This window comes from Dioscorea cayenensis, chromosome 20 (genome assembly GCF_009730915.1).
Source record: "Dioscorea cayenensis subsp. rotundata cultivar TDr96_F1 chromosome 20, TDr96_F1_v2_PseudoChromosome.rev07_lg8_w22 25.fasta, whole genome shotgun sequence".
Taxonomy (NCBI): Eukaryota; Viridiplantae; Streptophyta; class Magnoliopsida; order Dioscoreales; family Dioscoreaceae; genus Dioscorea; species Dioscorea cayenensis.
In genome coordinates this window covers 31,878,516-31,945,120 of record NC_052490.1, presented here as the reverse complement: position 1 = coordinate 31,945,120, position 66,605 = coordinate 31,878,516, and the positions used below count along the sequence as shown (strand labels likewise).

Genomic DNA, 66,605 nt, shown 5'->3' with positions numbered 1-66,605 from the left:
ATAATTTACAAAACCTTGCAATTATTTATATATCAAGGTAGCACCCCAAAAATCAATAAAATATTAAAAATAATTTCAATGTATTTAAAACTCTTTAAATTTATAGTATAAATTATTTAATTAGATGTTGGTAGCTGACTAGAGTATCATTTTCAGTTATTTTAACCAACAGCTAACCATAATCTAGAAACTTCATATAGAATATAAAAAATTATAAAGAAAACATATATATATATATATATATATATATATATAGGAAAAGCATCACATCTAGGGCGTGCAAGATTTGAATCTGAGGGATATTTTTTAAACTCTAATGATTGGGTCGTACATTAGATGGATTTGATTGATTATATAAATTTAAACGTCTTTTTCACATTAGCTGATAGCTGTCTGTTTTCTTCAAACCGGTTTTTCTTTATTACGTAATGATAGGCCCGTGATTTTCGTGGGTAAATCTATGGAACGTCTACAGATTTGAAATCACAGGACGTCACCAGATAATCAAGTTCTCGTATATATATATATATATACTATATATAGAGATAAATATAACAAAAATCAAATTAGATGAGTGGACTTGTTTGGCTAGATTGAGTCATTTACTGGGTGAATTTGGCACTAGTGACTTGATAATGGTTGTATGACGGGATAGGCACCACCATGAATTAATGGGAAGGATTGCCAACTCAAACTACTCCATTATCTTGTGATCATTCTTGTTATTTTGTAGTATAATTAATTAATATTAGTGCCTCGTTATTATTATACTAATACACCTATATTTACATCCCGCCAAACATCTCAAAATTAATACACGTAGGCCTATAGATAGATTTCCAAGGTATGTCTATTCAATGTGATAGTTCCAAAATCATTTTGGATGTCAATAGCTTTATCACAACATACATCTCAACATTTAATTAGAAGTAGAAATTTCTAGATAAAAATATATATAACTGTGCAAGATTTTAAAATATCGATAACTTTTAAAGTCAAAACATGCAATTTTCATGCTTGATCCTTATACTTTTCGTATTAATTTGATGTAGGTTTGTATCAAAACTTCAGTTCCTGCAAAGTGTACTGCTGCTTTTTATATAATATGTATTTTGAGGATACCAATATGTGCTGATCTAATTAATCATTAATATATTTAAGTAATTAATTAAGTCTTGTATGGCTTTTATGTAGTGGACGATGCATGATTTTAGTATCTTTGTTTATTTCGAATTTTGATTTTATCTTTTGACATCTTTCGAGAGTGTTATCTTTTGGAATGCTTTGCATGTTCACTGATTTCTTAATGAATTATTATGGTTATTGACCTAATCTTTTGGTGCATGCTATCCAACCTAATGACCTTTTATTTTAATCTAGAATATTAAATTGTGGAATGTGATTAAAGTCTTGTGAGGTAATTGGGGTTATCTGGGTGAAAAGTTACTCATATATGTCCCATTATATCAAAGGTTTTTAATGAATTATATACATGTAGAATAAGTCTCTTGTGAATTATAAATAAAAAATAGATGATTTGGAAACTCCCTTATAGAATAAAATTTTCTAATATCATAGATGATTGTATTTTATATATAAGTTACATGTAAATAGATAAAGCTCGATTCGTTATAAACCAATCTGACCCTAGGTCAGGAAGTGAAATCGTGTGATAGAAAAAGAAAAATAAAAGCAAGTCGGGGAAAGAATTGTATTTAAAATCAGGTATATGAACTTTCTAAATGTCCAGCTTGTGATCTTGCCCTCATTTTGATATGTGCAGTAGATTCAAACTTTTTGTTTTTCACTCGCCTCAAAGGAACAACAGATGTCAATAGGTTACGAATATTTGTTGTGCAAATAGTTATTGTTAATTATAAAGTTTACAAGGGTTAATATGAAAGGAAAAGATGCAGGAGAAAATAAGGGAGAAAGCATATCTTAGAGACAATGACTTTAGAAAAACTAATAATAGTGAGTAGATGACAAAAGAAGAGTTGGAATTGTATTAATAGTAGACTTTGAAAAGGAGCAAATGACTAATCATGCACGTTGGTCAGATTGGACCAAAGATTAATTTAAAATAACATAAAATAATAATAATAATAATAATAATAACAACACTGCCAGTGTATTTCATTAGTGAACTTGGTCAAGTTGATCCATGTGAATTCTGGCCTTTGGGTCTTGTCAACCACATTTGCACATTGACCAGAAAAACTCTTTAAAATTTTCAAATTAACTGATACCACTACTAATATTATTGTTATTTTATAGAAAAAGTGCAATAAAGGTCTTTGGACATTTTTGCAATGATCAAAAATGCCACCAATTTTTACTTATAATTCAATCAAGAGCAGACTTCAAATTAATTTTTTTTATTGTTCTTATTTTATCTTTTTGTTTGTCTTTTTCTTTTATCCTTTACTTTCTTTTTTCCCCTTTTAATTTTAAATGTTTCTTATATATATATACATGTGCTTCTTTTATTAATCATCTTTTTCTCTTCTTGTATTGTAGTATTTTATTTTCTCTTTTGTTCATTGTTTTCCTCTTTTTCTTAATTTTCATTATAACACTCCATTAAACGTTGTTATTTTTTTCATAAGTTAAAATGGCTAGAAGGATGAAAGAAAAGAAATGAGAATGAGTCTGATAAGCTAATGGATATGACAATGATGGATTGAAATAGCTAATTGCTCTAATTAAAGAAAAAGAAATATGATTAGCAAAATAATAAATATGTGTTAGTGGCATAACAAAAATGGATTATACTGAACAACTCATGACTCTAACTGAATAGATAATGAAGATGGACATGCAAGGAAGAAATATGAGCAAAATTTTTAAAAATTATCTTTAATAAAGGTACAAGTTCAAATATTAAAAACTTAATTTTGTACGAATTATATGAAATGGTGCAATATATAGTTAAGATCTTGGGGTTTTTTAACTGTGGTTTGATTTCCCGCATTTAAAGTATAAGTAATGAAAGAATATGAAATTATGAAAGATGTGGGTTCGAATATGTAAAAAAAATAATTTTAAACAAGTTATATAGAACAACTTGGTGATTAAAATGTTGGACTCCTATATTGGCATGGTTAAGACATAAATAGGACATATGTTTGGTAGCTTGCCTACATTGTCATAATAATAATAATAATAATAATAATAATAATAATAATAATAATATTGAGGTTTCACAGATCTAACCATAATTTCAATCCCCATATTTTAAAACAGATACTATTGGATCATTTTCTTCTGTAGTATTAATTGTCAATTGTCCTCTTCTAGAATTGAGCTCTATAGAGGACTACGATGTAATAGATGTCAAATAATAAATTAATGAGTTGGGTGGTTAAAGTTTGATTTGCATTTAAAACATAGTAATATTAAATAAAATACTTACTATTTTAACTTAAATTAATAAAAAATTTCTTGATTTATCATTTATTGTTCATTTTTCTTTGTGTATTTCAGCAAAAATTAATAATTGATTTTTTTATACAATTATTGTAGGTGGCAATGACTTATTGCTCTATTATCACATATGATATTCGTTTTAAGGACATGAAATCAAACATTGTGCATGTCCCTCATTTTTTTAAAATGAGACACTTAATACTTATTTGTCGATATATATGTATATATAATTGTAATTATAGCACATACATAGGTACAATTGCTATTTTAAACATTTGCATGGTAATATATGACATTATAATTTTTTTTTTTTTGTTTAAACAAGTTGAGCTCAACATGACTTAGCTTAAATTTCATAAGTATAAAAAAAGAAGATCATGACATTTGATCATTTATTAAAAACTAATCATGTTTTAAACCTTTAATTAGTGGTGGCTAACTAACACTAATTTAATATATTTAATTATTTCTCCTATAATAATGTTTGCTTTATCTAAGTGTTAGGTTCTATCTTGCTTAATAATTGTTTTTATGAGTGAAGAACAAATCATTAATTAGTTGGGGTTACTCACATGTCTTTTTGTGGTTAATTAGCTTCTAATTAATTAAACCTTAAAGAGAAACCACCACTACCACCATTATAATAAATTCAAAGATCATCAAGTCTATATATGTACTATATATATATGGTATAGAAAATCGAAGAGATTTTGTAAAAATTATGAAAAGTTAATGTTACAAGGACATAAAAAAAATCAATTAAAAGTTATTGAAATAAAAGTTTTATACTTATCATCTTATAACCATATCAAAAAAAATTGGAAGGAAAAAAAAACTTATTATTATTATTTATTATAATTATTTTTATTTTTGACTCATTGGTCTTCTATGACCCATGAACTCTAAAATAAATTTAAAAATATATTGAAAGTTTTAAGAGGATAAAACCCTCCCTATGAGTTATTTTTTTATTTTTTTATAAACAACTATTTGAATTTGAAACCACTCGCTCAAACGACCTAATTAAGTCTTTACAACCGAGATCAATCTAGTCAGTACTTATTAGGGCTAGAGTTATAATAAAATCAATTAATTAAAGATAGATAGATAAAACTAAAAAAAAAAACCTTAACTTTATTTTATCTTATCAGCAAATACCTCACTTCTTTGTATACCATAACATTTTTCATTATTTAATGAATCAAAGCAGGAAATCACAAATGGAAATTTTCAAAGTTGCAAAATAAAAAAGGGAATTTTTTTGCTTATATACCTTTAAAAAAAAATGGGGAAACAATATGGTTATACATGGTAACTTAATCATTATTGGAATAAATACCAAAATTGACTTTATTGGTTCTAAAATTTTGAAAAACATACTATAGACACATAAGGTGTACATATCAGGGAATGTAAGTAAATAAATTATTCTTGGGTATGCAAGTGCAATTTTAAACCTTTTAAGGGTTTTCATGCAAATGGCACTAAACGAAATTAGAATCTATGAGTGGGATTCATTGTTGTCAATCAACTGATTTTTTCCTTAGTCCTGATTTTCTTGCCTGTTTGTTTTCCTCATTTCAAGAATTTTATAAAAGTTAAATCCCATAAAGTTTTTACCACCTTTATATTTTTGGCTTCATATATATATATATATATATATTATATTTTCCTAAGATAAACAATGAATAATCAAGAGGAATAATTTTCCAACCTTTCATTCATTCCTTATCCAACTTTGAATCATTCATTGCCACTGGTTTTCCTTGATATGGAATTCATGAATTTGACATCCAAGAAGTCTTTTCTTCATGCTTCTCTAATATAACTTTTATATAAATTTTAAAAAAGAAAAAAAAAACATATTAAAGTCATGATCATGGAATTTTAGTGGTGAAATTTTAGAAAAAAATTAAAAATTATTTATCTTTATTACTTTTATGTGGCTAAAATATAATTATCATATTAAAAAAACAAAAGAATATATCAACTCAAATAATACAACAGTCCACTAGGCTACGCGTGTGTACGAGCGCGCACACACAAACGTATATATATATGCACCGATCTTCTATGAATGTTCATATCAATCGTTAGATTTCGATTCAACGGTTGTGCGCTATATAAAATTTTACTGTATTTATAAATAATAGCATAGTAAAAAGTAGAATATATAGTATTATGATCTGAACCGTCCAATCAATTTCAGCACAGTATCTTAAAAATCTGAACTGTCTAATCCTATTTAAACTAGACCTACAACAATCATTTTAAAAATAAAAACAAAACTAATCAATCCAAATAAACTTTAATTAGCTCTCACTGTATCACCCCCTAATTATTACTGTAGTCAATAAAAAAATATGAATATATCACTTAAAATAAAGTTATTAGATAAAATTTATTGGGATTCTCCCAACGATCCTCTAAAATTCTAAATTACGTGGGTGAAGTTTTTCATTTTATAAATTAGTGTGTTTGACGACCACTAATCATATGATTCACATGATCGAAGTAGATGGGAAAAATTGCAAGGTAAAAACTATTTGCCATAAATTACATGACTGTAGTAATACTATTCACATATTGTTATGGATCCAAATATTATGTACGATATTGTTTTAAATAAATTTAGTGGTCCTTTGTTTGAGATATTATATCATTTATTTTTAAAATTAAATGGAATGATAAATTTATGAGTTTTGTTTGGTTTTTAAAAATCTCTTGCATGTGCATGTGGTGAGTATTTCATCACCTTATTTAACATCTGATTTTATTAATAAGTTTTTAGATAATTAATAAGTTATTATAATTAGTGTATTATTCCACTTATCCGTCTCTCGATAATTTTTTTTGAGAAGGGATTTGTTGTTTTGTAAAAAAAATTATGTTTGAGAGAAATAATTATGCTTTATGGGGGAGTGAGAGAAAAAATAATATATTAAACAAACTCAAATATCACAGTGTTCCACCGCAAACTATCATCACTAAATACAAAGTATTGTTTTAATAATAACATTTTCTTTTGGTGGTATTATAAAATATCAAGTACATTTTAATACTGACACAGATATATTAACATATCAAATATATTTCGTCGGTGACATGACTTAATTAATGGATATTATTATAATGTGGAGTCTATTTAATCAAAGATATATATATATATATATCCAAAAATTAGATTAAATATTTAAAAAGTGGAATACTAGAATTGGTTGGAAGTGGGATTACTTTTGAACTTAAATCATTTATAGAGTGAATGTGTATGTGTGCTGTTTATAGTGGTTGTCTAACTCCTTTTCATCCTTCCAAGTGGTCACTTTTTTATAGAATGTACTAAGAATTTTCCATATTTGATAATTAATATCAAGGCTTGCAAGAAGATATCATGATCATAAAAGGAGATCATGGATTCTTTTTTTTTACTAATAATTTGTTTATCTTAAATGATTCGTGGAGAATGTGAGTGGCATGAGATTTTTTTAAATATTCAATATTTTTCTTAAGTTTTGATTTAAAATATTAATTTGAATTCTATTTTTAATCAATTTAAGAATAAGATTGATTTCGGTTTAGGTGTGAAGCAATTGTTGTAGATGTAAATCAACTATTGTTGTTGATAATTTTTTTTTATGTGTTATTTATGGTTGATGTTTCAGATATTGATCGGCTTTAGTGGAGTTAACTATAGCAACAATTTTTTTTTTTTTGATTGTATGTAAAATTATTTAATTTATAAAAAATAATAATTTACATATAATAAATAAAATAATAACCAAGTTTATATCTAACACAAACCTACAATTAAGATACCAAAAAATTATTAAAAAATCAAAATAGACTAATCTTGACATTTGAAGGGTAGAAGTATTGTTCTAGTCTTAAAATGTTGAGATTAAACTATTTTAATCTTCAAAGGTGAGATTAGACATCTAACATTTTACTTATTCGAATTGTTGTGGTTGAAAAAATATATCCTTTCATATATTATCCATTCAATAAAAACGTAGATGTCATGCTAGATCTATTAAAATTTTTAACATAAAAAAAACTGATAAATAAAAAGAACATGAAAAGGATATACTAATTGATTAATTAGACAAACTAGAACGTTTTTTGTGAAAACATGATTGTGCTTGATTAATAGTTCATCTCGGTATTAGGAGCTTGGTAAGGATATAAACATTAATGAAAAATTCATAAAAAAATATATGCAATTTGTTAAGGTAGTCATTAAGCTGGTTTGTTTCGAGGGTCAAATGTTGAAAATTGCAACAAAATTCAAATTTTAACAGTAATTGTCTTTTTATTTTTTCATCCATTAATTATGTTTATGTTCATGTGAGTTTTGAATTAGATTAAGTCCAACTTCCAAGCCCAACCCACTTTGTTTACACATTAAGTATATATATATATATATATATTTATTTATATATTCATATATAGTTTCAATCTTGTGGCCATTAGTTATTGGAAGACATATCTAAAATTTGTGACAAAGATAGAAAGAAAAAGATAGAATAACAACATGATAAATAAACACAAAGTCTTTGTGGTAGAAAAAGGAAAAAATGAACTTAAATACTTGTATAAAACAATTAAAACATAGAATACTAAAATTTTTATAATAATATATATATATTTTGACAAAGATGACAAGCATTGTTAAGCGGACAAGTACCGAAGTGGATAAATTACGGTGGTTCAATGATCTTTTAAGAATTTAATTTGTGAGAAATGTTAACATATGGATCAATAGTCAATACAAGTCTGCTATATGTGTCAAAAATATAAATTTTTTTGTCTTGTAATTTTGAAGGAATGGAGAATATGATTACTTTCACAAGGGATCTATATTAGAATATGATAGATAGTAAATAAATAGTGTTTTAGAGCATTGAGAACCCAATAAACAATTCACGGAAAATAAACAAGCATGGTGATTTTTAACTAATGTATGTTTTTAAACTTTGAAATTAATATTGAAAAAAATGGAGCCAAAGATATTGGTTCTTATAATAATATTAAATATGCTGGCCCACTTCATCAACTCAATGGTCAATATAAATCACATAATTTTTTTTTAAATAAAAACTTTTCCGAAATTAGGATTTTCTATGGTTGAGATTTTTCATGCAAATATGAGATGATTAATTTTATATATTTTTCTTTTTAGCACTAACTACCAAGTCATGGCCCAACATTATAATTTTCATTTTCCTATTTTTTTCATTTTATCCATTAATCCAAATATTAGAACATTTTTATTTCTTAATTTATTTAATTTGGGCTTCTTGTCTAGGCATATATGCTATTTCCCAATCAGAAAGCAACTTCACATTTTTAGAGATTCTTTTATTTTTCTTGAAAACCAAGCAATAATATAATTTTTAAATATTAATTATTTATTACTAAATTAAATAATTTGAAATACCAACACAAATGAAACTTTTCTTCTTAACATTTAAAATATGAATTACTTCATCAAGTTAATAAATAATTTAAGTAAATATAAATATTACAACCTCCAAGGACTAAATAAAAATTTTACTTAAAAAATATAAATATTGTCAACATCCAAGGACTAAAACATAATATTACTAGTCCGGCGATTAGCCCAACCAAAAGGCCGTGCGTTAGCGGTTAACGCGGGACGGATCTAGGTTTCCGTTAAGAAAAATAAATTTTTGTTAGTTCGACCCAAAAACTCGACCTTTAATTCAACCCACTCAAAACAAGGTCGTGAAACAGCGTCAATTATCCTACGTGGAATTCCACGTAAGGATGTCAATTCGATGTACGTTTTATTGGATGTCATTGAGCTTTAGGCCACTACCTCTCTATATAAATAGCCAACGCCGCCACTAAACCCCAGTTCCCCGACTTCTCTTTCTCGCTTCCCCTTTGGATTTCCCTCTCGACTTCCCACCTCCGTCTCCGCCGACGCCGCCGCCGACGAGGAACTCGACGAGGAGAGGAAATGGCCGCCTTGGCCTGATCGCCCCTCGGAGCTGCTGGGATTGATTGGGTTCTGTCATCTAGGGTTGCGAATTCGGTGTTTTTTTTGTTTCTAGGGTTTCTATGGCGTCCGAGGACGTTGTGGGGAAGAGCACGGGGGAGTCGGCGGTGAACACGATCGTGAACCTTGCTGAGGAGGCGAAGCTTGCTAGAGAGAATGTTAAGGCTCCTCAGTATGCGATCGCGAGCGTTCTCAGGTCGCTCATCGCTGGTGGTGTCGCTGGCGGAGTGTGAGCCCTATATCCTTACATTTGTTTGATTAATGATTCTTTTTTATCTGTTTTTTTTGTTCGAATGGTTTAATACTGTGAAATTATCGAGATTTATTATTGTAGTTGGTGTCGTGTTGCTAGACTGTTTGTTGGTGAGTGGTTATTGGCGTTACTTTATTGTAAGATTGTTATTGTAATCATGGTTTGCTTCTGAAGATGGTAACTAGTGACTTTATTCATTGTTTGAACATCAAGATTGGGATTTTTTTTTTTCTTGGTATAAGTCCGGGTTTATAATTTGGTGTTGGGAATCTTTTTTTCACGTTTCTTAAAGAGTTGTTTGGGGCCTGTTTGGGTGCTGTGAGGAAAACTGATGAATAAGTCATAAAGATTGTTTTTTTCTTTATCTTTTTACATCTATAGATTATTGCGATCACTTTCTCTGATTTTTATTGTTGTGATTAGTTTTTCTGGTTTATTTATTTCGCTTTTTTCTCTTGATCTAATGAGAATGCTTTTAGTTTACCCTAAAATGGAGAAGTCTTAATTCTTGGTACCAAACGTGGAAAACGAGACCAAAATTCCAACATTTCAAATGTAGTAGGATAGAAATTAATCTCTATTTAGTTTCATCTGGAATTTAATGATCATTTTGTACAGGACTATCTGTATCATAATTTATGAAAACAATAAAAAAAATTTTGTATCCAAAGAACTGTATGGGAGTAGTGTTCAAAAGTTAAGGAGGGTTAATCAAGGAAGTTTTGGATTTTGAATCTTTGATAACCAGTGTGTAAATGCAACATGCAAAATTGGTTTTTATCTGCTTCTTCCTATGTGATCTAAAAAATTTCTGATCCACCCGTCTTTCAGGTCGCGGACTGCTGTTGCCCCACTTGAGAGGTTAAAAATCTTGCTTCAGGTAGATGCCTGTTACTTGATTTTGAGTGAATTCAGCTTATTTACTGCTACATTTCAGCCATAGTTTTCCACTTGTTCTCATATAAATATATAATGCTGTAAAAGATATGTTTCTTTCTCAGCTCATTCTGGAAGTCTACTGTCAATTAATAGTTTGCATCAAAATATAGCAAATCCTTTGTTTTGTTGCTACATGTTGTATCTTTTCAGTGGGTACACATTGAATCACATGATCCTACTTTAGTATATTTGAACTAGAGGGTTGTGGTTTCATTTTATCTCCTTTCCATTCTCGACTCCATCTTAGTTTTTTCAATTTGATCCCTCTGTATTTTTTTTTTTAAAAATTTACATCATCACTTTTTCACCGTGATAACCTTCATAATTTATTTTTAATATTTTTTTTATTTCTATAAATTAATTCTTAAGTAATATATCTTTATGGTCACTTATTTGGTTTTTTATTAAATTCAATTATCTAATACTCTCCCATACTTTGTAGTTGGTACCCATGTCCTTATCCTAGCATCATTGATGCGGTGGCATCTTTTGCTGTCAAGGATTGGATTCATGGACACACCTTCATTACACTTCTGTTGATAAGTGGCAATGGTGATTGAGAATGGCATATTTATCAGATTTTAGATCCAAATTGCCTTTAATTGTTTGCTGATGTATTCATGTACTTTAATTGTTGATGTGGTTTCACACAGCGTGATACTTTCCATAATGTCTGTGTCCCCAATCCTACCTATTCCTTATAATGAAACAGTTGCATAACTTTGATCCTTTATGGGGTTTTATTTGAGAAAAAAGAAACCGAGATTTTGTTGTGGTTCATTTCCTTTGCCTTTGCTGGAAGTACAGAAGTCTTGCTTCATGGAAGCTGTTACCTGAACTGCACTATGTTTCTTGCCTATGCCAAATACAGGTCCAAAATCCTCATAGCATCAAGTATAGTGGAACCATGCAAGGCCTCAAGTATATTTGGAGAACTGAAGGTTTTACTGGATTATTCAAAGGCAATGGTACCAACTGTGCACGAATAGTTCCAAATTCAGCTGTGAAATTCTTTAGTTATGAGCGTGCCTCCAGGTTTCCTTTTCTTCTGTTCATTAAATTTCATATAACTAGACAAAAGCAACATATGAGATATAAGTTTGTTTCTATTTGTGTACATTATAAGATCTTGTTAATTGTTACATGGACACCATCTTCAATTTTCTGTTATTTTACATGAGTAGCTATGTAGCATACTGGTATATAAAGGGTTGTGGACAATTTTTGTTTTGCTTTGAATATTAAAGTAATCCTCGATTTAAATGGAACAATTCTCTTGATTTTTTTTGTTTTTTAATTAATAGCGACATTGGCAGCCTGTTTTTCAAGGAATTTAGTTTTAATTTGTAATATTTTTTAGCTTATTCCTTAGAAATTTACCTTGAAGTTAAGGATCATCAGGTGTTATGGGTTACATGTGTCCTTGTTTGCTAGCTTGAATGTTTGGGTGTGGAATAGAGCTCATGCATTATAATAATATATATTCACATATATGATGTGTTTCACATATATGCTGTTCTATTTATTTATTTAGATTTCTTTGAACATTCCTTTCATTTGGATAATCTATTGCACAACGACTGTGTGATAATGACTGGAATTTGTTTGAATCAATTAAGTAATTAAAATGATTCTATAATAAATTACACCTGCTTAATAATTATAATTGTGGCTTAACTTGAGTTTGTTTGTGAATGTAAGAAAATAATTACAGGTATATACTTAATATGATTTATTTCCTCATTTCAAAATTTCCTTTTGTTTTCAACAGCGGGATTTTATGGCTTTACCGTCAGCAGACTGGCAATGGTAAGGCTTAATCTCCCCTGATAAGTTTGTACTACGTCAATTTATATTCTATTTTGCTGAAGCGTGTTTAATCCAGAGCAAATATTGTAAAACCTGTCTGCACATTTGCAAAAGCAAGGATGAACCTGTCTACATTAGAATTTGGGCCCTTTCTAGTACTCATACTCTCCAGTGCCTTATTCATTGGCTGCCCTTTACATAAAACATCAAGCTAATGAGCAACAATCTCCTTCACTGATTGCTTTTCAGTGTTTGAAAAGATAGCAAGTAATACCACTTTCCATGCTTATGCCTGTGTTCATCCATCTGCTGTGTTTAAAAAGCTTTGATTTTTTTTTCTTGCTCATAACAAAAGATTTGAAAGGAAATTGAATGGTGTTGTTAATATGCCATGTTAACTATAGTGCAGAGCTCCATGTGGTTATAGTAAGGGATCTGGCTGGACTTAGACTGGACATAAGTGAACATCCAAATTTGTATGCACTGTTGTATATTACGGTTCTAATATAAGAACAACTTAGAATTATTTCTTCTAACTTATGTGTTGATTTATTCAGAGGATGCTCAGCTTACACCTGTATTGCGTCTTGGGGCTGGAGCGTGTGCTGGAATTATTGCAATGTCTGCCACTTATCCTATGGATATGGTACGGGGCAGGATAACTGTTCAGGTATGTTCTGATCTGTGTTTACCCAGATATATAGTTTTAAGACTATTTGCCTAAATCATCTTTTTGATTTCTGTTTTGCTTTTGTCATATTTTTAATAATACAGACCGAGAAGTCTCCTTATCAGTATAGTGGTATGTTTCACGCCTTACGGACAGTCTTTCGGGAAGAAGGCTTTCGTGCTTTGTACAAAGGCTGGCTTCCTTCAGTTATAGGAGTTGTAAGTTCCTTTATCTTTCTAGGTCAACAATTTTGATAATATTTTTTATTGATTTTTCCTATTTGATATTGTATTGTCAAACCTAGGTTCATTTAGGGCATGTTTGGTATGTGGAGTAACTGAGTAAGTAGGTGTATTGGAAGTGAACTATGCATACATGTGGCTTCTTTTGAGTTTTTGATAACATGCAAGCCACTACTTGCTGTGTAAGTTCAGTTGCATCTAGACCCTATAATATAACAAAACAACTTGCAGCCAAGTTAGCTGCTGGTTCATTACCTCACCGTACATTAGTGTAAGTGGTCTTCTCACTTGTCATGTAAATAAACCCCCTGAAATGTGGCCTTTGTATGTATACCCCTGGGCTTTACACCATTTATTATGATAATAATTCTATATGTGAAATGTAAAAAAGCTTAGGTGCTAAAATAACGAGCGGACATCTTAACAAACCATTGTTGAAATTTTGCACATAAATCCTGAAGAATATTATAAATTAGATAAAATAGTGAAAGCCTTTTCAATTTTTCATTTGAGTCCCGGGTGTATGTGAAACTCAAGTTTTTGAAGGTGTATTTATGTAAAGGATTCTTTTTTTTTTAAATTTAATGAGTTGATAATTAGAGTCTATAATATAAAAAAAATGATTATTAAAATTTTTTTGGTGATAACAAATGTCTAGAAGTTGGTAGTTAAAAATAGCGAGGGCTAACCTTAACTCTGCTTAGATTAGTGATCATAACACAAACATATAATACAGCAAAATGTTGGATTTTAACGGACACCATACCAAAAAGAAAAAAGACGTATCAAAATGATTTGCATTGCACAAAATAAACTTTGGTCTAAAGCACAAATGCTTCAAAATGACTTGCATGCATTTTCACTGTATTTTTATTTCATACCAAACTAGTCCTTATTCTGTTTTTTTGTCCAGCCCTGTTTTGCGTGCAGAGTCATTATTTTTTTAATATGTATGTGTATATCTATATATATATATATATATATGGGTAAAACTACTACATCTGCCTTTTGAGTTACATGAACATGTCCGTCCTTCATTTTTGCATAGCATCATGTATATTAATTCTTCTCGACTATGAAATAATGTCTTGCTGGACAGTCGACAATAGAGCAGAACTTAATTTGAAAGCATATTAAATTATGCTCGCAGATTCCATATGTTGGTCTCAACTTTGCCGTGTATGAATCTCTGAAAGATTGGTTGGTCAAAAATAATCCATACGGAATAGTTGATAATGGAGAGTTGAGTATGGTGACAAAGCTTGCTTGTGGAGCTGCTGCCGGAACTGTTGGCCAGACCGTTGCCTATCCACTTGATGTCATTCGGAGACGTATGCAGATGGTGGGTTGGAACCATGCTGCTTCTGTTATAACAGGTCAAGGTATGAGCAAAGCACCAATGGAATACTCGGGAATGATTGATGCTTTTAGGAAGACAGTGCGCCATGAGGGTTTCCGAGCTCTGTACAAGGGTCTAGTTCCAAACTCTGTCAAGGTTGGTTTTCCATTGTCATACTGATCATTATACCCATTGGTTAACAAATAACTGCAAGTGCACTATCCTCTGAAATATGATACTACCTCATTTTATATTTTCAGGTGGTGCCATCCATCGCCATTGCCTTCGTGTCGTATGAAGGTATTAAGGATATCCTTGGAGCAGAAATGAGAATCTCCGATTAATCAATGCGCAGCTGAGCTGACTGTTATTTTTGTAGGTGGATGAGTAAAAGTAAAAAAAAAAAAAGAAAGAAAGAAAGTGAATAGGATAGATGTTCAGTGTGGTGCCAGTATTATTACATAATATATTTATGGCTGAACATCTAGTTTCTACTCATTAGTTTCAAAGCAATAAATTGGCTGCAACTCAGGGTGTTAAATTCCCTAGATTGAAATTATTTTAACAAATTGTGGTTGTTATTGAGATTGTATTATAAATCTCTTTAATGCTCAACTCTGTTTTTAGGGTTTTTGTGTGCCATTTATATGATCCAGGTGTTTGTGGCGTTATTTTTCCGGTTATTCTTGAGAAATGTTTGGTTATCTTGGTTGGTTATTGGTATTTAATCTTTTTCGTGATGCAAAGAGATAACTTGTTACCATTTTATCTGGGCCAAAGTCATATTAATTATACCCTGCAGTAATTGTTTTTATGTTTATTTCTTAGTTTTTGATTTTTTTTAAATTGTCATTATTTTAAGACAGCGGAAGAAAAGAATAAGAAGCTTAATGATAAGTTATTTTTAGAGGTTTTTAAATTGAGCATTGTCTAAATAATAAAAAAGAAAAATGATAGCCATGAAACATTTCCTCTAGGACTATTTTTGCAAATATATATATATATATATAATATGTTATTGTGTCAGTTTTATTTTAAATCAGTCTTTAAAATTGCTTGTGGTATATAGGCTTATAATTTGTTTATTTATTTTGTGAAGGTATATAAATATTAAATAGATAACTTTTTACGAAGTCATCATCCATGACCTACTTTTGCAAGGGTAAAAAAGTAAATTTTGTCTATTCATTTCACCGTACAACTAACAAACATGATTTTTAGAACTAAATAGCGAAATATCAAAATGACATGGTAAAACATGAACATCAAGCGTTTCATAGCTCCATTCTCTATTACAAACCAATTAATGCAGAGAAAAAAAATTTGACAAAAAGAATTACAAAATGAAATATTAAGTTTCTATACCCAGAACTAAGGTTCCATAACCCCTCTGAATGGCTATAACTATGGTGGAGATTTTCAGCTATGCATTTCAAAATATAACGGCCAAAGGCACTAACTTCCTGATGTGCACTCTTCCGGCCTTTTTAAATGGCTCAACTGACAAATACAGAACAAAAGAAAAATTTTTGGAGAATATTTATCGCTTGTTCTTACGATTTGCTGATATGTATTTCAGCAACTGATTACAGTTTTCTCTATGGTATTCAATCAAGATGCAGAGCTGCCTGATTGCCTCCCTCTTCTCCTCATTCACAACCAAGACTGACTCTTCCTTCTCCTTCAACTTCTTTTCCAGTTCGACATTCTTCTTCTCGGTCTTGACTGCATTTCTCATCAGTTCCTCTTTATCTTTTTCTAATTCAGCCATTTTAGCTCCTGCAATCCCTGCCTCATCTTTTAACAATGCAATGATTCCTTCTTTGTATTTCACTCTCACTTGTAGCTCTTGTTTTTCAAAAACCACTGCTGCTACGGATGCCTTCGCTGTGTGAAGCTCTTCTGTGCACTCGTCTAGTTGCATTTTGAGTTGCCGGTGGTTTTCTTTGAATGTTGATTCCAACTTGTTGAGGAGATCACCTAAAACTGCTATGCCGACTCTCGCCGCTTCGTACATCTTCTTAAGTTCATTTTCATAAATAGCACTCCTTTTAGTCAATGCAAAAACTCGTTCTTCAAGTTCCCTGCGTTCGACCCGGATTTCTTCCACTATTTTCTTTCTTTCTTCTTCTTTATCCTTGCTTTCAGTTTCTGTGACTTTAAGTTTCTGGTTCACTAGTCGAAGCTGGACCTCAAGTGTCTGAATTTGCCCCTGAAGCTTAGTGATTTCTCTATCAAAATCCGCCTTTTCAGATTCAGATTGTTTAAGTTGTTCTGTCAGTTCTTTGCAGCTCTGATGCAACTTGGATATCTTCTCCTGCTTCTCTTTATCAACAGTTTCCAACAACTGAATAGTCTCTTCTTTAAGACTGATTTCTTCAATCTTCTCCTTTGCACTCTGAAGTTCTGAGCATGATTCCTGGTATCGTATTTCAAGCTGCTTGTAATCTTCTAACAATTTGTTGAACCTATCATCCTGATCATTCAGCAGACTTTGCTGATTGGATATTTTCGCGCTGAGTTCATCTTCCACCGTACTTTTCTGAAGCAGAAAATCTTGCTCCATTTGCAGGAATCGATCAGATGCATCCTTCTTGACCTCTTCTAGCTTCACTTCTAGTTCATGGTTCTGATCCTGCAAGTCTTTCTGAACATTCAGCAGTTTGCCATTTTCCTCTTTCACTAATTCCAGTTCTTGATCGATTTCATTCACTTTATATTCAACCTGCTCTAACTTGCCCTTGAGAACCACAATTTCTGAGGCCAATGATTGTTTTTCCTCCTCAACAGCTCCAAGTAATTCCTTCAGATTAGTAGATTCACGATCAGCCACTTCCAGTTGAAGCATCAGGTCCTTGACCTTGACATGCAACTCGGAGTTGTCTGCTCTTAGTTGTTCAATTTCAGTCTTGAGTTTCTCTATGACATTCTCTGCTATCTGGTTTTGCTGCAACATGTTGCTTTCTTCTTCTTTCAATTTTTCAAACTTATCCTGGAGTTGCTTACCATCAACTTCAGACTGCTCCAACTTGCACATAACCATTGTAATCTCTGATTTTAATGCAGTTCTTTCTTCTTCTGCAGCTACAAGATTTTTAGTCATATCATCCACTTGGATCCTTGCCACTTCCAGTTCAAGACCAAGGTCATTGATTTTGATTTGCAATTGTGATTTATCAGCCCTGAGTTTTTCATTCTCATCATTGATGTCTTCCAAATTCTTTTCAAGCTGCTGAATCTGGGTTAATAAAGTCATCTTTTCTGAAGATAGTAAAGCCTTCTCATCTTCTGCAATATCTATAACATTTTTTGCTTCAGAAGCTTCCAGCTTTGTAGCTGTCAGTTCCAATCTCAAATTTTCCAAATCACCAAATAACTGAGATTTGTCACTTTTCAACTTCTCTACTTCTGTCATTAGCAATCCCACCTTCTCCTGTGCCTCCAACGTAAGAATACTGTTTTCCTCATTTTTGGCTTGTATTTGCTGATCCAGACTTTTATTAATGACTTGCAGTTTTGAGTTCTCTTCTTTTAACAGTTCACAATCATTTGTTAGTTCTTTAATGTTTCTCTCAACCTCTTCCAACTTGCTTGATAATCTCAATAACTCAGATGTCACAGCAGCATTCTCTTCTACAGAAATGGCTAATTTCTGGCTAAGATCAGCTACTTGTTGGTCAGTAAGTTCCATCTTATTTTTCAGTTCTACATTCTCAGACAAGAAGTTCACATTCTGAGATGATAAATTTTCAACGGTGGACTTCAATTCAGCTTGGGCATCACTGAAACCATTCTCCAACTCCTGTATCTTGCTCAAATTCATTGAGTTCTCCCCTCTCAGACTGTCCATTTCTTCATTCACAGTATTTAGTTGCTTGTTCAAATTAGCCACATCTTGTGCTGCTTTCTCCAAGTCCTGCTTCAGACAATCATTTTCAGATTCCAATCGCGACATTTCTTGTTTCATCTGTTCTATCAACTTCTCTTCGTCATGTAGCCTGCTTAGAGTAACAGTTTTTTCTGATATAAGAGCCTCATTTTCATTTTGTATGCTTTTAAGCTTTTGATCTACCTCCACATCATACTTAGAAACAGTCTCCAACTCTTGCTTAAGGCCTTCATTCTCATCTTGTAAGACCTTCACATTTTCTCTGATGGTTTGGATTTCATTTTCCTGCTCTAACAACATTTTATCCTTTTCAGCCAATTGAACTGCTAAACTCTCCCCTTCTTCAAGCTTTACACGCACCAAGGCAGCTTCATTCTCAAGCTCATCATTTCTGATTTTCAAGGTATCATGCTGCCTTAGCAGTGCCTCATAATCTCCTACAGAAACCTCTGGTTCTCCATGCTTTCTGTTGGACTTCTCTTTCCTACTTAAGCTTTCCTCAGATTCCGAACTTGACGATTCAGACTCGGACGAGCCAAATTTGAGTGAAATGCTTCCATTGGACCCTTTCTTATGCCGAATGTGCTTCTTTAGCTTACCAATCATATGGTCATAATGCCCATGGAGGGATTGATATCGCTTATGGAAATCATTAATAAGGGATACTAGTTCAGACTTGCCAGCATCATTATCTGATGAATCATTGTTATACTGTCCACTGTTGATCAACTTCAATATTTTTTCAAAATTCTTTTCAACATCTGCAGCAACAAGAAATACTTGTGTTAGCTATGTAATCATACTGAGATGCAGTCAATCCTTAAGCATTGCTACCGAAAAATCGAAGGTTATGTACTGATGTCAATGTTGCAGAACACAAACATTACCGAAATTGAAAGTTCAGATAAATCATATATCAGAACATACAGAGTTTCTACTTTACATGTCATTGATTTTGTATCCAGTATTAGGGATGAACCAAAACACAAGCCAATTTAATGAGTCAAAATAAGATTTTTTTTTTTTTTAAAGAAAATTACTACATTTATTTGATTCAAGAGTATACAATGTTATCGCAATTGAGAAGATGAAGAATTTTTATGGAATTCACCTGACAACCTTAAACAAGACAAGCCTATGAAGGCAATATCCTTTAGATAAACAAAAATTCATAGGAATGAGATTTAGCATTTGCTATACTTCAGTAGGAATAAACATTACCCTCCTTGTCTTCCATTGCTTCATGGTTCTCATGATCAGAGTGGGCTCCAAAAATGGATGAAAGTGTTTCTTGTAATTTATCTAATCTCTTCATTTGTGAAAATCTAGTCTTAATTTTGCAACTTTCAAGTTCTACTCAGTTTTCTCCATGAACTTTGTTATCTTCTTGCGCTGAAAAACAATTAAATAATGAATAAGATATGAAGCAACGGAGATTGGATAACCGAAACTTTAGAATTCATTAGAATGGATAGCACTAAAAAAAATCCAGCTCATTGGAAAAAATCAATAAATCAAACAATGCATCTAATGTCATCCAGAATACTCACCTAAAAACAGCTCCAAGCTTTTGCAAGTATTATCAGTTAAAAATCAACAAAGAGCACATCAACTTCTGTTCAAAAGAAAAAAAAAAGTAAAATAAAATAAATCAGCTCATTCAGATTAGCAACACAGCATAAACAGGTAAATAAGAACAAGCCCATACGGATTAACAAGAGCAAGGTTTCAGCATATGAGGATATCCAAACGTGGACTTCTATCGCCTTTAAAACCAGGACTTCGGCATCAAAAGATTTCAATTAACGCCTCTTGCTATTATTATATGGTTTAAACTAACAATGCAAAAAATCAGGTGTATATGGATCAATACACAGAACACCGCCAAATAGGAAGACATCAAATTATTCTTACAATTCGAGGATACAAATTCAATCCATAACAATCATCACATCAAGCAGTTAAAACACAAAAATTGGTAACATACATCTACTCTTACAACTATCAGATCCCATTTGTAAACACTGGGCACAAGGAAGTCAAAGCCACTAGATTTTCGTTCACTAACTATCACGTATGAGCTAAGAAAGGAAAAATAAAATAAAATAATTCAAAGCCAATCCCCACTTTCTGCTGATGGGATAAGGCCACAAAATAGCAAAGTAGGTAAAGAAGCAACCAAAAGGCACAGAACTCCTACAGAAAACAAAGAAACTACATAACCTCACAATCAAAAGCTAACTCCTCCAATTTGACCTATCACTGACCAATCATTTAACAAAGCACACAAATCTAACACTGGAAAAATTCCAACATGCAACAAGAATTAGGAATACCAAATCCCAACATTCATCAGAATCCAATAAAAATAATAAGATTAACACAAAGCAAAAAATTCCAACCCTTCTCATGAGATTCAAAACATGCATACTCTTTCCCATCATAACTATTCTGAACAAAAAAAAAAACACAAATTTCACCAAAAACAAGCATCTCAAAAACTCACCTTCAAACTCAAGACCACCAAATAAATCTCTCAGACCACACAAAACCAATATAAAACACCACAAAGACGAGATTTTAGAATAAAAAAACAAACAAACAAACCAACAACAACAACAACAACAACTTGCGAAGAAATTTAAAATAAAAACACATCATTTACATCGATTCACGATTGCAATTCATCAAACCAAACAACATAAACACAAAAACTGAAGATAATTCGAATTAAAAACAAGAGGGAAGAATGAAAATCAATGAATCACCTCTGTTATCTCTCAATCGAGCATTCTCATTCTCCTCCAGTGGCAGTGGAGAGGAGGAGAAGAGAGGAGAGGGAAAGGCTGGTGTCCTTTTTGGAGTTTTATGGAGACGAATTTACCCTCAAACTTGAGATTATTAACGAAAATGCCACCCAAGTGCTGTCAGAGAGCCGGCATTTTGTCCGCGGCCCATGAACCCGAGCTTTGTAACTTCGCTATTTATCTCACAACAGCAAACAGCGTGAAACACTCATCGTTCCCGTTCAAAATATCCGTTGTGAATCACGAGGACTTTTTTTACGGTTGTGATTTACTTAACGTTGTTAGCGGTGTTTGGTGTAGAACAGCGGTTGGTGGCGTCACCGGTTCGGTGCGTTTACCGGCAGGCCTCTATCACATGGATTCCAGGTCAGCCATGAGATTGAGATTTTGAAATTTTAATTATTTAATTAATTAAATAAACAAGAGATTTAGAGATGCTTGATTATAATCTAATTAAGTATTTATTTATTGAATTTTTTGGATTCTTAATTTTAAGTTTGTTTGAATTTAGGAGAGACCAAGCAATGTTCATGCATCTTTGCATGTGGGATTTAAGAAGAATGTCACTTTATAGGGATCATTGATATATTAGATTAATTTCCAAATATTATGTTTTTCTTTTTTTGGGTAAAATAATTGAAAATTAATGAATTAGATTGGGTTTGATTAAATCTAACAAAGGTTATTCTAATTCCCCCTTTTTTTTAATTTTTTCTTGGTGGTGTTTGGATTTGGATAAGAGTAAATACTTTTGTGGACGAGAATGAGAAATAAGATGTGATTCTTTTATGTGATATATATATAAAGTTCTATAATTCTTATCATTTTTTGTGTTTTTTTATATGTGTATATATATATATATAAGTGTTTTTTTGTGAAAAAAATAGATGGTAATAGATATATTCTCAAAAACATAAATTTATTTTTATAAGTACCTATATACCAACAATAATAAAAAAATATTTAGAAATGTTTGAAGAATTCATTAAGAGATAAAGTATTCTGTCAATATAATATAAAAGCAATAATTAAAATATTTTAAAATGTTTGAATAATATTGTAAAAAAAGAAATTACTTTTTCAATACAAACACTAGTGAAACATTAATTTTGTTTTTATTACCCACTAAGTTAGTTTAATTGAGAGAGGCCTGAATCAGTTAAGCAAATGATTTTAAATTTAAATCAACAACTATTCCACCATTTTAGGAAATTGCTAAGTCAAAGATTACAAAGTAAAAACTATTTTTTTAATTAAATTAAACAAAATTTTGAAACCTAAATTACCTAATTCTTTTTGACTAAAGATAAAGATTGACATGTAATATATTGTGTATCATTATTGAAAGGGAAACATGAAGCTGAAGACCTTAATAACAACCTTGATATGAAAATATATCTAATAAGGAAAAGAAAAAAGAAAAAGAAAAAGACAAAAATAACAGGTTGAAAATCAGCATCAAAGCAGCATGGAAGGAACTCCATGAATTGATATATTCTAAGGAGTTGATGGTGATACATGAGGAGGGTGTTAAAGCAAGGCATATGTTATCAAGATATTCTTTTTATTTATTTATATATTTATTATAATTTATAGGTTTCAGGTTAAGACTTTGTTGTGACTTGCATGTTTGCGTGTATATAACTCCATGATTAACACCTGGAAGAAATGCCAACGAGTGAAGTTACATTGAATTGAGTTGAAGCAGAAGAGGCCATGCATGGGAGTGACATTATATATATACACACATATTTACGGAAATTCAAGGACACTGAATAGTTTTAATGAGAATAAACTAAGAAGCTACACACATATATAATCCATTACGATAACGTTCTTAGATTATGTATTTAGAAATGTTTATCATGAACCATCGGATTCAAATTCAATGAACCCAACAATTCTTATTTGAATTTTATTATGTAGATGAACAGTGCTGCTTTGTTTGTAAATAATAACACAGTAAAAAATGAGATAAATAGTATTTCATATGAACAATTGATCGTAATCATAACAGTAACTGAATCAATCATATCCATCAAAATCCATTTCCACTAGAGCAACTGTATAAGTGCATTGTTCACAATACTGTTTATGAGCATATCCCTTCTAATATCACTCATCTACATCATCTCTATATGAGAAATATGAATGAATTATATTTGGTGGGCTGCACTCTTTTTGAACAAGTAACACTGAACTAAATGTCGTTAGTCTAGTGGTATGAACTCTATTGTAAAAGGTGTTTTATAAGAACTTTCATTGCTCAAGGTTTGAAATATGCTAGACACAGTGGTACTAAAAAAGATATTTGATTATGAGAGTGAGTTTGTAGCTCAATACCCGTGTCCATTGGGTGAGTAATATGCTGGATGATCACCGGTGGTGCGCACACACCTTACACGTCGATTGTTCACTTCCTTAAAAAAACAAAGTACTAATGTCCAAACCTTAGACTAACTTTATTAAAACATTTATTATTTGCTTCAAACCCTTGTGAAATAAAAAAGTACATAAAATTGATATTTTACTATAGTGGTTAGAAGTAGCATCATTTTCCGTAATTCTAATAATCATTTTACAAGAAAGCGAAAAATTATTGAGAAGTAATATCACATATAGAGATAGTCATGGGACAATGACTCTCCACTCATCTCTGATTCTCTCTTCCACAATATTGCGAAGGGGAATAAATTTCATGTCACAGTAGCTAGGGCAAGGATGGGAAGCGTTTTCCTCACCACGAAATGCTTGCTATATGATATATAGGTTTTAAAAAATATTAAAATAAAACTCATAACCCAAAAAATATATATAATATAATACAGATTTGGATTCATCATTTATGGCTCAAATTATTGGATTTTTTTTTAAAAAAAATTAGGGTAGCAGATTGGGGATATGGACAAAGAAATCTTGCTATAAATAGAAGAGTAAGGAGAAACTTTCTATTCTCAGTCCACTTTGTGGTTATTCCTAATTACATCTAATAATTTTAATGCTCATTTTATAAGAATTGAAAAAAAAAACACTAAAATAGGTTTAAAATAGAAAGAAATATCTCTTTGCTTTTGATGATAAATGGAATATCTAAAGTGGGATGATGTTAGTCTACTTGTGTGATTTCTCAGCTATTTCATAGTAAATAAATACCCTGTTAATTAATATAAATTTCAAACAATGGAATCAATACATTTAAAACAAATTATAAATTTCACATAAAAGATTATTATACAGTTGCTCAAAAAATTTTTTTTTCCCAAAACATCCATTATAAGATATTTTCATATATTTCAATATTAAAAAAAGCTTACATATAAAATTTTTAATTTTTTTATTTTTTAAAAATTATTTAATAAGGATTCATTTACGTTAACAAAGATTTACACATTTATAGGGGTGTGCATGAAAAAAGGCTATTAAGTTACAGTGCATGACGAATGAGACACGTGGGAGGCATGGCCCAACTGGAAACATCATCCATAACATGCAACGTCATCATTCGCAAAGCCATCTCCAGTTTGGGGCCCACTCATTGGCCCAGCAAGCCCACGTGACCTGGCTCAGAGGCCTTTGCTGACGTGGCCACTCGGCCCACCACCCCCATCCGTGGGCCCCCATCCATCGACATGACCGCCTCCCCACCGTTTCACATGCACGTGCTCCCCCTCTTTCCTCTCCCCACCCAATCATGTCCCTCCACGTCATCCACCCTCGGTGACAGCCCCTGTTTTGATGTGTCGCCGGAACTGCTCTTGTGGGCCGTACACCGTACTCACGCCCATCCCCCTGATTGGCTCATGGGGTTCCACGTCACCTTTGTGACCCATTCGTTAATCTACTCCCTAGAAGAGTGTATGCCCACCGCACAATCACTTTTGTCGTTTAGCGCTCTCTTATGCTAGCAAGTAGCATCTCCACCAGAAAATAACCCTTTTATTTTATTTATTTATTTATTGATTATCTCGAAAAGAAATCCATTTCTTTTGCTATTTATTTATTTAAATTAATAATAATTGAATAAAAAATATCCCAAGAGGACGAGAACTGACCAAAAGAGAGCAGGGATAAGGAGTGATATTATATATATTTAATTCTGTGCATCGGATTGAAAGACTTTGAAGAGAGAGAATTTTTTTTTTTATTTTTATTATTTTTTTAATTTCGATATATATATTGAGAGAGAGAGAGAGAGAGAGAGAGAGAGAGGGGGGAAAGAGAAAGAGAAAGTTCCGATTTTGGCAACTTCGCAGAGCTCTTTCATCGGGGAGTTTCCATTTTGGACAATTTTAGGGTTTCTGGATTCGCTTGGACTTGGCGCGATAGTGAGGTAATTCTTGCTCTGGGTTTGAGTTTTAGGGTTCGTGTTTGTTTTTTTTTTTATTGTGTGTGTGTTTTTTGGTTGATTTGAGGTTGAGGGCGGTTTAATTTTGTGGTTTTTGGGGGTTTATTTTTGGTTGGGGATTGGGTGATTCGTGGAAGGGAATGGTTTTGTGAGCTTGAGTTGTGATTTGTAATGCTTATTTTGTGAGTTTTCTTGTTTTATGTTGTTGTTGATGTTGATTCTTTGGTAATGGGTTTGATTGTGGTGCATTTGTGATTGTCGCGGTATTTTTGTGATTTTGTAGGTTAAAAGGTGGGTTCTTTATTTTTTGTAAAGAGATTGGAAGATTTTTTTGATGGAATTTTTTTTACTATGCAGCTAAGACATGTGCAGATGCTATGGAAGTTGTTAGATAATTTCTCTAGTTTTGTTCTTTTATGCTGCTGAGCCAAAGGGAGAAGCTGATCTCTTTGGAATTCTGAACTTGTTTTGCAATTCCAATGGGCTGAATGGGTTATAGATGAAATGAAACTCTGGGGGATTTTTTTGGGAATGATTTAGCATCATTGAACGTCTTGTGGAGTTATAGTAGTGATCAAATGGAAGGGGCTACTGATTTGAATGAGAGTTTAGAGAACGCGGCTTGTCCTCCTCACATGAAAAGAAAAGAGAATGATCAGCCCCCACAGCAACCAGAGAACTGCAATGTGGCATTGGAAAATCCCACTCCAATTATCTCTACAGAAGCTGGTTGGGCTGAGCAATTATCTATGGAGACTTTAGCAGGAGAGGAAGTAAATACAAGTCAATCAGGGTCGGAAGCTTTATGCACAAATCCTCGGTTGCCAGACAATCCTGGAATGATGGTGGAAGAGTTGACACTTAATAATTACAAGAGTTCTCATCTAGCTATGGGGGGTTGCTCGAGCAGTGGAGATTCTTCTAGGAAAGGTTTTTGGCAAAATTTTAGGAACATTGCAGGTGGATCGAGAGATGCCGCATGCAGGGAATCATTGGTGATGGGTGATGTAGTAGACACCAATTGTTTGTTTACACCCCAGTTTTGGGCACCTAGGCCCCAGCCATTTCTACAGTCAGATAATTATCATTCCAAGGTCTCTGATCACAAATCTGAGAGTGAACATAATGTTGCTTCAGCTAATGCAAGATTTCCCAGTGGAGTTCGGACAAAGATCCTATCTTCCTCTGGGTTTCCGCAGTTTCAAGTGAAAAGTAATTTGAAGGGGAAAGGAGTTGCATATAAACATCAAGGAATACCTGACAGTCCTGGGAGTGTGATTCAGGATAACAATGAAAAGCAGGCTGGCAATTTGGAGAAAGCTTCTGATACTTTGCAAAAGCCTATTACAAAACCAGATGATGCATCCCTACTTCGTGGTGGACGTCTTGGGACTCCTTGTTTGCAGAATGATGGGATTAACTTGAGGGAATGGCTTAAAGTCAGACGACAGAAGTTAAATAAGGCTGAGATGTTGCATATATTTAAGCAGATTTTGGAGCTTGTAGATATCTCGCATTCCCAAGGCCAATACTTGCAACATCTGCGACCATCTTACTTTACAATATTGCCTTCAAATCAAGTTAAATATGTCGGCTCTTTTCGTTCCAATTGTCAGACGGAGCTCCCATCAGATCCAGTTGATCAAGATGTGCACTACTTGGAAAATAATTTGAAGAGGAAAAGATTCTCAGAACAGGCTATGGATAAGCGTGAAGTATCACCAAAATATCTCAGACAAAGCAAGCACAGCTATATTGCTATGCAACAGTACTCTGTTGGGGCCTTTGGGGGTGCTTCAAAAGGTGATCATGTTCGAGGAAGTGATGCTGGTTCCTTTAGACCAGGCAATTCTGGGTGTGATTTTAGAGAACAAATCAAGTTTGGTGAATTATACAAATCTCAAACTATGCCTTCCAATCCAACTGTGTCCAGTGGAGGTCTTTGTAAGTCAATTTCAGAAATTGTGAAACTGGAGGATAGGTGGTACGCAAGTCCTGAGGAACTGAACAAGAACACATCTGCGTTTGCTTCAAATATCTACAGTCTTGGGGTTCTCCTTTTCGAGGTGCGAAGATTGATTTTGCATTCATTTGTACACATGTATATTCTCACATATGCCTACATGCATGTTGTATGTCTTATTGAATCTTCATGCTGAAATTTTTAAATATAACTATAAATCTTCACATTTTATTGGAATTAGTTTTTTCAAATTTTGCATGTTTTCCAGATTCAAATGACTACTGTTAACCTAGACATTGTTTTAAGCGGGGTTATGGTTTGATTTATATGGGTTATTAAATAGATATATAATGCAGACAGATACATTTACTATGCCCACTTGCTTGCATATACATATATTATCAAAAAGCTGAGAGTGTGGTTAGTTGTGGTCTGCTAAAATCTTGTTGGGGCGAGAACCATTTTAACCATGTTTGGTTTTTTGTTAAGGTTTTACTCTTGAATTTGTGATCAAATCTAATTTATTATTTATTCAACCAAAATAGGTCCCTTTATCCAAATAAGTTAAATCCATCTTTTTGTGGATTTTGGCTGTTCCTTTAACATACCTGCCATGAGTTTAATCTTAAATTATTTTCTAATATTGTATGTTGGTTCAATATTTGTGAATATTTTATGGAAATCAGTTAGCCAATTTTTTTGCAATTGAAAGAAACATGAAGATTTTAATAGGAAACTTCCGTCAGTGAAAATCAACAATACAAAACAAATTTCTTATAGAATCAACTTGAGATAGTGGTATTCCAGGGCTTTCCCTGGGCATAAGGTGGCCTAATTATTGAATAAAGGGAAGTAGTTTGGATTGGAAAAAAGTGTGCAAATGCGAGTATCCTGTCTTCAGGTTTGATATGCTGTTTCTGTTGTTGATATTTATCTATGGTGCTGGGAACATGACAGTGCATGAGCGAAATTATTCACCAAGGATCCTGTCTTCTAACAGCGTGGTTCTAATTCTAAATGATCTTTTCCCCTTTCCTTTTCAGCTCTTTTGTTTTTTTGAATCATGGGAAGCACATTCTTCTGCAATGTCAGATCTTCTTCATCGGATTCTCCCTCCAAATTTTCTGTCAGAAAGTCCCAAGGAGGCTGGTTTTTGTCTCTGGTTGCTCCATCCTGAGCCCTCTTTACGGCCCAAGTCAAGGTGATTACTGGCTTAATTTTTTCTTCACAATTTGTTAGTGCAGTCACATATACCACCATTAACGGAATAAATTCCCAATTTTGATCCTCATTCCAAAGTATCTATTCTTTCATATTTGAGCCACTTATACACACACACACACTAACACACTAATGAGGGCAATTTTTATGGTGAACTCCTACCCAAAGGTACATCCCTCTTCCCTGAGCATTTGTTTGACATTGGAGTCAAAACTTGGACTGTGAGTTGCTTTAGGGAAAAAAAAATTGTAGAACAATCTAGCTTTAACGTACTGACCACATTTAATTGAGTTTTAAGCAAATGAAAATGACTAATCCCTTGAAATGAAGTTTCTTTGTTGAGTAAGGAATGCAGTTTCTTATAAACATGTAAAAGACGAAGACTGTACAGTTATCAGTTAACAAGTACTTGATCTACTTTCTCTTTTGGAAATAATTCATATATTTAACTTTGGTTTTCAATCTCTTTACAACTAAAACTGCAATGTGTGCATTCTCAGGGATATCCTCCTTTCTGATCTTATTTCTGAAGGAAGAGATTTGTCATCTCTTGATCATTCATCAGCATCAATTGATGAAGAGGATGCAGAAGCTGAACTTTTGTTACATTTTCTTCTAGTTTTGAAAGAGCAAAAAGAAAAAAAAGCTGAAAAATTAGTTTCAGATGTTGGGTGCTTGACTTCAGACATTGAAGAAGTTGAAAGAAGGCAACTAGCAAGACTCACACCACTTGCTGTTGCTGGAAATCCTCAGGCTAATGTTGGTGATAATCTGGATGTACATCCTTGGGAAGGACCAAATTTGGAGACATCGTCTAGTTTGCGTATGCCAAGCATGGGTGCAGAAAGATTAATGAGGAATATGGATCAACTTGAAAATGCATACTTCTCAATAAGGGCCAATGTGGAGCTTCCTGTGACGAATGTTACAACACGTGCTGATACAGATGTTCTGAAAATCCGTGACAAGTGGGGCCGATTCCAAAATGATGATGACATGCTGAACCCTGGTCGAGAATCTTCTGACCGTCTTGGGGCCTTCTTTGATGGTTTGTGCAAGTATGCTAGATATAGTAAATTTGAAGTCCGTGGATGCTTGAGAAATATAGATATCCTCAATTCTGCAAATGTCATTTGCTCTTTGAGTTTCGACCGGGATGAGGATTTCTTTGCTGCTGCTGGTGTATCAAAGAAAATTAAGATCTTCGAGTTGGATGCCCTTCTTAATGACAATGTTGATATTCATTACCCGGTAATAGAGATGTCTAGTCGATCTAAGCTGAGCTGTGTGTGTTGGAATAGCTATATCAAAAACTATTTAGCTTCAACAGATTATGAAGGTGTCATTCAGGTTTGCATAGTTTATTATGTTGTATATATTTTTTTTCAAAATATTTGTGCATTGCTGTCTTTGACACTACCATGTAAATTTGATTGTCATGGTGGCATGCAGTTATGGGATGCGAGCACCGGTCAAGGATTCACTCAGTACGTAGAACATCAGAAAAGGGCCTGGTCAGTTGATTTTTCACCGGTGGATCCAACTAAGCTGGCTAGTGGGAGTGATGATTGTTCTGTGAAACTGTGGAGCATTAATGAGGCATGTTTTTAACTACATTCACACATTCAATAGCTCTAGATATAATCTTAGGGGTTTTATTGCCCACTACATTTGTTACACAATAATTATATATTTTGTAGTCTTAGCAACTTGTTAGCATGTGTAAATAATCATCCAAGTCATGTGGACTTGGAACAGGCATCAGTCATATTTTCTACCCTATAAAAGTTAGAGCTACAGTTTTCAATAGCAAGCAAATCAATGCCAATTTAAGTTTGATTGTGAGGCTGATATTAGGCTGTTCTTGATTTTGAAATTAGTTTTTAAAATATAAATGAAATTAACAAGGCACAATATCTCTGATATCAGATTCCTTGCTTGTTCGTCCACCAGAATATCTTTGAACTTCTGTTTTATAGCCTTTGCTGAAATATGAAGCCAACTGATTTACTTCTTTGATGGATAGAAAAACTGCATCAACACAATTAGGAATGTAGCGAATGTTTGCTGTGTCCAGTTTTCCTCACATTCATCCCATCTGCTGGCCTTTGGCTCGGCTGATTACAAAATATACTGCTATGATCTGAGGAATACAAGAATACCGTGGTGCACTTTGGATGGTCACGGTAAAGCTGTTAGCTATGTGAAGTTTGTTGACCCTGAAACTCTTGTTTCTGCATCAACTGACAATTCTCTGAAGCTTTGGGATCTTAACAAAACCAATGCCACCGGGCTCTCTGCCAGTGCTTGCACCATGAGCTTAACTGGTCATGTGAACGAGAAGGTATATCTTTTGCTTGGAGTCCGGACATACTGAGCATAAAGTTCTATTTTTTCTTACTTATTGGATGTTATATTTAATAGTTATTCAACCTTGATATTGCAGAATTTTGTTGGTTTATCTGTTTGCGATGGCTACATAGCTTGTGGTTCAGAATCAAATGAAGTAAGTCTGCTCTTGCATGCCAATTAAATTGGTGTTTCTATTATAATTTGTGTGAGAGCCTCCCAATATAATTTATGACCCATTAGTTTGTAGTTGATTTTTATGTGGACTACTATTTTAGTCAGTTTTGGTTTTAGATCTATAAGATGTTTCATAGCTATCAACTTGTGTTTCCAAATTTCCATGATTATGGCTAATACTCGTTCAAGGCATTCTATTTGCATACCTTATTGCATTACCTGTCCATGTTTATGTGGAAGTTGCATTGCCTTCCCCATTTGTGTATGATTTTCAAATTTATATCTTTGTTCCTTATTAATAAGGTGTCCATAGGTTACACCAATTCCTCTAGATGATTTAGAAGTATTTTTTTTCTTCTTCAGTAATTTCAAGAGTGGCATAATACCTTGAGTGCTACCTGCTCCTGATATTTGCCCTCTGCTTCCTCGCAGGTGTACTCTTATTATAAAACTCTTCCGATGCCAGTAACATCTCACAAATTTGGTTCTATTGACCCAATTACGGGGCAAGAGACTGGTGATGATAATGGGCAATTTGTTTCTAGTGTTTGTTGGAGAGGCAAGTCCAGCATGGTTGTTGCTGCTAACTCAAGTGGCAGCATCAAACTGTTGCAGATGGTTTGAGCAGAAAATCAAACACAGTAATTTACTCGGTTTGCCTTCTTAAAATGCAGATCCCAGAAATTGCTGACCCTAATCTCATATAATATAGTGGCGGAGATAGCTCCTGGTCCACGACATTTGCCACAAACCTCTGAGTTCATCTGCTTGACACTTAATATGTTTGATACTTCCGGAGCAGGAAGTGCAAAAACATGCAGAGGGCCTTATTAAGGATCGGAAGCATTGGTGCTTTTTTACCGGTTCAGGGTGTCATGTCGACCACCTCTATATTGCTCAATTCTTCTTCATAGCTGGCGGAGGCAGCACCACTCTCCAAATAAAAGGAGTGCAGATCAATTCAGAAATTTGCTATCTTATCCCCCAAATGGTTTAGATGAGAGTACTTTGAAAGGAAGGAGGGGGTGTATGTACAGTAAACTACAGATTTTGTTAGAAATTAACATTACATTCTGTAATTAGTTAATAATTTTCTTCTTATGACTAGTGTGTACCTCCAACATTTTCAAGGATGGAGGCTTATTTGTTGTGTTTATGCTAACCTAAATGATTTATACCTATGATGACTGAGAATGTACAAGATTCATTATCCCCCTTCTTGAGATTGCCATTAATTTAAAGAAAGTTCATTACTGATCATTTCAGCTCTTGCATTCAATCTTGTCTGATGATTCAGGGTAGTATTTCTCTCAAGAATGTATGACTTGATTGGAAAGACATATCACTTCGACAAATCCGGTGATTATTCTGCGTAAAATCATGAGTATGAATGACATTTTAGGCTTTTAATTTTGTAAAGCTTGCTAAATTGGGTTTCAAAGTATTAGTGATGTGCAGATTACAACCACATTTGCAGAAAACTGGAAAAAACAGAGAGGACTATTCATTTGACAAATGTAAACTGGAGTTCTTGCTAACTACAAGAGATGCTATAATAGCCACAGATCCAGCCTCTGTATTTCTTTTATCTGGCCTACTCCAAGCTACTCTGTGTCGGTCTTTGTTCTATGGTGCAAGAAGCACCGGTTTGATCAAACTAAGTGCTTTGGGATCTATGGCAACTCTGTATCGGCAGAGTTTCCGGATGTCCTCCTGGGGCTTGGCACGACTGAAGGCTGTAGATTACGTCGTGAATTCATCCTCGTGGTTTGCAGAGGTCTCACTGGTTTTACTTTCTGTCTTTGCCCTGTGTTGGAAACAATACGAGAAGTATCGATAGCATTTTTCACCAAATGGAGCAGAAATGACCATAAAATTCACAGACAAATGGTTGCAGATTCATTTACCTGTCTCCTTACGGTCCTTTCGATTCACTTTTTTTGTCGATGAATTCTTGTTTCTATCAGTACTGACTTGTGATGATTTCGGGGTATCTGAACTTCCAAGAGATGATTTCGAAGAAGTTACTGAACCAGACAAAGAATCATCCAAGGTGCACAAATTGCGTGCAGTTTCATCTCCACATAGAGAAGCATCTTCACTTCCGGATTCCGAACTCTTATCCTTAATGATGTTCATACTATTCTTCTCCCTTTCTAAGATCCTATAAGCAAACATTTGAAATGGTATCTCTGATACTTGCAAAGGCTCTTTCCTTGCCCAGCTAGCATACTTTTTGGACAGGCTCATCTCGAGCTCAAAATAATCAACATTCGGCATCAGAGATTCCAGCTGACTATGATCAGGATTCATAAGCAAGAATCTCTTGATATATCTGAGCACTCGACAAATAGATGTGAAATTCGGTCTCTGTGATGGCTCGGCCTGCCAACATTTCTTCACTAAATTAGTAAGGTACTTTGGAGATGGAGATGGAAACAACGGCCTTTCTCCGGCTTTGATGTTTCTGCTCATCTTACCTCCTTGAAGATGACTATCCTCGAAAGGCACCTTACCGGTCAAAAGCTCGAAACATATCATTCCGAAACTATACACATCTGCTTTCTCACTATACTTAAAAGCAGTTGAATCTGCAGATCGTTCTTGTTCTTCTAATACCTCGGGCGCGTACCAGATACATGTGTCACTGGGTGTCTGATTCATTGCTGATACACCGAAACCAGTGATCTTGGCTTGCAAGTAACCGATATCATGTGAAGAATTCCTTGTTCTTACGAAGACATTGGAAGGATTCAGCTCACCATGATAAATCTTTCTCAAATGCAGATGCTCCATTCCTCGTGCAATCTGCAGCATTATGTCCACCGCTATGAGAAGAGGGAACGGAATTCTTCGCTTCGAGGAACTTACTTCTCTGATATAACCCGAGAGATCTCGATGCATGAGTTCCATTAGCAAGAAACTCTCTTTCTTCTCTTCATCGGCAAATGCATACATAATATGCATCACATTCGGATGAGTGACTGAAGATTGCAGAGATACTTCTTGTGCAATTGGATCAATCTCTCCGATCAAGTGTTTGACAACAAAGCTTTCACCCATCCATTGAATCTCTTTGTACTTGCCTCCGGTGCCTAATCGTCTTCGAAATTGATAATCCTTTGAATTCAACAACAGTGACGTAGGAAAGAACTTCCCTCTGGGAGCTAAAAGAAGTTCACCAAGCCTATTCTCTTGCTTCGAAATCCCTGAATATTTCTTGTCAGATATCATCTCCGATAAGATCCATCGGTCCTCTCTCCAGGCAGTCTCCATTCTATGACACATCTCCGGCGATACCAAGTACTGTTTTCCGTATTCAAACTGAAAAATCATCGGCTCCATCCAATCTCGCTCATATTTTTTCGAGAACACAATTTTTTTCTTCTGTACATCTTCTTGTCGGCTCCCTGATATCTCCGCCGCACATTCGATTGCCTCGAGGATAACCGGAATACACCATAACAAGTTATGCAAATGGAAATCTACACACTCTGTGCTCTGATTCATCAACACAGCCTTTCCCCACCAATCTTTTGTTTCCAAGCATTGTCTGATGAAATGCTCTCCTTCTCTAAAGATCCTTTGCAGCTCTTTCAAAGGCTGATCAAGAGCCTTCCATTTTGTAAGCCTTTCACTGAAACACAAGTTCTTGTGGATTTCTTCTTTAATTACATCGAAAGCAAGATCGAAAGCATCGACTAACAAACAACACTGTCTTTGATTGATTCTTATCTCATCTTGGAACACCATGAGAACCTTTAAACTCCCAATAACTTCTCCAATTTGTCGAAACTGTTCCATTGCTGAAAAGCCAAAAATTTCAGAAACCAATCAATATTACTGATCAATTAATTCAGCAAACCAAATTAACATAATAAACAATTAGAATTGACTTTAAAAACACACACACACACACACACACACACACACACACACACAAAAAAACTTAAAGAAATTCCATACCTGATACAATTAACCCCAATCTTGAAACTCAAAAGAACCAATTGATCATGAACCTGTCTAAAATTCAGAAAAAGTAAAGAAAGAAAGAAAGAAAGAAATCAAGAATGTTGAATCCCAGAAAGACAGGGAGGTTGTTTGGAAGAAGAAGAAGAAGTAGAAGAAGAATGGAAAGATGGAGAGATTTTTAGGGAATTAGTCCAAGAGAACTTGTCTGGCGACCAGGCTTGTTTGATTTGGACCTTGATGTCTGTTTTTTTTTATATATAATTTGGGATTATTACGTGATATTTATTTATTATAATTATTATTAGAATTTTCTGTTTTCCTTCCCGCGAGATTTTTAAATGTCAGTTATCGCAGCTTCATAACGGTCAAGGCCAGCACGTTGGGCCACGTCCACTGTTCAAGGCCGGCAAGCGATCTCAGCCGTTCGTTTAAGATCCAACGGTCTTGATTTTTTTTGGTTATTTATTTTATTTTTGTTTGCAAGAAATTGAAACGGCTTTGCCGTTACTCCCGTATTTACGCGGTATGGGGAGTAACGGTTGATCCACGATATATATATATATATATATATATATATATATATATATATATATATATATATTAATTATAAAAAAATAAAATTATTAAAAATCCAAATAATTTAATATAATTTTTAATTATGAAAAAAATTCCAAATTAATTGCAGTTATAAATATTAGAGGAGTTTTTTAGAATTAGTGGGTGTCCTGATCTTTTATTTTAAGGGTATAATTTTATGGAAATAATAAAAAAAAAACCATGAACGTGAGGACTTGGTTGCCAAGCCATTATAATTGGTTTGATTATATATTTGATGGAATTAATTATGTAATTGCTTTGATTAAATAGTCATCATTAGTTTATGATCCTAAACTTACTCCTGCTTGGTTCAGAAGGGGGAGTATATAGAGGATTTGAGAAAATATTGTGTTTGGTTCATGGAAGGGTGTGAAAGAGTAGTTTATTTTTTTTTTTATATAGTTGAAAAGAGGAGTGGGGAGGAGAGAGAAAGAGTGTAATGTGTATTTGATTATTTTGCCCTTGTACAATAAAATAGGTAATAATATACATAATAATAATAATAATAATAATAATAATAATAATAATAAATTGTAGAATAATAATAATAACACAATATATAATATATGATAAATATTATAAAACACACACACGATAATTAGGGAAAAATATTTATTTGAAAAAAATTATGAGGAGTCATAACATCTTGATTATAATTGACAAATATTTATTAAAATGTGAACACCCAATGATCATTCAAACATACCCTATTTTTGTCATATTTTTTCATAAACTTAAAAAAAATGGTGAAAACATACCTGGAAAGCATGCCCTATTTTTTTTTATATTTAAAAAAAATTATGCTCATGATAAACATATTCAGGTTTTCACAATCCCAAACAAACAATCACTAGATATATAGGATACAATAGGAATTCTACATATAGGTGAAGGGCATTAATGGTATTTTGCATTATTTAAAAAAATAAAAAAAAAGCAATAAACATCCACTCCCCCAAAAGACCCCAATTTGGGGGAGTGGATTATGAGGCCTCACCCCCCTCTCATCCCCCTTCACTCCCCCAACCAAACAACACCCACACCCCCAACACCCCTCACCCTCCTCCCTCCCCAACCAAACAAAAGCTCGGGTCTTTAATTTGTTTATTTTTATTTTTATTATTAAAAAGAGAGTAAAAATTAATTTTATTTTTTTAAATAAAAATAAAAAGGAAGAAAAGTAAAAGAAGGGATTGTGAAAATGAAATTTCGCGTGTGTTTGAATGGCGAATGATGGTCTTTACAATGGACTTTTTTTTTTTAATTTGGTATTTTAAACTTTATATATATATATATATATATATTATGATGATTTAAATGTTAGCTTTTTTGACCAACTGTTAAACAAAGAAAATTTGGTAAAGTTGATGTTCTAATTTTTTTAGTTAATTGAACGGATTTTTTTTTATAATTAGAAAATTGAAAAAGTTCTAATAAAACAAAAAAGAACAAACGCTTGACTAATTATTATTTTGTCGATCTACTCCAAATTAAAAATAAAAGTAATAATAATAATAATATCTAATTTTGTCCCATATGAATGACATAGGGAGTAGGAATATATCCTTTGTTTGATTGTCATTGCAAAGCTCACCCCGTTCACCAAGTTATGCATCATTTAAAACAATCCAAACCCTAAAAGCCAATCCCAACTTTAGCCGGCAAGTTTGGTTGTACCTTTTCAATGGTAATTATTTTATCTTTTGTATTAGTTTCATTCATTTTGTAAATTAAAAATTAAAAAAAAATGCTGATATGACATTCAATTTCATGATTTAGCTACGACTTTAAATAAGTTTTGTTTGCACATAGTAATAAACAAGAAGAAGGAAAATCCAAATATAATGGTGATGATTTAGATGAATATTTCTAATTTTTCGTACCATATTTAATAAATATGAGTAGAAATAAATAAAGAGAATTTTAGCAATGAATAGGTAAGCATGGGTTCAAAACCTCTCACAATAAGTACTTACAATTCACTCACTATTCATTAGCTTTGTAATGTATATTAAGGCGGTCTTGTCACCTATGTATTAAAAGGAAAAAAAAAATCATGCACATTATTATTTTGGATCAATTTTATTTGACTTTCAATACTAAACAATAACTTACATAAAACACAAATGATTTTTCTTAAACTATATTTTTTTTTAAAAAAAAAAAAAAAGTTACCAAGATCAAAGAAATAATGCTTGATGAAAGCAAAATAAGTCAATTTCCATCAAATCATTTCTTTGTTTATAATTAAACCCTAGACAACATACTTATATTTAACATGCATGCTGTCAGTACTTTGCAGTAAACGCCCAAACCCTAATTCTCTTTCTCTCTCCACCTTCTCCTCCTCCTTCTTCCCTATAAATACCTCCACTCTATAAAACCCTAAAATCCAACTACAGTGGAATTAAAACACACACAAAAAGAAGGAAAAATAGAGAAAGAGAAAGAGATTAGAAGGATGAATGGAGGAGGTTACAAGATGAAGTCAATGGAGATGATGCAAGGAAAAGAAAGCAATGAAAGCAATGTTAAGTTTCAGATGCCACTGCATTACCCTAAATATACAAAGGCAGAGTATGAATCAATGCCAGAGAAAGTTCTTGACCGTTTGCTATCAGAGTATGGACTTCCGGTCACCGGAGACGTCGCCGAGAAGAGGAAGCTCGCCGTCACTTCATTCCTCTGGCCTCACTGCTCTCACCTTACTTCTTATGCAGATAAATAAATTTTCATGTTCACTTGAATATTGCATGCATGCAAATAAATGAATTTTCATGATTCATGTTAATTTCATGCCCTTGTTATCTCCAATATATATATATATATTTATATATATTGTATATATGTTTTTTTTTTTTAATTTCATCATAGGTTTTTAGAAGCCACATATTCTAATATAATTGCAGCAAAGTACTGAGAATCTTATAAAGAGTAGATTTTTTTTTTTCAGTGAATGTTTTGTATGCATAAAAAATTAAATTTAAAATCATTTACTTAAATCTACTCTGTTAGTAATATAGTTTTGGTTAGTGTTTTTAATTTTTTTTAATTAATAATGCACTTTTAGTAAAGGTTGGGAATCAAATGAGAGGAGAACATAATGCATGGCATGCCGACAAAAGTAGGACAAAGTTGTTAAAATTTTCAACAACGACATTATTATGCATATACCTTTTTTATTATTTTTTTTTCCTCTTTTCTCCATCTCATATAATCATAGTATCAACCTGCCAACTAATAAAGATAAATTCATATCATTATTAATCTCACTACTTTATCGTTTAATTATTTCCCTTAATTAATTAACTAATTAATTTTCTTGCCACCTTTAGTGTGAAATACAAAATAATGAGCTTTATGTGTGCACACGAGAATTAATCTTTGCCATCTAACACCAAAAAGTAATTGGTTATCATTTAAAAAAAAATTAATTCTTTTATCTGTCTTTAAGTAAATAAAAAAATAATATCAATATGTAAATAATTAAAAAAATATATCTAACAATATTTTCTTTCTTTTTTATTAGTCATTTTATAATATTTCTTTCTCATCAGTGCGTGTATATATATATATATTAAGATTTTAAAATTCATAAATTTATATATATATATATATATATATATATATATATATATTAACGATATGAAATTCTTGACTTTTTACATGAGAATCAAATATTTTTAAAGTGGTGTAAATTTATATTTAAAAATATAAGAAACAAATCATTTTATTTATTTATTTATTTATTCAATCCTTAATTCAATACTTAATTTTAAATAACAAGAAATTAATATATCTAAACTAATTTATATTACAAAATAAATAAATAAAATAAAAATAAAATAAAGCCCTTAATCAAAAGAAGTGCACAAATCCCAAGGCAAAAGCACAAACGCACAAAGTGCCAGCGTGGCAACAGCGAAATCCCAGGCTGGCAACACCAACGGCCAAGAGAATCACATGGCCGTGCGCGTCGTGGGCCCCTCTGGCGGTGGTGGGCCTCACATTTGCGGGCCCCACACTTCTCCTTCTTTTTCGCCCATGAACTATAAATTCCCAATGTCCACAAGTCCTTTGGAAACCCTAGAAAATTTTTAACCTTTCCAAAGATTGAATCTTTTTCACGTTAATTTACCCCAGTTTTCTCCGCCCATTCTTCGAATCGCTCCTTCTTCTCCCTCGGAGGAAGACGAGTGGTTCGGAGATGGCCGGCGTTGACAGGGTTTTGCTCCGCCTCATGGCCTTCGTCGCGCTTATCATCGGCATTGTCTCGCCGGCTGTCCGGGCCCAGGCACCCGCTCCTGCACCGACCAGCGATGGTTTGTGCTTTCTTTGATGTTTTCCTCGTCTTTGGGTGTTTGCCCTTTCGGCATTTTTTTTTGGTTTGATTGAGAAAGATGTGTTTTTTATTTGTTTGTTGTTCTGTTCACCAACTTTTTTTTTTGGAGAATTTCATGATGTGTTTAGTGGATTAATAGGAAAAAAAAAATTAGTAAGATTTATGATTATTTTTTCTTGTGTTTATTTGAATAAAAGAAATAAAATGGCCATTGCCAATCAAATGAATGAAGATTTAGTTATGGTGTTTTTTTATATATATATATATATATATATATTCTTCTTTTTTGTGTTCTTTCATTGCTTTCTCTTTTAATTGTTCTAAGCATAGTTGGTAGATTTTTGTTTACCATTCATCAGTTTATAGAGATTTAAACTTTGTTTTTTTTTGGGCAAAATATGGATCTAAGATGATTAATTTGAATCATTAGTTATTTGTTAATTTTTTAAAGTAGAAAATTTGTTGATTGATATTATGGTTTGTTTTGAAAAGAAAAAAAAAATTAATTTAATCAAATTTGAGATAAGATTGAGATAGGGATGCCACTATATATGTGAGTTCTTCATTAGACTTGCCAATTTAAAGGTTCTGGAAATGATGCTGCCACGTTGATGCATGTAGTTATGTTATTATATACAAAGGTAAAGGAAAGGAAATTTCTATGTTTGCATTTTGTTTTCTCATATAATTTTCTTGATTTAATAATAAAGCACAAGAGATAACAATCTTTCATCCCATTTTCTTTTATTGTGTTTGTTTTCATTCTATATCTAATGCCAAGAATGAAAACAATGTGGGAACATTGAAGTCATTTATTGATTGTTTTTATTCAGATTTTGTACTTAAGCTGCAGAATTCTTCTCTTGTTACCATCAATCAAACACTTTAACTTAATTTTTGTAGGGAATAGACTTATAGATCACAGAAACAAGTTGTTTATTTGAATAAAAGAAGTGTTGATAACTGGATAATTTTTATGAATTTTCTTTCTTTGTTTTTGGTGATTTTTAGGAACAACAATTGATCAAGCTGTTGCTTATGCGCTGATGATCTTGGCCCTTGCACTCACTTACCTTATCCATTGATGGGGTGGAGATACAAGAGATGTGATTTGGATGTTGACATTGTTTGGGATTTGTACCTGTGTGTGATTGGATGGTCATTATTTTTAGTTTGTAATATTGTTTTTCAAGAAATTTGTTATCTTTGCCTCATTTGTAACAAGCAATTTGTTTTGTTTAGATGAGATTGTTATAGTCATCAAGGTTGCTAAATCATTAAGTTTTTTTTTATGAAAAGGATGCTAAATCATTAGTTTGAAGTAGAAAGATAATTTTGTGTTTATATGGGAAGATTTGCAACATTCATATTTAGAAATTTTCTGTTTAATTAAAAAATATATATAAGATAAAAAAGTATTAGGAAACAAAAAATAGAAATTATGAGAACAATTATTATTAAAAAAAAACAGAGAGATTTGAAATGTAACACAAATGACATGAATAAGTGATTATGTTAGCAAATCCATAATGAATGGATAAGGTTATTCAGCATGGAACTATTTCAAAGCAACTGGTCCAACAAATGAAGACCTTTACATTGATGAGAACCACAATTAAACAAATTGTTTGTCTATTGTCCTTAACTTCGCTGCACAAAAACAACCTCAATTTCTTTTTTTTTATTTTTTTTATAGAACATATATGATGCATGTGTAACTCACATAATAACTGAATTATGAAAACAACATTTTGCTGCCCACAAGTGAGCACAGGGGTTGAAAGTGTATCAGTAAAATCAACAAACAAAAACTTTGGTTTGTCCACAAATGAGGTCAAAATCGGAACTTCCGGTTAGAAAGTACCACCTAAATTATGATGGACTTCCAAATTGCATCAGCAAAACTTCTCAACCGAAATTATTATTCTTCTTCATCTTTACTGAGAAATATCAAAAGGCAAATGTGGATGATGTTCAGCATCCAGAAACAACAACATTTCAGGGCTGCTTGGTGAGGAAAGTTATCCTTCAATTGTTAGCAATGATTTGCCGATCAATCTATATGCCTTTGATGTAGAACATACTTAACAACCTCATAAAATGAAACTACAATTCCGACTGATGGCCCAGCGCGCGCAACACGTGGACCCACTCCTGTAAAAAGTCCCTTCATTCCACCATCCCTACACTCAAGATTTGGGTTTATAAGAAGTAGTCCACAAATGAAGAACAGCACAGATGATTTGAAGTCACATCTAAATATGGGAAATTATCAAAGATGTATAGTTAAGTTCTGGATTGTGTTCAGAACAAGTTAAAAATGGTGCAGCCTGTGATCCATGAAAGGTGAATACTTGTTTCAGGCCATTCCAGAATTGCCAGAAACAGTTTCAGTAGAGTGTGTTTCATGTGTAACAATATGAGACCATAAAGACTTAGCAGATGCAATTTTAGAATGGAATGTGGAAAAAGGAGCAGAAGGCCAGAATATATATATATATATAAATATGAACATGGTAACCCATGAAAATCATTTTAAACTAGGCTAGCTGCAGTAGTCAAGGGACAAGGCTTTCAATAAAATAAAAATAAACAGTCCAAACTAATCAAATTTGGGATCCAAAAAAAAAATGACACATACAAAATGATAACAAAGGCATACCTCCAAACGTCAAACAATGTCTGCCTTGTAGTCATCTTTAATGCCTTTTCAGGATTCTTCTGCAGTGAAACAAATCATTCAAATTCACCATTTCGAGCTCAAAGATGCAAAAGATGTTATTAATTAGGATATTTGTATTGACTTCAAATTTTCTACATAAAATGAAGACAATGAAGTTGCCATCCTAACCCTAATAAAAAGATATTCTCAATGAAATTACAAAAAGGAGCCTCTTCTCCAAATACTAAAACATGTTGAGAACCATGAACATTAGCAAAGTTGACAAATAATAAACTATAAGCAATACCAGTAATGTCACCAAGTAAAACAGGTCAAACACAAACCTCAATTTGTCTCCTAGTTTTTGCAACATCAAGAGGGCAGGTGGCAGCCGCAGCTATGCTACCAGCAACAAACCCAGCTGAGAAGTTCGCGCCCAAAACACTAGCTGCATTGCCTTCCTCACCAACCAATCTTAGAAGTCTTCTGCGATTCTATCAACAAACAAGAAGAAATGTCAGTTATCTTGTCAGTTACACATGGGGCTACAAATGACAGACAAAGGCAGACAATATAGACACATAAATTAGGGCATTTTACCATAGAGAGTTGGAGACCTTTTAAATAAATGACATTACATAATTGACCTCTCTTTAAAGATATTGGCAAACAAATACAGTGAATTCAGGCCATTTTACTATAGATTTAAGGACCTTCTAATTAAAGATACTGATTAAAAAAATACAGTAAATTCAGGGCAATTTACCATAGAAATTTGGAGGGCTTCTAGCGTACCAAGATTCACCTTTTGGAAAAGATAATAATAAAAATAAAAAATAGCATTTTGCCATGACTTTTTAAGTTTTTCTTATTGACATGACTAAAGAAGGGTAGTATTTGCAAAGATAAACGAGAAAATTTTCAATTGTTTTAATAATGAGATTAGTTTAACAATTTCTTGCAAAATTTACTTGTGTCCAGAACATCAATAATAGATGTGTCATTCTTATATAGAAGAATTCAATAAAGCTGTATGTCAAGGGGAAACACACCGGCTCCAGTGTTGCCCAACAAATTGCAGAAAAAGGTACATCCCGAGCAAGTTGTGCGCCTACACCAGTCCAAAGCATCCGATATCCTTGCACTATGTGTTGTAGCACAAATGATTAGTCAGACCAACAAATTGCAAGAGTAATGGGGTTACATAGCTACACATCACATCAAACCATAGAAGTCATATCACTAAAAATAGATACAATAAATGAGTCTGAAAACTCACGATTCTGCAATAATCGTTGTTTCTACAATGCAAAGTTAATGGCACGTGCTTCATAGAAGTAGAAAACTCACAATTTGGAAGGTTAGTTGTACTTCTAATAGGGGATAGTACACCGAGTAAGGTCTTCCACATTCCTGGAGGTTTTGCTCCAGCTTGAAACTCTTTATATGCCTGTGATGAGCATAGAAAGACAGGAGTTACTCACATTTCCAAAGCAAGTAAACTTAGATGACTCGGTAGAACCCAAACTTTCTCCTTTCTAATTTGTCAAATTCATCACATGAAAAGGATTCCAAAATACCTTCAAGTGAGTTCCCTAACCTTAAAATGGCTGTATGAGAAATCAACTTCACCATAGGAAATAATTTTTTTTTCTTAGACAAGGGATTGTTGCAACAAGGATATAGGCCAACAATCTCATTTTTAGGTTAAGAATTCTCTTCATGGGAAGAAAGAACATTAACTTGAACCACATAAAATCATCTGAACATTTTTATAGCTCAAAGGCATTGTAGTTTCATTGGGCATGATTATTGTTTTTTAACCCATAGGTACCACCTACATCTTAGAACACATGAAACTTGCCTGCATGCGTGTCCTTGCCAGCTCAATTGGAGAACATGTAATGCAGGCTAATGAGCGTGCAAATGAGCCTGCAACCAGCGGCGCATACGGTGTCAAGCTAGGTACATTTCTGGTTGTGAAATCTTCAATCCAGTTACGAAAAATGTCATAGCATGGCAAGTATATCCCCACCTGTCAGCAATTAGTAAAAATGTTTGAGAAAATGATTCAGCTGGGAATTCTGCATTCATAATTTGACATCAATGTTAAGCAGATCCAAGAAAAAAAATGTTTACACAAATGAATAAATCAGAGAAAATGCATATAAAAAAAGTATCGAACATGTTACTTATGATATAAAAGTTAAGAGAGAATAATCCCAGGATGTAAGAGCCCCACCCGGATGACCTGCTGCTGAGGCATTTTCTTTTAAGTTGAATAAAGCAACAGACTAGAAGGCATTGAAAGATATAAAATTGGAGTTCAACAAAAGATAAACAACCGTTTTGCTACTGGAATGAAATAACATAATACTAAGAATTAGACGTGAGAACTTACAGTTGGTATGGCCAAAGCGAGGCCTGCATTAGTGCCTCTCCACAACCTAGCAAATCCTTCCTGTAAAGGTTTTCAAATAAAGTGAGCAATGCAATCAAAATTGATATACCGAATTCAAAACCAGCAAATGAAGATAGAAAAATTGAAGGCAATAGAAAACCTACCTGGCGAATAACTTTGATAAAGACATCCATTGTTCCCTTGTATTGAAAACAATCAGGAGGACAAACAGGCTCAGCACCGAAAACAACACCTCTAGGGCATGACGGAGAACATCTAAAATCTGAAAACATCTGAAGAGCATAACAACACCTCAGTTAAAAGATACAAAAACTCTACACAAAATGCAAACTTTTAGAAATACCAAAGACGACACAACTATATGATACAAGATTAAGCATCCATAACATCAATAAAAGAAATCCTAAAGTTATATCTCCCCAAACAACTCGACAAATCACTATGTCAACTGATACAAAAACCTCCAAAACAAGCAGCAAAAGTGAATACCGCATTGGGGCCAAGAGATGCCATATGCTGAGTTATACGATGCTGTGGATTATAATACGGCACCCCAGCTGCCTGCGCCTGCAACCTTGTCTGGAGAAATAGAAAACCATAAATTAGAAAATCTCATTTGAGACAAGGGAATTCAAGCATAGACATCAAACCTTCGCAACATCGAGAGGATTAACCAGAACAGCAGATAAAACCGCAGCCCCGGCTGCGGAGACCGCTCTCTCCACAAAACCCATATCGAAATCAGACGATCTCGGCAGCGGAGGAGAAGAAGACGAGGACGACGGTGCGGAAGAGGCATCGGATATGGCTCCTTCAAAATCAACCCTAGAAGCCGCGCTCAAGAAGGCCGGAAGACCATGCCTCGACGAGCCACACGCCATGGGTGACAGATTCCTCCGCCTCTCTTTTTTCCAGTTCGCCCTAAAAATAAAAACAGAGAAAACCAGGGGGTGTTTTGTAATTTTAGGAACTTCGAGGGGTCTCCAAAGAAAACCCTCGATTTTAGGAGGGAAAGGTTAGGCTGTTCGTGTTCTAGAAGTCTCTCCCTCTACCTCCCGTCAATTATTCCGGAGATCTTGACACGTGGATGTCTATTGAATGGACACGTGGACGAGGATGTTAGTCAAACTGCTGAGCTATTGCCTTGCGTCACATTTATTATTTTATTTATTATTTGCTTGTTTTGTTAGGCAAGGAAAAGAATTTAGTGATGAATACAAAATCAAAGGAAGGGTTGAATAAGAAAAACTCGCAAGCAAACAATGTATAATGTTGTTTGTTTTCTTAACAATCCGCAGGAAGGCAATGAGTTCCTTTCTGGCTTTTCATTGAGACAATAGAGAACAACACCACTTAAATTCTTAGATACTACATAGATGACCAACACAAACGTCAACAACCCCTTAACCTCAAGAAGAGGAGGACTAGGACGTTAGCCCATGGCGTATTTCTGGGTCCAGCTCCTTGCAGTTGTTTCGTACTTGGTCCGGTCAGTCTTGTACATGTGAGCGATCTCGGGAACCAACGGATCGTCTGGGTTCGGATCGGTCAGCAGTGAACAGATTGAAAGCAAGACCTGGAAATAAACATGGTGGACGTGGAACGTGAGAAGGTTTCAATTTGACCATTGGAGAGGAAGACCATGGAAAAACATTAACCTTGGAGATCGTTAGGGCGGGGCTCCATTGTTCCTTCAATATGTCAAGGCAAATGCTTCCGTTGCTGTTAATGTTTGGATGGAAAACCTTTGTCCTGAATGCTACCTGCCAAACGTGGGAAAATTTGGGAGTTAGAAAGTCAGATGAATTTCATGACTGATATTTTAGTTCCAACAAAACTACCACATTTCCAAGCTTGAATAATTCAAAAAACACAGCTGTGGTTTGCTGACCAGTTGGAGATGGGCAATCAAGTCTTCTTGAATTGAAGAGCTACAGAGATTAGACAAAAAATACACCTCGCTGGCAACATCGAATCTTTAGGAAATGGCATCAAATTAATTGTAAACCCTAGTGCAGTCATAAAGCTCACCCAATCAAACTTAATGATGAATTATACATCTATTGTCCCAGATCCAACTAGTTTTGCTTCTCAATACTTTATCATTGAACACAGTGAGCGTATTCCATTGATATACTTAAACAAAATCGCTTTTTTTTTAACCTCACCTTCAAATAATTACATGCATGATGCACCAGTATGAAATAACAACAACAACAACAATATATATAACTGCTTATATTTAAGACTTTTATTCTCTAATGTGAAATCTGCAAGAAACTAACACTGAGATGACTGAAAAAAGCAGGGCAAGAAAAGCTTCAGAGAACAGAGCATTGTCATTACTGTTGAGTGTTGACATGTGGATGAACGATGAAATTCTGATAGCAAATTTGCTCAAGTTGTATGGGCAGCTCACTTAACAAGACTCACATAGGCCACAACAAATGATGATCAAGATCGTCTAGAAACAAACTTATTCAAATATTCAAACTGTTCTAAAAGCTAATAATGCAGTATGGATATCCAGGAAAAAAAGCCCCCTCCATACACAAGTATCCAAGAGGCAAGAGCCCTGTGCTTGAAATTCTAATAACTTCAATAAATTAAATGAGTGTGATTGTGTGTGTGAGCGCGCATGTGTGTGTGTGTGTGTGAGAGAGAGAGTGTGTGTTCGAAAGGGATCAATGTAGTTTATATGATACCTTTGGGGGTTTAAATGGATAATCTGGTGGGAAATGAATAGTGACCAGAAAGACTCCCCCTGCATAAGGGCTGTCCGGAGGGCCCATTATTGTTGCTTGCCAGTGGAACATATCCTCCGCAACAGGGCCTATCAGTTAAACATAGGCAAAACATAAAAGGGGATTGAGTCCTGCGATTCATAAGTTTCAGTTCATAAACATCAAAATTTAGTCATTTGACTCACAATATAACAGAATACAACGAAACATTTTCAAACCCTTTCTGGACTCTTGACTGATTTGGCTAAATTTGGGATTCCGCACACAGAGGCAAAAGCCCTAAAGAGCTATAGGAATGCTTCATAAACCGTTGTAGAGTTTGAGATCCTTACTCATTGTGGAATATGAACACAGATATTGCACTCAGGGAAATACTATTACTAATGAACTGATAAGTTATACCATCAAGAAAATCCAGTAACATATCTTGCACATAATATCATGACAATCATGAACAAGATTTATCAAACTTTAAAAACCTTAATCATTTTGATGAGAAGAGTTCCACCAGAAATATATGATGTCAACAAAGCAGTAAACTACATAATATCTAGACCAAAACATAAAGAAACATTTGGTACAAATAGGCAGGGTTTCACATGTCAGCAAATCTGCTAGGTGCATGCATATATATATATATATATACAGTACAGACTGACAAAATTTAGTCATATCCACCATATGTTTCATTCACCCATTTTTTAAAAAAGCTGTCTTAAGTTCTTTAAGTATAACTTAATGGCTATTTTGTTAAACAAAGAACACTAGATCCGCCCTTTTGTCAATGCCATCACAGAGACGACAATGGCAGACAAAAACCACATGTATAAACAGAAAAGTTATTCTGCACTACCATAAAATAAATATTTACTTCATAACATCAATGGGAGCACTTTCCACTCATGTTTGGTCACAATACTATCTGTATAGTCGGAAAACAGGCCCTTATTAGAAAAATGCATGAGGTATACCAACACAAAGACATGCACCAGCAGTCTCCTTGTGTGTAGCTCAAAATCGTCAATAAAAAGCATTTAAGCTACCACAAATATCATAAACCATCTTTATACAACATGGACAACATAGTGCCATCCTAGAGAAAAAAATAAAAATATTAAGTGGTGCATGGCCAATCATGCAAACAAGGTGAGTTTACATCAGTCAATTGGATTCCAATTGTCAATCCAGCTCCATATCCAGGATGCTAAACTCCAATATAGCCATGCCCTTCTATATACCAGCCCCATTCATTTTAAAGAACCAAACCATCTATTCATTCTTTGTTGTCAACGACATTTAATGTTCTACTTCCATAGACAAGACTATTCTTGACAAAAACAGTGAGCTCTCTGAGAATTACAAGCACAAATTGGGACAAGAGAATCCTCATCTGAAAGGGACAACCATAAAACCAATCGGTGAAAAAGTAACCAATCAGCAATAATGGACGCAATAAGCAAATATCTTGCCCCACTGCACATCGCCTTTTCTTGTTTCAATAGAGAAAACCAAACCAATTGATCCCGCTATGATCCCATATCAAATATGTTTTTTATGAGACTTAGTCCTTCATTAACCTCTGAAACAGTGCCAATTGCTAACAACTTTACATGATGAATAGTTGAATGGTTCAATCCAAGAATATAATACTTAAACACTGGAATTTACTCATTAATCTAATTGGACATAAATCAACATCACTGGTCACCAAAAAAAAAAATCTATCAAAAGAAAAAATCCATCTCTCAGAACAAATTTTTAAACCAGAACTAGTCAAAGCAGATGATGTTTCCCTCATTTAATTTGACTTAAGCATCTACAGCATCACTGAAAAAAAAAAGAAGAATTAAAATTAAAATAAATAAATAAAGAGTTAAACACTACATGTCTTAATAGAATCTATCATTCCCTTCTTCTCTTCTCCGTCTGGCTCATCTTTTATGAACAGTCCCTTTTTATCTTCTCCATCTGGCATCATCCTTTGTTGATTCTGATCCATGAATAGACTCAAGTTCAACCTCGCCATCTAATGACGATGATCACACTTACAAAACAACCAAACTAAGCAAGCATATACTTCACAATCTAATCAAATAGAATATCACGCCAACAAGCAACTTCTACAAATCGCCATCTATCTACCTCCCAGACCTCTAAAATTCTACAAAATTCGTATAAAATCATGAAATACGCAAAGCACCATAGATTCAAATCCAAAAAAATTCCAAAAGGCTCAAGGCTCAAGCAACAAAAACTCAAGGATTTGATCCAGATCTACAATAACATGCGAATCGATAATTCAAAATCAACGAAGGAGATACCAGCGCTGCATGACGTGGGAGGGTCCTTCTGCAGATCTTTAAGCTCCTTGAGGATCCGCTTGGAAGCCATGGGCGACGACCTACTCCAACCGAAAAAACCCTAGATCTACGATAATCGCACACAAGCAACACCATTAGAGATCGAATTCAAAGGAGAAGAAGAAGAAGAATACCTCGGCGAAAGAGAACTCACAGCGATCCGAAGCTTCTCCGATCGCGATGTCGCAAGGAATGGAGGAAAGGGGAAAGGGGGATTGGGATGAGAGCTTTATCGCATTCTTTTATTCTTCGTATTAATTAATTAAATTAATTAATTAATTGAGGAATTAATTAATTAACTAATTAATTAATTAATTGGAGAATCGCGTTGGAGTTCGCGGGTCCAATAATAGCGATAGGGAAACGACGAATTAAGGGAAACGGGGATTATTGTACGGCTGTGATATGATTTGTGAAGTTGATGGACGGACAGGATTTGATCGGGTTGATGGTCCGATCACGCATTAAGAAAACGCGTGGAAAATTTCCATATATCATTATTAATATATATTAATAATCCCAAACAAATTTAATAAAATGAAAAATAATGGTTTAGGTGACATATAATTAAATTATTTAAATGTGATTAAATTTAGAAACACTATTTAATTAGATTTTTATTAATATATTAATAATAAAATTCTTTAATTATATTTTTTTAAACTTATTGAGTTTTTTTTTAACTAATAAGTTACGTGTCATGCAAATACGAAGTTAAATTTTCAATCTGCTTGTGCTTTCGTCCTGTATAAACTGAGCTTTGAATCTATTTTTTCAATAAAATACGAACATTCTAAGCAAGAGACTCCGTATCTATAGATTAAGAAGTTTTTAATAAGCTTGTTAAATTATTTTTTTTAAATATTTTAATATGGGTTTTGTTACATATAAGTTCTTGTGAAAAAAGAACTTGTTCATAGACCGAATGAGAGATGATTCCATAGACTCGGTTCTATATTAGTTATGATAGAACCGAAATACGACTCGTTAAATTACCTCAATTTAATGATTTTTAAATAAAAAACATCAATTTTTTAAACATTAACCTATCATTATATTATATAATAAATAAATAATAAAATTTATAAATTCATGGTTAAAAATCAACCACATTTTTTTTTGAAAAGGTGGATAAACCACTACCATTAAATAAAATGAACAAACTACAACAGACTAACCATACCCTCCAAGGAGAGACACAAACCAAACAACAACAACAGTCCACAAGAAGTCGTAAAACAGAGGAAACAGAAAGCAAAAACAACCGAACAGCGGCACCACAAAGCCGTCCACACACCCCAACGACATCCTGTAACTTGCCCATGCGCTGCTCCTGAGACCCACCAGAAGGAAAAACACCTTCTGACTCCTCAACACGCGGATTTAAAAAGTCAGGGCTCTGGTGAATAGTAAAAATGGAATCAACCACATTTTAGTTCGTGATTATTACACGGAACCCGGTCTATTGGAAGGGGTTGGAAGACAATTGAAAAGAAGGTACATTTCTGGATTCCAAATTCAACCAAAACTTCAAAGATGGATCCGTGCACTTTTGATTAGGCGGTTGTCAATTGTGTCATACACCTTGTACCAAATTAGAGGATCATAATTATTAATTACCACTTTAATTAGATGACATCCGTTGTTTTTAACTGAACCAGTTAATTGGACACCCATAACTTGTCACTTCAATGTCCGGCCTGTAAGTTTTCCGTAGTAAAACCAGTGGCTTTTATCTTTGGTGGTTCGATTTTTTTTTTAAAATATAATAATTTGGTCATGGTTACTTTTTATTTATTTTTCAAATGGATAAACTACAAACTATATTTAAAGGAAAGGAAGCATGAAATTTTACACCAAAATGAACTCAGAACATAAAATAAAAAGATAAAATAAACCGATCATTGATTAGGAGATTAAATAAAAAAATATATGATGAATTTATATGAGCAACAAGTGATAGAAAATGTACCCATTGATTTTAGGGGAAGTGATTGAAAACATAAAAATAGGGGAGTATCACTTGTTTTTGAAGTGGAGGAAAGTGTCCACTATTTTTTTGTATTTATTTATTAGAAAAGTAAAAATAGAACCGGAGAGTTTTAGTATTAGATGAAATTTTATGGGTTTAAAAAAAGCTTTGCAAGTGAATGGAAATAAGTTTTTATAAATTGTCATACTTTCCCATTTTAATAAATTTTTTTTGAAGCTAGCTTAATTCAAAATTCACTTTCTTAATAAATAAAAAAAATTATTAATTTCCTAATTTTAACACTAATAAATACTATAAGTGAGGCATAAAATAGAAAAAATCAGATCAATTTTCTTCACTTCCTTTTTAAATTAAACATGAAATCTCAATACACCAAAACAACTACGTTAAAATTAGGTTTGATAGTAACTACGAAGATGTCAAGCCTATTCAATTTCAAATCAGCTATGCAAATAATCATAAAAAAATCACCAATCTTAATTTTGATAAAAATTTACATTTATATGATTATAAATTGAAATCTTCAACTCAAAAATTAAACAGATAAATTTAAAGTGCAAACTATAAAACTTATAAAATAATTTTCCATAACATCATAAGTAGTAGTTTTTAAACCACAAATTCTGAAAGCACTCTTATTTATCAATAACTGAATAAATAAATTCTAAATAAATAAATAAATAAATAAATATATAATTTAAAAAATAAAAAATAAAAATAAAATTTTGAATTTTATTTTACTCATCGTCTCATCGTCTCGCTAACAAAAACAAAACGAAAATGGACGTTTCCTCGACCTCGCACTCGATATACTTCCAACCTCTTCTTCATCTTCTTTCGATCGTGCAAACGTCCCTTCTCTCCCAACAACCCCAGATCTCTATAACCTCTCTCGCTCTCCATCTTCGATATCCGAGAAGGGGGATCGACGAGGAATGCAGAGCCGGGGATCCAGTCATCGCTTGCCGGGGCTTGCCCTCCGATCACCGATCTCCTCCTTTATGCTCGCCATGCTCGCCACCATGGCCTCCGTATATGTTGCCGGCCGGTAGATCCCACACCTTGACCTTCGTATTCTAAATTGATTGGTTTTGGTTTCATGTATTTGATTTTATTGGTGTGTGATTCGGTGGGGTTTTCTTTTCGGGATGTTAGGTTGTGGCAGGATGCGGAGAATAGGGTTTATCTTATCAAAGAGCTCGATCGGAGAACCGGGAAGGTATTCTGACTTTTCGTTGTATTCATTATGGTTTCGTTTGTTGGACCATCTGGGATTCCAGATCTGAAATTTATTTGAATCGTTTGGATTTTTTGGGTGGAACTGTTTATTGAAGTTCAATTCAGAGCTATTCTTTCGTTTTATTGTGTTGAATTCATTGTTTCAATGTACGACGATCTGGGGAGGAAAAATAGCGACCTTATTGTGGAATTTTTGCAGAGGCAGACTGCGATATCAGTGGATGAATCGCTGAAGATGGTTGCTTGCAGGTGATTTTTATCAGACACCCAATTTGGTTTGTCGATTTGGGAGTTCAAAATTGGATTTTGAGGGAGGAAGGGGTGTTTTGAATACTGAGGTTATGAGTTTGCACTTTGCAGGGATCAGCATAAGAAATTAGCAGCACTTGAAATGGAGTTGGCTGCTGCCAGGCATGAAGGTTACGTTTCGAAGTATGGCTATGGTTCAGAGTCTTCTGACACCAATGGAGCTCCTTCGAAGAAGAGGTTGTTGGCAGTAATAGGTATCCTTACTGGTTTTGAAAGCAAGAACGGTAGAGACGCCATTCGGAAATCATGGGTACCATCTGGTAGAATGCCAACTCTCATCCTTCAGAAATCTTTCATGTGTGCATTATAATGATTTTGGGGTCACTTTCTTTATGAATAATTTTACAGTTGATTTGATGTTATATTATAATTCTGCAAATCGATTTGTATTATAAAGATAATCTGAGGCTAAACTGGATTGAAAGAAGACTGAAAGAACTTCTATTTAAACTTTATATGCAGGTGCAGAACTAAAAAAATTGGAAGAAGACAAAGGCGTTGTAGTGCGATTTGTGATAGGAAGAAGGTTTCATTTCTTTGCGTGATATTTGGAATAAGCACTTGAGTTCTAAGTTTAACTTGGTTTTGGTTTTGGTATGCAGTGCAAATCGGGGAGATAGCATGGACAGGGCTATTGATGATGAAAATAAACACTCCAAAGACTTCATTGTTCTTGTATGTCATTGCTTTTCCATGTAGCATTTTGTCTTACTTCTAGTTTCTGTATCACTTTTGTTTGGTTTTAGATGCTGAATAACCCTGCAGTTGTTCCGATAGCTTATCACATAGTAATCCTGTAGTTTGCTCATAGCTGCCTTATCTCATGTCAAAGATGGGGTAGTCCAAATGTAGAGAGTGATTTTTGTTCGCTTACTGGGCATAATCTATGCAAAGCTTGCACATGCTTGCATAATTCCTTTCAACCATATAAACAAGTTGGGCCAGAGTTAACCGATTACTTGAGCTTCTTCAAAAGTTCCGTGCATGAACCTACTAATTCCCCAACATTTACATATTCTTTTAGGACACACATTCCCCTCAAACCACTTGCCTAAGTTCTGCATTGGGGGTTTGGCAGCTAAGGGCTGATACTTGTGAAAATGACTCCAAACTTGTAGTCCACAAAGTTCCACAGCAATATGGTTGTGTCAGATTGTAAGATGCCTGGCTTTGCTGTGCAGTGGAAAATGTGAAAACAATCTGATATTTCTTATTTATATCGTTTTTTTGGCATTGTAGAATTTATAAAATTACTTGTCTTTATAATCTGCATAGTTGTATGGCAGAGTGTATATGATTCACAATCCATTCAACTCTTGGTGTTGATGTTTAAACCACTTGATGAATACACAAGGAAATTCATTTAATTTTGCCATCACATGTATCAGCAATAAATATCCTATCAGAAATAATGGTCTAGAAGCACATTATTTATCTTAGTTGACTTAACATCCATTCACGTGCAATCATCACTGAAATTTGTTTTTTGTTTCAGACACAACAGTTAAATTGACCTGCAAATTTTGAATATCCTTTTTTCTTCTTGCCTCACATGATTCAAGCATTCATTTTCCTCATCAGGATAATGTTGTTGAAGCTTCTGAAGAAGTTCCAAAGAAGACAAGGCTGTTTCTTGCTCATGCTGTAGATACTTGGGATGCAGACTTCTATGTGAAGGTCAATGACAATATCTATGTCAATATTGGTTAGTCTTTCTCCTTGATAAGGATTAGCCTCTGTGTAATTACACCAACTTCTTTATTTTATGCCAATTCAGAGGTTGTGGAGGAAGTTTTTCGGCTTATGTTGTGGGAATTGTTTTATCACACCACAGAATGAAGTGAATTTGTTTATTACTAGCCGTAAAATCTATTATTACAATATTGGTCATAAATGATTCTAACTTGCAGGTTATAGTAAATGCTGTTTCCATGCATTGGATTAATTATACCAAAGAAAATTACACAAGAAAGGAAACATTTTCAGTCTATTTATAGACTTATGACCTCTTAATCTTATACTTTATCTTATACAGATTCCCTTGGAGCAATGCTTTCAGCTCATGTGGACAAACCTCGTGTTTATCTTGGGTGTATGAAATCAGGCGAAGTTTTCTCAGACTCGTGAGTGCAGTTAAAATTTCTATTTGTATTTTCTTCTTTAGTATGAGTGTGTTCTGAGCTTTGAGAATTTTGTTGCCATCTGATGCTTCGCTTATGCAGGAATCATAAATGGTTTGAACCAGATTGGTGGAAATTTGGCGATGGAAAATCGTAAGTTATATTATGTCAATTTGCCTCTGCTGTGTGGATAAGTAGTTTTTGTCAGATTCTCAATTTTTGGCATAAACATTATCTTTAACCATGTTACAAAAGGATGAATCAACTGATGAGAGTTGAGTTTGGTTATCATGACAGAAACCATAATGGGTAAACCATTTTTCTTATGTTTCTGCCCTATTACCAAAAGGATATGAGAAGAGAAATTGCAGGCAGATAGGCTCTCCTATATTCTCATGCTGTCTTGTTAAAAAAATTTCTGCACTAAAATGTTTTGATGAATGATTAGTCGTAATCATATTCAATTTGTTTTGTAGATTGCCATTATGTTAAGCATTATGTTTTACAAAGATCTAGGCAGCATGGATAATTTCTAAAATGCCATTCCGGGTGTTTGTTATTGCCTGATAAAATTATGATTGTGGAACAGGTATTTCCGTCATGCATCAGGGGAAATGTTTGTCATATCTAGAGCATTGGCACAATTCATTTCTATAAATAGGTGAGCTCACTTTTAATGCACCCTTATCGTATGGTTGCATTTATTGTCAACCAATTTTGCTAATGAGATATAGAACAGGATTATTGATACCCTTTTATTTGTCGACTGACAGAGATATTCTACGGACATATGCTCATGATGACGTTAGTGTTGGATCATGGTTCATCGGGCTTGATGTTAATCATGTTGATGAAGGGAAACTGTGTTGCTCGTCATGGACTTCAGGTGCACATTATTACGATGTCCAAGCATTCATCTGTTCATTTTAACATCTTTGTGAAAGAGCTTAATGTCTCTTGTTTGTTTCTCAGGGGCCATTTGTTCAGCTGTGTGATCAATACATGCTTGCCTGCCCACTTGAAATTTATTATGGAATCATGCTCCATTTTCTTGAAACGGATGATTTTGAAGACCCGATTATTTTGCAATTTCATTGGCTCCATGCTTAGCTAAGTCCACGGAAATCATTATACCTTCAACATCACCAGCTCCTGCAAATATCTAGAGAAAGGCTGGTTCCATTGGCAGTGATCATTATAGAATTTAGTTTCTTTCATTAGGCTTTTTGAATCTCTGTATTCTGTGTTGCATTGTAGCAGCTCCACTAACCATTTTTTTTTTCTTATGTAAGAGACCAGATTGAATGAAACCAGTTAACTGTTAACCATTAAATAATATCCAGGCCAATTTTATTTATATTTCTACAGTATGCAGTCACTAGAATAAACATTATGATTTTAACATCAGGCACAAAACAAACAAACAAGGAAAACAAGGCATTTTTTTTTTTTTTTGTGTGTGGGCGCAAGCGTGTGTTCAAATAAAAGCTGGAGATTATACAGGCAACTCCGTCGAAACAAATCAGACTATATGAACTCTTGTAAATCACATTGTTTGTTGTAACATGAGATAACAATTGCTCCAAATATAATGAGCATATGAACAATCATGATGAACTGTTGAGGAAATGCGCCAAAGCTTTGTCTGTGTCATTGTCATACATGGCTAGTGCTTCGGCAACATTTTTCGATGAGAAACCCATTTCACGAAGAAGGTTGTAGCCTTTCACAAACTCTCTCACCTGAAAGTAACATGTTTAATTTGGTTATCTTTGCATCCTAATTTTCATAATGAAACAAGATAATAATCTAAATTATACAGTGCAAATATTTCTTTGAATAGGGTGTTGGACGAATTTAAGTCATGGCCACAAGTTTTTACCAGTTCATATGTGCCTAAGACTGGTGAACCAGAAAAATTCATCCAAAATAATAATAATAATAATAATAATGAGCTGAGGTACGGCGATTTTTTAATTTAATATCAGTTAACAGGAAAAGAACATAATTGACCCGCAAAGAAGATAATCACCTTGATTGGATTATCTCCATAATTCAGAACTGCAAGAGATACCGCTTCACGTCCAAGACCTGAGGCAACATACTTGTCCACCAAAGGATCCCCAGCAGGAGCCTATAAAACAAATAAACCAATTATGTTATTAAGAATGTTGAGTTTCACATATCATTGTGTTAACAAATCAGCCCAATGAAGAGTTATAAATAACCGATAAAAAGACTTCCTCATGCGTAATATACACAGGAAGACAAACTTCATTCTTAAATATCCTTTTTATAAGAGGAGAATCAATAGTTGGTCATATATGTATATTTCTGCAGGAGAAATCTGCAATAATTGCAGTATATTATGGCAAAACTGCAAAACATCAATTCTGTAATAAAAAAAGAGGCTATGATTCATCAAATATCTTGAAGGACAAAAAAGCGAACAAATGAATAAGATACGGACATGCATCCTTTTTCAAGGAGAAATAGTATGACAAATTAATAAGATAATAGGCTTATAAGTAAACTTGTGGGGGAAAAGAAATAGACATAGTAGTAAAAATTCACACAAACAAATAAAGCAAGAAATGAATATATGGAGATTATTTTAGAAATTATCAAACCATAGAACTTGGAGCGGTTTTTGTTGGCTGGGTTTCTCCTGCAATCTTGCCCCAGTTCTGGGTTTCCTTCTCAGCTTCAGCAAGTATTCTTCTTTCAAAATCAAAGTCAAACTGGAAGGTGCTCCGAGGTATGTTGGGCATTTGTGCTGCCAGTGGGGGCTGAAAAGGTACTTTTTGTAAGAGATTAAAAAAAAAACTCTCATGTGACAAATGAATAAATATAACATCTTTGACAGAATAGTCAAAACTCAAAGAAGTCTTGAATAAGAATTTGTGATTAACATTGGTAATATTCTGCACTTCTTTGGTTGCACTTCAAGTGATCTAACTTAAAATGATAGTGTAACAAGATGTACTCAAGGCCTGAATCATCACAATATAGACAAAGCACCATTATCTTCCCCATTTCCTGCCTCTTAAAAAATTTGAGGCTCAAAGAAGTTTTAAGCATATTCAAGAGCCAACAATTTTTTCGTTGTATTAGATTGCAGCAAAAGTTGGGAATCAATATAGTCATAATGTATTTTATTTTGGTCTTGTTCTTCAATGGAAGGTTGATTGGCTATAAATGATTACATAAGGTCCATTCATACAAAGAACTCATTTTCCTCATATGCAAGACACCCATTGTAATTTATTCTGCATTCAAGATGATTAACAATGGCTTTTATGACCACCCTAACCACAAACGTATTCTATTTCCCAGTCATTTCACAAAAAACACTTCCTTTAAAATCCATTACTCACGATAGCATGCAACCATATCAGTTATGAGACAGCTACAGCATTAAGCTGTGACCTCCCTCCGATGCATCTCATATGGTCTAATGACTCCGAGCTAATGAATGAATCTATAAAGCGTGATTGGCAAATGTTCCTGTACCAAGGACATACTACATCACATGATAAAACAATTGAGCAAAAAAGATATGTTGATCCTACTTCAGTAGCAGGTGGTGACCATTGTGTGACTAAAATAGGACATGTGAAACACATAGAGATGTATCATAGCAGAGGCAACGAAGCTTCCAATTACTGGATGCTTTGTATATCATAACGAAAAAAAAAAAAACAGCATTGATACCATATGAATGTAATTTGGAAATCATGCTCAGCCTATAGGCTCATATAAAAATTTTAACACTATGAGCTCTCCCAATACCCGTAAGTCATCGTCTACTTAAAAAAAAAAATTAATGGAAAAACTCATACATGTTATTAGAAGATATAAAAAGAGAGAAGGGGGAAAATAGATAGGATTTTAAAGCTTACAGGAGGACGAATCTGATATTCCGGTTTAATTGTAACTCTGATACCAAGCCCTGCTGCAAAAAAAAATAGTAAAACAATAACCAATTCACACATCCATCCAAGTATGAAAAAATAACATTAAGAAGTTCAAAAGCAAAGGGGGGAAAAGAGGCAAAGATTACAAAGAAATTCCACAAAAAAGATCACCTTGAATAATCTTAGACCTAGTAATCATTCCACACCTTCACATAACATGACAAATTAGATGAATACAATAACACTAATATAAAACCCTGATTTTACATCAAACCTACGCCATAGAATCAGTCAAAACCATGCAATTTGATAACTTTTCCATCAATCATCCAAAACCAAGGTACGAACATTCAAATCAATAGAAGATTGAATAGGGGGAGAGAAGAGTTTACCAGACTGAGGGGAAGAAGAGGTCGAGTGGTGATAGGGAGCCCGGGCAGGCGGCGGAGCACCCGGCTGACCGACCCTAGGGTACATCGTTGATGCGGTGCCGGCGCCGGCAGGCCGATACGCGGGAGCGGTTCGGGTCCTGAAATCGTAGTCCATGAGACCGAGATCAAGAGATCGCGAGCGAAGGAACAAGAGAGATAGAGAGAGAGAGAGAGAGAGGAGAAATATAATAGTCGGAGAAGGTTGGGCGGTGATTGACCTCACGATGCGAGCATGATATCCACCGTCCATTCTATCTTGTGATATGAACTCCATTTCGATGGTTGGATTTAATCTTAGATTTCTCTAATTTAATTAAAATAGAATAAAGTTTTTTCTTCTTTAAATCCTGAAAAGTTTGGTATTTGTTAGCTTTGCTGCAAACCAAGTCCTCTTTCACAAAAATCAAATATAAAAAAATATATATACAGGGAAAAGATTCTCTAGATTACTGTTCTCTATTCTATTGATGTTTAATCACAGTTGTTTGTTTATATAGGTGATGTACAATTTTTTACTATTTTATGTTATTGTATGACAATGTAAAACGCGTTTTGAACTGTTTATGATGATCGTAGTCGTCAGATTACCATCCGATGGCTATTGTGGACGTCCCTAGATTACTCATTCTGCAACGTGATATCATCAACATAAACAAGTATAAATATATCAATATCACCACGATGAAGAAAGAATAAGCTATGATATGCTTGGGATTGTGTGAAACCATAAGCAATAAGGACATTAAAGAACTTAGAGAACCATTGGCGAGGAGCTTGTTTTAAGCCATACGGAGACTTATGAAGACAACAGACAAGCGGCTCCCCCTTATGCTGATACCCCGGAGGTAAAGACATATAGTTCCTCTTTCAACTCACCATGGAGAAAAGCATTGTGGACTTCGAGTTGATGAAGAGACCAACTTTTGATGGCAACTAAAGCAAGAAGGGCCCACACAATGGTGAGTTTAGCAACAAGAGCAAATGTGTCATGATAGTCGGCACCTTCAACTTGGTTATTCCCCTTTGCAACAAGTCAGGCTTTATAACGTTTAATTGTACCATCAGAATGTCTTTTAATTTTGTAGACCCATTTTGATCGAATTGGTTTCTTGCCTTGAGGAAGAGGAACAACATACCAAGTCTTATTTGAAACAAGAACAGTCATCTCAGCCTACATGGCATCATGCCAAACTTGGTTTTGCATTGCCTCTCAAAATGGTGTAGGTTCATGAGTCATAGAATTTAAATAGAAAACATGCTTGGAACTAAATCGATCATATGTCAAAAAAGTATTCAAAGAATGAGAGCCAGGCGAGGAAGAACTTGAAGACGAAGAAGTGTGACGAAGATGGGGCTTAGTCACATGATAGTCTTTAAGTGAAACAGGCTGTCAGATTGGTTGTTCCATACGCTGAGTGATTAGATGTGGGTCTAGGTTTAGTGTAATGGTTGGTTCATATTGATCAATAGGAGGTGTAGATGTGGTAAAGGTGGGTGAATGGGTACTTACAGAAGAATCTTCATCTTGTGAGACAATATGCGATGAAAATGTGATGGATTGTGAATCGGATGGTTTCAAGGTGAAAGGAAAAATAATTTCATGGAAAATGGCATCTAAATTGACAAAAATTTGCTTAGTGGATAAGTCATAGATTTTGTAGCCTTTTGACCAGGTGGATATCCTAAAAAATACCGGGAGAAGAGCGTTTGTCAAACTTATCACTAGGACTTTAATTTTTGCCATAACAAAGACATCCAAAAATATGAAGATGATCATAAGAGGGTGGTATAGAGAAAAGAAGTTCAAGTGGCATTTTATCATGAAGAACTTTAGTTGGAAGACGGTTAATTAAATATGCAGTTGTTAAAATACATTCGCCCAAAAAATGTAATGGAATTTGTGATTGAAAACGAAGGGCACCAGCAACATTGAGTAAGTGCCGATGTTTCCGTTCAATAACACCATTTTGTTGGGGGTGTTCCAATGCAACTAGATTGTTGAATGATGCCTAATTGTTGTAAAAATAAAGTGGTAGAGTGATTAAAGAATTCTCTAGCATTATCTGACCAAATTTGTTTTATGCTTTTAGCAAAATTGCATGTTAATCATGCGAAAAAAAATAAGGGATTAAAAAATTCACATCAAATTTGAGGTTCATGAGAAACACCCATGTGGAACATGAAAAATCATCAACCAATGTTAAAAAATAATGTGCGCTAGATAATGTTGGTGTTTGGTATGGACCCTAAACATCAACATGGAATAAGTCAAAAGATGTAGTGGTAGAAATGATACTAGTATGAAAAGACAAACGAGTAAATTTGGCTAAAGGACAAATGCCACAAGGGGATGATGAATTTATTTTAATGGAAGGGTTTGTAAATAAAATAGAGTTGTCTATAGAGTGAGAGTGATGACCAAGTCTATAGTGCCACAAATCAAAAGCTTGTTTTGTGGTGGATGTGATTGCAAGACAAACTAGGCAAGACTCCAAGATATAAAGACCATCATGCAACCGTGGTCCTGTGCTTATCACTTTCTTCGTATGTAGGTTCTGCAAGTGATAACAATCAAAAGAAAAAATAGTGGCGCAAGAAAGTTGTTGGGTTAACTTGATGATGGACAAGAGATTGAAATGAAAGTTAGGAATAAATAGAACATTAGTAATGATGTATCCAAGAAATAAAGAGACAGTGCCAATGTGAGTGGCAAACATTTGAGAATTATTAGGTAGAGTAATAGGTCAAGGTTGAGCACATGGTGTGGATGTATGAAAAAAAGACATATCAGAAATCATATAATCGCTTGTTCCGTATCAACAATCCAAGCAATATTATGGGTACTAGAACTCATAAAACAGTTAACTGTACTTGCAAAATCTGAGAAAGGACTATTATTACCAAGCTGAAGTTGTGCCAACAATTGAGAGATCTGATCTGGTGCCAAAGTAGGACTAGCTGCAGATTGTTGACTAACATGACCACTTGAAGGGGAACCCATAGGTCATGTAGAAGGAACTACAGAATCCGTGATTGGTTGGGCCAAGTTGATGGATTATGAAACTTGACGGCTTTTTCTGCTCTGGATGTAAGACCCAACGACGAGAAGTGCTATAACCGTCGAGGTTGCAATGATCACAATGATAATGGGGACGTGGACGGCGTTGTGAGACACCACCATTGGGACGTGGTTGGGCTATCAGTGCAGAGTGAATAGGAGAAGGAGAGTGAGCGGTCACCCAGCGTTGCCATTCTTCTCGCTATAACATAGAATGAGTTTGCTCAATTGTGGGAAGAGGGTTTGTCAAGAGAATCTGACTTTGAACTTGGGCAAATGATTCGTCCAAGCCATTAAAAAATTTTATTTAACGGTCAGTAGTATAAATTAAATGAAGATCATTAAGAGCACCACATGTACAATTAGGGTGAGTTGTGTATGAGGAAAGCTCATCCCATAGTGCTTTTAATGATGCATAATGATAAAAAATAGAGTTATTCTCTTGTTTATGTTGAAAGATCTCTCGACGCAATTCAAATTTACGAGAAATATTCTTTTGTGAGAATTGAACCTTGAGATCATGTCACACAGCATAGGCAGTATCGACCCAAAGAATGCTAGATTTGAGCGAAGAATCTGTGGAACTAAGTAGCAAGGATTATACCATCCGATTGCACCGAGACCAATGAGAAAACATCGGAGAAGTGAGATCTGCCATCAATAAATCCGAGTTTATTTTTTTGCTCCAATGCAAATTAGATATTACGACTCCATATTGGGTAGTTGTCACCATCAAGAAGCGGGGAGACAAGAACTTGATGTTAAATGGAAGTTAGAGAGAGAAAGAAAGTATTTGTTATTGTATATATTTGAAATAATACAAAGTCATTATATAAGCTTTGAAATATGTATATAAAAGGAATGATATGAAATTGATCCTAGAAATTAGCAAGCCAAAAAAAAACAATATGATTGCTTCTATCAGGCAATTTAGATCCTAGAAATCAGCATAGTCAATCATGTATCAATTAACACAAACATGTATCAATTAACACAAAGCATAAGACGTTTATTTTGGAGCGGATGAATGAGTACTTTTGTAATATAATATAATTTTAATTTTGAAAAGGGGTTCATATGCAAATAATACCCCAAGAATAAATATAATAAAAGATGAGAAAAAAAAAAACTAAAAAGTGGGTCCCTGTCACTCCGGTGCTCCTCAACGGTCACCTGAAGTAGAGACAAGGAGCCATGCGCTCCGTCCTCCCACGCTCTCCCTTGCTCCCCTTCTCTCTCTCTCTCTCTCTCTCTCTTGCAACTTGCATGGACGTTCATCCATTATTTGATTTATTTATTTAAAAAAAATTTCTTTTACCGAGTACTCTACTATGTTCACTCATGCACGGAAACAACAATCAAAACCATATATTAAATCTCGGCATATTGGCCATAGAAAAGTTTGCTGCTTTTACTGCAATCTCAAGTAAAATTTCCCTTTTTCCCTTCTAACTTTTATTATATATATATTTTTCTCTGGCTTTTCTCCCGCCACCTATATGGACCCTTCTCACAGTTGCATGGAAGCTGTGAAAACTCACATGCGTTGCCTTTAATTTGAGATAAACTTGGTCAAAGTTTTAATCTTTTGAGGAATCAAAGTGAAAAGGAGGAGTTTTGATGGCTTCTTATTAGTCTCATCCTCGGTTCACCACATGCTATCCAAAGAGAGAGAGAGAGAGAGAGAGAGAGATGCTCAGCTTTTGAATTTTGACCGTTGGTTGGATGTCTCAAAGCTCACGCATCTCCAAAAGAAAGCACACTTACTGAAAAAGTTTAGGAGAAATTTTTACCACAAACCCCGGGGATCTGCTCACCTGCTAGTCGTCTCCACAAATTTCGTCATTTTTTTTTTCTTCTAAATTTGAGACCTTTTCCTCTAATCCCAGCCGCCTATCCAGTCACCACTGACGTGTTTTTTTTGTAGATTTTCGGAGAAAACGGAGTCCTTTTGAGGTTTTAGGGAGTTTGGTGATGATGAGCCTGGGTCAAGATTTGAGCTCTTTCCCCCTTTCGGTTTGGTTTCTAGATTTGTAATGCTGGAATCCAGTGGAAGTTTTGAGCTTTTTCCAGTTTTTTCTTTTTTATAATCTTATTTTTTTTCGTTAGTGGAGGTCATCCTTATCTATGTTTGATAATCTCTCCCTTTTGGATCTTGTCTATTAATTAGATATTTACTTACAAATGGGCAGTGAATTTGTGAGTTCTGTCAGTGTTCTTGGCTGATAATTTTTGGTTGGATTTACTAGTGCTAGTGCTCGTGCTTATCCGCTCAAAGATTTTACTTTTTTCTGATTCCTCGTTTTCATGGATGGGATGAAATTTCCATCTTTGCTTTTTTTAGATATACTCTTTTTCACAGATTTGTGATAGTTGGTGAGAAAAAAGTTGGAACTTTTAGCACATTTTCAGTTTCTTTTAGGAGAAAGGCCTTCAAGGCTTTGGTTTTTTTATTTTTTCTGCAATTCCTTTGAGCTCTAGTCCGATTCAGAGATCATTTTAACCTGTGAGCGTCTTACTTTTTAAGCAATTAGGCGTGAGATGAAACTCCTTGGCATGTCTTTTTATTGAATGCTATTAGTTTCATAGTGTTTGTTGGATTGGTAGCTAGATGTGGTTTTTTTAACAGTTGGTTCACGGGATATACACTTGCTCAATCACAAGAAAGGTTTCAGATTCCCATCTGTGTTTTGTTAATAAACACTTGTTCTTAGTGGGTTTTCGGTATTTTTTTTACTTTCCGGAATTAGGGGAAAAGATAAGCATTGTAGATTGTGGTTTGAGAGCTTTGTGTTTTGTTGAGATGGGTCATTCAGCAGGTATTTGGGACCAGAAATCTGAGTTTGAAGTTGTTAAGGATTGGAATGGGATAAGCCAAGTTGTACTTCGATCTCCTCGAGGAGCTTCGGCTCGGGTGAGATTTTTGTATAGCTCTGGTTCTTACTAGTTGTTAACTTTTGCTTGAATTGTTTGCAAGTATATTTA

The 66,605-nt window shown here is 34.0% G+C and overlaps 10 protein-coding genes across 16 annotated transcripts in view; 5 read left to right on the top strand and 5 right to left on the bottom strand.

Moving 5' to 3' along the window:
- Positions 1-9,286: 9,286 nt before the first annotated feature.
- LOC120251598 (mitochondrial adenine nucleotide transporter ADNT1) lies at positions 9,287-15,345 on the top strand. Its single transcript, XM_039260173.1, has 8 exons — positions 9,287-9,680; positions 10,536-10,584; positions 11,515-11,678; positions 12,415-12,452; positions 13,010-13,122; positions 13,227-13,340; positions 14,515-14,859; positions 14,964-15,345. Exons 1-8 carry the CDS (start codon positions 9,514-9,516, stop codon positions 15,045-15,047), a joined length of 1,074 nt encoding a protein of 357 aa, XP_039116107.1. The 5' UTR covers positions 9,287-9,513; the 3' UTR covers positions 15,048-15,345.
- A 560-nt stretch (positions 15,346-15,905) lies between these two features.
- Positions 15,906-21,442, bottom strand: LOC120251513 (COP1-interactive protein 1-like). Of its 2 annotated transcripts, none has more exons than XM_039260055.1 (4): positions 21,361-21,442; positions 20,143-20,207; positions 19,814-19,984; positions 15,906-19,353 (listed from the first exon to the last, which is right to left on the bottom strand). In XM_039260055.1, exons 3-4 carry the CDS (start codon positions 19,905-19,907, stop codon positions 16,244-16,246), a joined length of 3,204 nt encoding a protein of 1,067 aa, XP_039115989.1. In that variant the 5' UTR covers positions 19,908-19,984; positions 20,143-20,207; positions 21,361-21,442; the 3' UTR covers positions 15,906-16,243. The 2 variants fall into 2 exon arrangements, with proteins under 2 accessions (XP_039115989.1, XP_039115990.1); XM_039260056.1 differs by lacking the exon at positions 21,361-21,442 and adding an exon at positions 20,301-20,378.
- Positions 21,443-25,575: 4,133 nt separating this feature from the next.
- Positions 25,576-32,704, top strand: LOC120251272 (protein SUPPRESSOR OF PHYA-105 1-like). The gene is made up of 8 exons (XM_039259830.1): positions 25,576-25,729; positions 26,102-27,810; positions 28,751-28,908; positions 29,429-30,278; positions 30,381-30,527; positions 30,955-31,272; positions 31,375-31,434; positions 31,887-32,704. The coding sequence occupies exons 2-8, from the start codon at positions 26,323-26,325 to the stop codon at positions 32,076-32,078; spliced, it is 3,213 nt and encodes a 1,070-aa protein (XP_039115764.1). The 5' UTR covers positions 25,576-25,729; positions 26,102-26,322; the 3' UTR covers positions 32,079-32,704.
- Positions 32,705-32,879: 175 nt separating this feature from the next.
- Positions 32,880-35,631, bottom strand: LOC120251222 (mitogen-activated protein kinase kinase kinase 7). Its single transcript, XM_039259760.1, has 3 exons — positions 35,421-35,631; positions 33,362-35,260; positions 32,880-33,261 (listed from the first exon to the last, which is right to left on the bottom strand). The coding sequence occupies exons 2-3, from the start codon at positions 35,256-35,258 to the stop codon at positions 33,128-33,130; spliced, it is 2,031 nt and encodes a 676-aa protein (XP_039115694.1). The 5' UTR covers positions 35,259-35,260; positions 35,421-35,631; the 3' UTR covers positions 32,880-33,127.
- Positions 35,632-38,453: 2,822 nt separating this feature from the next.
- On the top strand, positions 38,454-38,770 carry LOC120251968. The gene has a single exon (XM_039260621.1). The coding sequence runs from the start codon at positions 38,485-38,487 to the stop codon at positions 38,749-38,751; it is 267 nt and encodes an 88-aa protein (XP_039116555.1). The 5' UTR covers positions 38,454-38,484; the 3' UTR covers positions 38,752-38,770.
- A 3,424-nt stretch (positions 38,771-42,194) lies between these two features.
- On the bottom strand, positions 42,195-46,413 carry LOC120251950 (mitochondrial carrier protein MTM1-like). Of its 2 annotated transcripts, none has more exons than XM_039260603.1 (10): positions 46,100-46,413; positions 45,939-46,028; positions 45,593-45,721; positions 45,429-45,488; positions 44,892-45,062; positions 44,378-44,477; positions 44,080-44,171; positions 43,372-43,521; positions 43,028-43,083; positions 42,195-42,548 (listed from the first exon to the last, which is right to left on the bottom strand). In XM_039260603.1, exons 1-10 carry the CDS (start codon positions 46,328-46,330, stop codon positions 42,419-42,421), a joined length of 1,209 nt encoding a protein of 402 aa, XP_039116537.1. In that variant the 5' UTR covers positions 46,331-46,413; the 3' UTR covers positions 42,195-42,418. The 2 variants fall into 2 exon arrangements, with proteins under 2 accessions (XP_039116537.1, XP_039116536.1); XM_039260602.1 differs by having other exon boundaries at positions 43,028-43,086; positions 46,100-46,411.
- Positions 46,414-46,671: 258 nt separating this feature from the next.
- LOC120251588 (ubiquitin-conjugating enzyme E2-17 kDa) lies at positions 46,672-50,827 on the bottom strand. 2 transcript variants are annotated; one of them, XM_039260165.1, is made up of 5 exons: positions 50,708-50,827; positions 50,515-50,620; positions 48,155-48,282; positions 47,108-47,212; positions 46,672-47,025 (listed from the first exon to the last, which is right to left on the bottom strand). In XM_039260165.1, exons 2-5 carry the CDS (start codon positions 50,582-50,584, stop codon positions 46,882-46,884), a joined length of 447 nt encoding a protein of 148 aa, XP_039116099.1. In that variant the 5' UTR covers positions 50,585-50,620; positions 50,708-50,827; the 3' UTR covers positions 46,672-46,881. The 2 variants fall into 2 exon arrangements, with proteins under 2 accessions (XP_039116099.1, XP_039116100.1); XM_039260166.1 differs by having other exon boundaries at positions 50,515-50,614; positions 50,708-50,777.
- Positions 50,828-53,314: 2,487 nt separating this feature from the next.
- On the top strand, positions 53,315-57,571 carry LOC120251586 (hydroxyproline O-galactosyltransferase HPGT1). Of its 2 annotated transcripts, none has more exons than XM_039260162.1 (12): positions 53,315-53,594; positions 53,702-53,765; positions 53,991-54,034; positions 54,146-54,354; positions 54,557-54,620; positions 54,697-54,769; positions 55,676-55,799; positions 56,130-56,217; positions 56,317-56,367; positions 56,804-56,875; positions 56,988-57,100; positions 57,187-57,571. In XM_039260162.1, the coding sequence occupies exons 1-12, from the start codon at positions 53,482-53,484 to the stop codon at positions 57,207-57,209; spliced, it is 1,038 nt and encodes a 345-aa protein (XP_039116096.1). In that variant the 5' UTR covers positions 53,315-53,481; the 3' UTR covers positions 57,210-57,571. The 2 variants fall into 2 exon arrangements, with proteins under 2 accessions (XP_039116096.1, XP_039116095.1); XM_039260161.1 differs by having other exon boundaries at positions 53,316-53,594; positions 53,985-54,034.
- Positions 57,572-57,709: 138 nt separating this feature from the next.
- On the bottom strand, positions 57,710-60,718 carry LOC120251587. Of its 2 annotated transcripts, none has more exons than XM_039260163.1 (5): positions 60,524-60,718; positions 60,117-60,169; positions 58,845-59,003; positions 58,247-58,348; positions 57,710-57,956 (listed from the first exon to the last, which is right to left on the bottom strand). In XM_039260163.1, the coding sequence occupies exons 1-5, from the start codon at positions 60,675-60,677 to the stop codon at positions 57,822-57,824; spliced, it is 603 nt and encodes a 200-aa protein (XP_039116097.1). In that variant the 5' UTR covers positions 60,678-60,718; the 3' UTR covers positions 57,710-57,821. The 2 variants fall into 2 exon arrangements, with proteins under 2 accessions (XP_039116097.1, XP_039116098.1); XM_039260164.1 differs by having other exon boundaries at positions 60,117-60,166.
- A 4,578-nt stretch (positions 60,719-65,296) lies between these two features.
- The window catches only part of LOC120251605 (putative glucose-6-phosphate 1-epimerase), a 3,261-nt gene continuing 1,952 nt past the window's right edge, over positions 65,297-66,605 (top strand). The window contains exon 1 of one of the 2 annotated variants that reach the window (XM_039260182.1): positions 65,297-66,534. In XM_039260182.1, coding sequence (XP_039116116.1) covers positions 66,424-66,534 — 111 coding nt within the window. In that variant the 5' untranslated portion in view covers positions 65,297-66,423. The remainder of the gene's footprint in view (positions 66,535-66,605) is intronic. The other variant, XM_039260183.1, reaches the window with a different exon arrangement.

Bases quoted from the DNA above. Each gene is read 5' to 3' on its own strand.
- LOC120251598 (XM_039260173.1), top strand. From the start codon at position 9,514: ATGGCGTCCGAGGACGTTGTGGGGAAGAGCACGGGGGAGTCGGCGGTG. The intron at 11,679-12,414 runs GTTTCCTTTTCT...TGTTTTCAACAG, and splicing joins AGTTATGAGCGTGCCTCCAG to CGGGATTTTATGGCTTTACC. The intron at 13,123-13,226 runs GTATGTTCTGAT...TTAATAATACAG, and splicing joins GGGGCAGGATAACTGTTCAG to ACCGAGAAGTCTCCTTATCA.
- LOC120251222 (XM_039259760.1), bottom strand. From the start codon at position 35,258: ATGGAACAGTTTCGACAAATTGGAGAAGTTATTGGGAGTTTAAAGGTT. The intron at 33,262-33,361 runs GTAAATGAATCT...TTTCCAACACAG, and splicing joins AAAGGACCGTAAGGAGACAG to GGCAAAGACAGAAAGTAAAA.
- LOC120251587 (XM_039260163.1), bottom strand. From the start codon at position 60,677: ATGGACTACGATTTCAGGACCCGAACCGCTCCCGCGTATCGGCCTGCC. The intron at 58,349-58,844 runs GTTTGATAATTT...TTTGTTTTATAG, and splicing joins AAACCGCTCCAAGTTCTATG to GCTCCTGCTGGGGATCCTTT. The intron at 57,957-58,246 runs GTGATTATCTTC...TGTTACTTTCAG, and splicing joins ATGGAGATAATCCAATCAAG to GTGAGAGAGTTTGTGAAAGG.
- LOC120251513 (XM_039260055.1), bottom strand. From the start codon at position 19,907: ATGAAGAGATTAGATAAATTACAAGAAACACTTTCATCCATTTTTGGA. The intron at 19,354-19,813 runs GTAATGTTTATT...TTGTTGCTGCAG, and splicing joins AGCAATGGAAGACAAGGAGG to ATGTTGAAAAGAATTTTGAA.
- LOC120251968 (XM_039260621.1), top strand. From the start codon at position 38,485: ATGAATGGAGGAGGTTACAAGATGAAGTCAATGGAGATGATGCAAGGA.
- LOC120251950 (XM_039260602.1), bottom strand. From the start codon at position 46,330: ATGGCGTGTGGCTCGTCGAGGCATGGTCTTCCGGCCTTCTTGAGCGCG. The intron at 45,489-45,592 runs GTAGGTTTTCTA...AAACCTTTACAG, and splicing joins TTATCAAAGTTATTCGCCAG to GAAGGATTTGCTAGGTTGTG. The intron at 42,549-43,027 runs GTATGCCTTTGT...TCTTGAGTGTAG, and splicing joins ACATTGTTTGACGTTTGGAG to GGATGGTGGAATGAAGGGAC.
- LOC120251586 (XM_039260161.1), top strand. From the start codon at position 53,482: ATGCAGAGCCGGGGATCCAGTCATCGCTTGCCGGGGCTTGCCCTCCGA. The intron at 54,035-54,145 runs GTGATTTTTATC...TGCACTTTGCAG, and splicing joins CTGAAGATGGTTGCTTGCAG to GGATCAGCATAAGAAATTAG. The intron at 56,368-56,803 runs GTAAGTTATATT...ATTGTGGAACAG, and splicing joins AAATTTGGCGATGGAAAATC to GTATTTCCGTCATGCATCAG.
- LOC120251588 (XM_039260165.1), bottom strand. From the start codon at position 50,584: ATGGCTTCCAAGCGGATCCTCAAGGAGCTTAAAGATCTGCAGAAGGAC. The intron at 48,283-50,514 runs GTATCTCCTTCG...TTTAACTGATAG, and splicing joins TCCCACGTCATGCAGCGCTG to GCCCTGTTGCGGAGGATATG. The intron at 47,213-48,154 runs GTATCATATAAA...CACGTTTGGCAG, and splicing joins ATCCATTTAAACCCCCAAAG to GTAGCATTCAGGACAAAGGT.
- LOC120251272 (XM_039259830.1), top strand. From the start codon at position 26,323: ATGGAAGGGGCTACTGATTTGAATGAGAGTTTAGAGAACGCGGCTTGT. The intron at 27,811-28,750 runs GTGCGAAGATTG...TTTCCTTTTCAG, and splicing joins TTGGGGTTCTCCTTTTCGAG to CTCTTTTGTTTTTTTGAATC. The intron at 28,909-29,428 runs GTGATTACTGGC...GTGCATTCTCAG, and splicing joins TCTTTACGGCCCAAGTCAAG to GGATATCCTCCTTTCTGATC.